This window comes from Macaca fascicularis, chromosome 3 (genome assembly GCF_037993035.2).
Source record: "Macaca fascicularis isolate 582-1 chromosome 3, T2T-MFA8v1.1".
Lineage (NCBI taxonomy): Eukaryota > Metazoa > Chordata > Mammalia > Primates > Cercopithecidae > Macaca > Macaca fascicularis.
In genome coordinates, this window is record NC_088377.1 from 13,408,588 (window position 1) to 13,469,535 (window position 60,948).

General features: G+C 43.6%; 3 protein-coding genes and 1 long non-coding RNA gene across 28 annotated transcripts in view; 3 read left to right on the forward strand and 1 right to left on the reverse strand.

Moving 5' to 3' along the window:
* Window positions 1-9,956, forward strand: part of GART (phosphoribosylglycinamide formyltransferase, phosphoribosylglycinamide synthetase, phosphoribosylaminoimidazole synthetase) — a 39,339-nt gene extending 29,383 nt beyond the window's left edge. For 15 of the 17 annotated variants that reach the window (XM_005548782.5, XM_065540936.2, XM_015446887.4 and 12 more), the window contains 6 exons: window positions 1,986-2,192; window positions 3,200-3,337; window positions 6,972-7,102; window positions 7,379-7,520; window positions 8,564-8,679; window positions 8,776-9,956. In XM_005548782.5, the coding sequence (XP_005548839.3) occupies window positions 1,986-2,192; window positions 3,200-3,337; window positions 6,972-7,102; window positions 7,379-7,520; window positions 8,564-8,679; window positions 8,776-8,967 (926 nt within the window). In that variant the 3' untranslated portion in view covers window positions 8,968-9,956. The remainder of the gene's footprint in view (window positions 1-1,985; window positions 2,193-3,199; window positions 3,338-6,971; window positions 7,103-7,378; window positions 7,521-8,563; window positions 8,680-8,775) is intronic. The other 2 variants (XR_012432040.1, XR_012432039.1) reach the window with 1 other exon arrangement.
* LOC123572202 (uncharacterized) lies at window positions 7,678-8,854 on the reverse strand. The gene is made up of 2 exons (XR_006696540.3): window positions 8,768-8,854; window positions 7,678-8,484 (listed from the first exon to the last, which is right to left on the reverse strand). It is a non-coding gene; the product is annotated as an uncharacterized lncRNA (long non-coding RNA).
* Window positions 9,957-18,477: 8,521 nt separating the features above from the next.
* Window positions 18,478-22,784, forward strand: DNAJC28 (DnaJ heat shock protein family (Hsp40) member C28). 3 transcript variants are annotated; one of them, XM_045387772.3, is made up of 2 exons: window positions 18,478-18,781; window positions 21,138-22,784. In XM_045387772.3, the coding sequence occupies exon 2, from the start codon at window positions 21,169-21,171 to the stop codon at window positions 22,333-22,335; it is 1,167 nt and encodes a 388-aa protein (XP_045243707.1). In that variant the 5' UTR covers window positions 18,478-18,781; window positions 21,138-21,168; the 3' UTR covers window positions 22,336-22,784. The 3 variants fall into 3 exon arrangements, with proteins under 3 accessions (XP_045243707.1, XP_065397009.1, XP_065397010.1); XM_065540937.2 differs by having other exon boundaries at window positions 18,478-18,592; XM_065540938.2 differs by having other exon boundaries at window positions 18,478-18,569.
* Window positions 22,785-29,083: 6,299 nt separating this feature from the next.
* TMEM50B (transmembrane protein 50B) lies at window positions 29,084-60,063 on the forward strand. Of its 7 annotated transcripts, XM_045387753.3 has the most exons (9): window positions 29,084-29,190; window positions 36,344-36,470; window positions 37,979-38,132; window positions 38,716-38,855; window positions 40,538-40,650; window positions 42,256-42,323; window positions 47,721-47,813; window positions 53,093-53,150; window positions 58,026-60,063. In XM_045387753.3, the coding sequence occupies exons 4-9, from the start codon at window positions 38,757-38,759 to the stop codon at window positions 58,069-58,071; spliced, it is 477 nt and encodes a 158-aa protein (XP_045243688.1). In that variant the 5' UTR covers window positions 29,084-29,190; window positions 36,344-36,470; window positions 37,979-38,132; window positions 38,716-38,756; the 3' UTR covers window positions 58,072-60,063. The 7 variants fall into 7 exon arrangements, with proteins under 7 accessions (XP_045243688.1, XP_005548858.1, XP_005548857.1 ...); XM_005548801.5 differs by lacking the exon at window positions 37,979-38,132 and having other exon boundaries at window positions 36,323-36,470; XM_005548800.5 differs by lacking the exon at window positions 37,979-38,132.
* Window positions 60,064-60,948: the final 885 nt, after the last annotated feature.

A 60,948-nucleotide genomic window follows, 5' to 3' on the forward strand; every position in this document is an offset into this window, starting at 1 on the left:
AGGTGGGTGGATCCCCTGAGGTCAGGAGTTCAAGACCAGCCTGGCCAACATGATGAAACCCTGTCTCTATTAAAAATACACACACACACACAAAAAGCCAGGTGTGGTGGCACATGCCTATAATCCCAGCTACTCAGGAGGCTGAGGCATGAGAATAGCTTGAACCCAGGAGGCGGAGGTTGCAGTGAGCCGAGAGATCACGCCATTGCACTCCAGCCTGAACGACAGAGAGAGACTCTGTCTCAAAAAAAAAAAAAAAAAAATTATCAACTCCAAAGTATTAAAAAACTGATCATCAGCTGAGCATGATGGCTCATGCCTATAATCCCAGCACTTTGGGAGGCTGAGGCAGAAGAATTACATGAGCCCAGGAGGTCTAGACTGGGCAACATGGTAAGACCCTGTCTCTACAAAAAAAGTTTTTTAAATAGCCAAGCATGGTGTCGCATGCCTGTAGTCCCAGCTACTCAGAAGGCTGAAGTGAGAGGATCACTTGAGCCTGGGAGATCGAGTGAGGCGTGTTCATGCCACTGCACTCCAGCCTGGGCAACGGAGCCAGATCCTGTCTCAAAAAAAAAAAAAGACCGGGCACGGTGGCTCATGCCTGTAATCCTAGCATTTTGGGAGGCCGAGGCGGGTGGATCACAAGGTCAGGAGATTGAGACTATCCTGGCTAACATGGTGAAACCCCATCTCTACTAAAAATACAAAAACTTAGCTGGGCTTGGTGGTGGGCGCCTGTAGTCCCAGCTACTCGGGAGGCTGAGGCAGGAGAATGGCACAAACCCAGGAGGTGTAACTTGCAGTGAGCCGAGATTGCACCACTGCACTCCAGCCTGGGCGACAGGGCAAGACTCCATCTCAAAAAAAAAAAAAAAATCCAATAGATAAACCAAATAAATAGGCAGAACTGATCGTAAACCTTATTATTTAATAAAAAGCTAAGTTCACATTGGCTTCCCTTTCTTAAGAGCATCATAAATAATTTAATTTGGTATAGTTTTTTTTAAAAATCAGATCCCATAATCATAGATCCCGAAGAACTATCCAGATTCTGTTTTAAATTCAGAAATGTTGTGTGTGTGTATATAGGCCTTTACCTAAAAATTTTTATTAGAGATTTTTGTTGTATTATTTGTGATAAGAGAGAATGTACTCTTTTTCTTTTTCTTTTTTTTTTTTTTTTTTTGAGTTGGAATTTCGCTCTGTCACCAGGCTGGAGTGCAGTGGCGCCATCTCGGCTCACTGCAACCTCCACCTCCAGGTTTAAGCGATTCTCCTGTCTCAGCCTCCCTAGTAGCTGGTACTACAGGCACGCGCCTGGCTAATTATTGTATTTTTAGTGGAGAAGGTATTTCACTATGTTGTCCAGGATGGTCTCAATCTCCTGACCATGTGATCCGCTTGCCTTGGCCTCCCAAAGTGTTGGAATTACAGGCATGAGCAATCGCGCCCACCGAGAGAATGTATTCTTATAGCAGACCTAGGAAGTCTAAATTTTAAAATGAATGAGAGGGAGAGGGTGTTGATCTGCATTCCATTAGCATAACTTTTCCTGAGTAGTGTATGCATTTTCTCTAAATAAGTAGACAAGCCATCTAGTTTTGCATTGTACTTTGGGTGCATTTTGGTCATCGCAAAGACTCAGCCAAACATTCGCAGAAGGATGGTATACTGGCCTTTGCTGGAATTCAGCTACTAGCCTTATCTAATCCACTAGGGAATGTCTAAGGGTCTAGTTCGTTAATGTAGCACAAAACCTCATTCAATTGTAAGTACTGGCCAAGTGTGTCAACAAAAAATGTTCTTAATGTCTAAGGTACCAGTGGATCCCCAAATAAAAAGTTCTCAGAGGCCAGTTTATAGTTTTACTCTACATAAAATAGCAGAGCCTGATTATAATTTCCATATCTTTGAATATGTACATACTTTTGTACTCTGTGTGAGAAGGTAGGAAAAATCAAACAATTCATGTCTATTTTCAGATGCCCAGACCTGGAGGATCCCCAAAGTCTTCTCATGGTTACAGCAGGAAGGACAACTCTCTGAGGAAGAGATGGCCAGAACATTTAACTGTGGGGTTGGCGCTGCCCTTGTGGTATCAAAGGAGCAGACAGAGCAGATTCTGAGGGATATCCAGCAGCACAAGGAAGAAGCCTGGGTGATTGGCAGTGTGGTTGCACGAGCTGAAGGTACTTGCTCCTTATTAATTTTTAGGTATATAATTTTAGCTGTATAATATTAGCTATACCTCAGCCTTGCCTCACAAGCTTTCTGCCCACCTTTTAGTGCAGCCATCGCTATGGCAACTATCTTTACACAGATGTAACATGACAGCACCCACCCCAGCAATACCACATATCTCTTCATTTCTACCTCAGAACTCTGAGCATTCATGCATGCACAACCACACCCAACAGGATCACTTCCCAAAGTAATCTCCCCACACACAAGACCTCATGGTTCTGCTTTGTCACTCAGCTCAGTTCAAGGAATAGCGAGCACCCTGACAAGTACTGTATCAGTCAGGACTCTGCTAGAAGTGCTAGAACTTGGCAGAGGGGCAGAAAATCCACTCAGATTCACTAACAAAGATGTCACATGCTCGCTTCGGCAGCACATATACTAAAATTGGAATGATACAGAGAAGATTCACAAAAATAAAAAACAGAAAAAAAAGAGTCAGACCTTGTTGACTTCACCTATATCTGCCTTTCTTTCCTCTATTGTGTAGGATTCATTTTCAAGCAGGTTCTCCAAATGCCAGAAAGATAACATGCTTCAGCTCACATTACAATAAAAACATCCCATATCAAGTCTTTAAATGGTTTTGCTAGGTCACATGCTTATCCCCCAGACCAGGAGGTCATGGCACTACTGTGGGTGGTCTCACTAGGAAGATTTGGGGAATAGGGGCAGAATACTGGCAGGCAGTTGTATATATCCACTATGTGCTTCAAGATAGTGATGTGATCTGTAGCTTTTAGTTGAAGTAATTACGTATGTTCACCTTTTGGAAGTTTTTATGAACGAATAGTGTTAAGTGATACAAAGGTGTTGTTCATTTTAGTCTTTGCATTATCTTATTTTCAGGATAAAATAAATATACCCTAAAGTTTTCATAAAGTATTTTTCTTTCCATTATTCCTGTTAATTCACAATTGTTCTTTACTTATTTATGAATATGTTTGGAATGAAGGTTCTCCACGTGTGAAAGTCAAGAATCTAATTGAAAGCATGCAAATAAATGGGTCAGTGTTGAAGAATGGCTCCCTGAAAAATCATTTCTCTTTTGAAAAAAAAAAGGCCAGAGTGGCTGTCTTAATATCTGGAACAGGTGAGATATGGCTTCCTCTTCACTGTAGAGCTGTTGACTGCCCTTCCTTTCCTCCCTGCACTTTTTGAGATTGTAAGGATACTCTCGGCAGAGTCTAGGGACTGCAGGGAATCATGAGGGTTGTCTTTGTCTTTTCAGCATTCTTAGGCTTTCCACTTTTCTTAGGAATTTGAGACCGCTCCCAAAGAAAAAAGTAGAGGATTTCAGAAAGCCGGTTAAAGAGAAACCAGAAAAGATTGAAGTTCCAGCTCATTTTGTATCATAGCTTTGTTGTTGAAAAGTCTGAAAACAGTTGAGGAATTTTTATTGTTATATTATTAAGAAGAAGTAGTTTATGTTTGACCTTTATGGATAAAGGGGTAAAGTAATGAGTATTGTATTCTCTCAGATGGATGTAGCCTGATTTTTTTCCCTCTATTGTAAGTAACATTGCTATGAACATTCTTGCAAATATTCAGTATGTTCTTAAATGCGTATCTGATTTTTTTTTAATTTGATGGCCAAGATCATCATGATTCTTTTTGAGACAGTCTTGCTATGTTGCCCAGGCTAGAGTACAGTAGCTATTCACAGATGCAATCATAGTACACTGCAGCTTCCAGCTGTGGCCTCAAGCAATCCTTCCACCTTATTAGCTCGCCGAGTAGCTGGGACTGCAGGCATGCAGCACCACACCCAGCTCTGATATTTCTTCAGGATTCATTCCCAGAAGTTTAATTGCTTTACAAGTCGATCTTAAGGTTTTAATGTATTTTAGGCCCAAGTTGATAATAAAGCAAAGAAACTATTGTAAGGTGCAGCCATAAAAAAGAATAAAACCACATCATTTGCGGCAATATGGATGGAACTGGAGGCCGTTATCCTGAGTGAACTGCCTCAGAAACAGAAAACCAGATGTTGCATGTTCTCATGAGTAGGAGCTAAACAGTGGGTACATGTGGACATAAAGATGGAAACAATAGGGCCGGGCGCTGTGGCTCATGCCTGTAATCCTAGCACTTTGGGAGGCTGAGGCAGGCAGATAATGAGGTCAAGAGACCTAGACCATCCTGGCCAACATGGTGAAACCCTGTCTCCACTAAAAATACAAAAATTAGCTGGGCGTGCTGGCGCACGCCTGTAGTCCCAGTTACTCTGGAGGCTGAGACAGGAGAATCGCTTGAACCCGGGAGACGGAGGTTGCAGTGAGCCAAGATCGCACCACTGTACTCCAGCCTGGCGACAGAGCAAGACTCCACCTCAAAAAAAAAAAGAAAAAGAAAAAAGAAAAAGATGGAAACAGTAGACAAAACAGGGAAGTGTGGGAGAAGGGGTGAGGGTTGAAAATTTTTCTATCAAGTATAATGTTCACTATTTAGGTAATAGGTACACTAGAAGCCCAATCCCCACCATTATACAATATTCCCATGTACTAAACAAGCGTGTGTACCCCTGAATCTAAATGTAAAAAAAATTTTTTTAAAGAAACTATTGTAATGGTCATAGCATAGTGGTTCTTGAGAGGGTCAATTTTTCTTGCTTAATTAAGCAGCTTATTTCTCATCAGTCAGTTTTGACATAATGTTATACTGTTTCTACTACAGTGCTAGATCATAAGATACAATATTTGTAGGAGCAATTACATATCCTAAACCACATCATCTGCAGCAATATGGATGGAACTGGAGGCCATCCAGGAATATCCGTGCTTTTCACAATCTATTAATCCATTATCCCAAGAGGAAGGGAATTTTTTTAATTTTTAATTTTTATGAGTTCATGGTAGGTATATATATTTATGGGGTACATGAGATCTTTTGATACAGCCATACAACCTGTAATAATCACGTCCCGGTATTCATCACTTCAAGCATTTATTCTTTCTTTGTGTTACAAACAATCTAGTTATATTATTTCAGTGTGTTGTTTGTTTGGTTTTTTGAGATAGAATCTCACTCTGTCGCCCAGGCTGGAGTGCAGTGGCACAATCTTGGCTCACTGCAAACACTGCCTCCCAGTTTCAAACGATTCTTCTGCCTCACCCTCCTGAGTAGCTGGGATTACAGGTGCCTGCTACCATGCCGGGCTCATTTTTTGTGTTTTTAGTAGGGATGGGGTTTCGTCATGTTGGCCAGGCTGGTCAGGCTAGTCTCGAACTCCTGACCTCAGGGTGATCCACCTGCCTTGGCCTCCCAAAGTCCTGGGATTATAGGCGTGAGCCACCGCGCCCAGCCTCTTTCAGTTATTTTAAAATGTGTAATATATTATTGTTGACTATAGTCACCCTGTTATGCTACCAAACACTAGATTTTGTTCGTTCTAACTATATTTTTGTACCCATTAGCATCCCCTCTCCCTGTCTCTCCCAGTACCCTTCCTGGCCTCTGATAACCATCATTGCACTATCATCATGAGTTCAACTGTTTTAATTTTTAGCTCCCACAAGTAAGTGAGAACATGTGAGGTTTGTCTTTCTGTGCTTGACTTATGTCACTTAACTTAATGATCTCATGTTCCATCCATATTGTTGAAAATGACAGGATCTCATTCTTTTTTATGGCTGAATAGTACTCCATTATGTGATGTACCACATTTTCTTAATCCATTTGTCTGCTGATAAACATTTAGGTTGCTTCCAACTTGGCTATGGAGAATAAACATGAAACTGCAGATATCTCTTTGATACACTGATTTTCTTTCTTTTGGGTATATACCTAGCAATGGGATTGCTGGATCATATGGTAGCTCTTTTTTTTAATTTTTGAGGACCCTTCAAACTGTTCTCCATGATAATTGTACTAATTTACATTCCCAATAGTGTGTGATGGTTCCCTTTTCTGCACATCTTCGCCAGCATGTTATTGCCTGTCTTTTGTATAAAAGCCATTTTAACTGGGGTGAGACAATACGTCGTTGTAGTTTTGGTTCGCATTTCTCTGATGATCAATGATGTTGAGCACCTTTTTATATACCTGTTTGCAATTTGTGTGTTTTAAGAAATGTCTATTCAGATCTCTTGCCCATGTTTAATCAGAGTATTAGATTTTTCCCTAATAAATTGTTTAAGCTCCTTATATATTCTGGTTATTAATCCCTTGTCAGATGGGTAGTTTACAAATATTCTCTCCCATTCTGTGGGTTGTCTCCTTACTTTGTTGATTGTTTCCATTGCTATACAGAAGCTTTTTCCATATTTACTTTAGTTGCCTATGCCAAGAGAAAGGGAATTTAGAAGCCTCACATATCACCAGTCTTTTCCAAGACATTTATTCAGAAAATTTGACAGTCCCCTATTCAAAACAGCACATCTCTTTTTTTAAGAAGTGTGAGTCCGGGTACAGTGGCTCACGCCTGTAATCCCAATACTTTGGGAGGCCAAGGTGGGCAGATCACCTAATGTCAGGAGTTCCAGACCAGCCTGGTCAACATGGTGAAACCCCATCTCTACTAAAAATATAAAAAAATTAGCCAGGCATGGTGGCACATGCCTGTAATTCCAGCTACTTGGGAGGCTGAGGCAGGAGAATTCCTTGAACCCAGGAGGTAGAGGTTGCAGTGAACCAAGATCGTGCCACTGCACTCCCAGCCTGGGCGACAGTGAGACTCTGTCTCAAAAAAAAAGTATGAACTCACTGTTGTTTTTCTTCCTTCTCAGGATCGAACCTGCAAGCACTTATAGACAGTACTCGGGAACCAAATAGCTCTGCACAAATTGATGTTGTTATCTCCAACAAAGCCGCAGTAGCTGGGTTAGATAAAGCGGAAAGAGCTGGTATTCCCACTAGAGTAAGTGACTTGGGAAAATATCTTTCCTGTGGGCCATATTTAAGCTCATAATCTGCCCTCACTGGACCTTGGTCTGTGGGGCACTTATTCTTTAGACTTCTGCCATTGTCGGTGGGTGCTGGCCTTGCCTTCTCCTTCATCCTGTCCCTTTCTTAATAATCTCTCTATCAGGTATATCTTTACAAAGAAGTGAAGTATGGGCTGTGTAAAGGTTGAGTTTTTAATTATTTTTGGTAATTCATTGAAAAAGGTTGTGCTTATCTTTTTCTGTTACAGGTAATTAATCATAAACTGTATAAAAATCGTGTAGAATTTGACAATGCAATTGACCTAGTCCTTGAAGAGTTCTCCATAGACATAGTCTGTCTTGCAGGATTCATGAGAATTCTTTCTGGCCCCTTTGTCCGAAAGTGGAATGGTAAGCAAAAATTATTTGATATTACATTGAGAAATCAATTGAAAATGGTCTCCAGAACAGTTAACTTGCCAGACAATCCCAGTAGTGAACACCCTTCCCAGAAATCCAACTCCTGTTTGACTGTGATATTTTATTAATACTTCAACACAGGTCACAGTTTAATTTCCTTTGTTTTACTCTAAAGAATGACCCAATGATGATTTATTAATCTGCTCTCTATCCATTTACTTTGGCTTGCTGTAATTAATCACTTTTTCTAATGTAGCTTAGTTTTGTTTCACATTACTCCAAAGATAATATTTCATCTTCTGAATAAATATTCGGAACCTTCCTTTACTTGTTTAGAAGCAAAAGAGAATGATTCCGTATGTCCCGAAAGGAAGAGTCCATCCTCTCTCAGGAAACAGACCATTGCCAGACGTTGGCAAGGAGGAGGTTATTGCCAGAAAACACATACTATCTATGTTACTGCCTTCTCCCCAAAAGCCTGGACTGCATCCTGTTTGTGTATGTGTGCACACAGTTGGTCACACAGTTGAACAATAAATGCATTTTCCCTCCAAAGACTTTATGTATTCTTAGGTGAATGTAGTTAGAGCACTTGTGGTGTGATATAAAATCAACAATGCCTTTGGTGACATGAGCCACACAGAACTAATCTAGCATCTGTCTGGTGGACAGGTCACTTTGTGGTTAGAAGTCAAGCACGTAGACACTATGTAAGAACCTCTTGCTTCTTTTTAATAGTATGTGCCAGCAACAAGCTGGTATCAGCTTGAACTCCCCACCTTCCTGTCACCATGAGTGTCTGTTCAGAGCATCCCAGCATGCCTTTGGCTGTGCAAGGCGGGTACTTGCTACTTCCGGGACCTTTGTGGATGAGAACTTACTTCCTTTTACCTCATTTCTGTGTTTGGCAAAGAAAACATCCATCCCAGAATCCAACTCCTGTTTGACTTCAGATCTAGATAGAAAAACATATTCCTTTAACAGAATACCCAGGATTTTTAAATTCTGACCGCTATGCTTTTTTTAATTTTTAGGAAAAATGCTCAATATCCACCCATCCTTGCTCCCTTCTTTTAAGGGTTCCAATGCCCATGAGCAAGCCCTGGAAACCGGAGTCACAGTTACTGGGTGTACTGTACACTTTGTAGCTGTGAGTATGTCTTTTTCTACCAACATAATATTAGTAGTCAGATGTAAATTACACTGGCTAGAAGGTAATGTTCAAAACTTTTGCTTACTTTTCCAGGAAGAGGTAGATGCTGGACAAATTATTTTGCAAGAAGCTGTTCCCGTGAAGAGGGGTGATACTGTTGCAACTCTTTCTGAAAGAGTAAAATTAGCAGAACATAAAACATTTCCTGCAGCCCTCCAGTTGGTGGCCAGTGGAACTGTACAGCTTGGAGAAAATGGCAAGATCTGTTGGGTTAAAGAGGAATGAAGCCTTCTAATTCAGAAATGGGGCCAGTTTTGAAAGAATTATTTGCTGTTTGCATGGTGGTTTTTTATCATGAACTTGGCCCAAAAGAAAAACTGCTAAAAGACAAAAAAGACCTCACCCTTACTTAATCTGCTATTTTTTAATAAATAGAGACATTAAAAACAAGACTGGTTAGTGTAGCATATCTGAGACATACAGGTATCTTGGTCTTTTTTATGCTCTTTTTCTGACCGTCACCACCTCTTTTTTGTTGTTGTTGTTGTTGCTGGTATTGTCTGACAACATGAGGAATCACCTCCATTTTTGTAAGTTATGTGTTTTCGGCCGGGCACGGTGGCTCACGCCTGTAATCCCAGCACTTTGGGAGGCCGAGGCAGGCGGACCACAAGGTCAGGTGATCGAGACCATCCTGGCTAACACAGTGAAACCTCATCTCTACGAAAAATACAAATAATAGTTAGCTGGGTGTGGTGGCACGCGCCTGTAATCCCAGCTACTCAGGTGGCTGAGAAAAGAGAATCGCTTGAACCCAGGAGGTGGAGGTTGCAGTGAGCCACGATCACGCCACTGTACTCCAGCCTGGGCAACAGAGCGAGACTCCGTCTCAAAAAAATAGTAAGTTATATGTTTTCTAATCTTTGATCATATGCTTTTGAAGCCATGACTGCTGGATGTATCTGAGTTAAAATGGGGAAAAGAAACATGAGGACAAGCCTAAGTGTATCACCTGGGTTCCGTTTATAATCTTGGTTATAAATTCCACTGTGTAAAAGTTGCCCAGCCTCCTTCTGATCAGTGTCAAGTGACTTACCTCTTCCCCAAGTCTAACGAGGCAGTATCTCTTCCTTATATTTTATATCTGATTTGAGACTTTTCTGATCATCGTGATCATAATCTGGTGTGTTAAGATTTCTGTATAGCTCCCATTTCTGAAGGATAGTATCCTTTATGCTTTGAAGTATCATTAAACGTTCCTCTAATTATTGACAGTTTCTGTAATCCCCAGATTTTAGCTTCAGTAAAGTTTAGTTATCCTGTGGTTTATAAAGATCCATACTTCTCTGTAAGTCACTAGAGGATTAGAGGGAGAGTTGGTGGCTTCTAGATTCAAGCATAAAACTAGGCATGTTTCTCATCCACTCTCTCTATTCCCTCGTCGATTAAAGTAGGCAAATGTCATTCATACAGTTGTTTTGATGAGACAGTCTCGCTCAGTCGCCCAGGCTGGGGTGCAGTGGCACAATCTCGGCTCACTGCAACCTCTGCCTCCTGGGTTCAAGTGATTCTCCTGCCTCAGCTTCCTGAGTAGCTGAGATTACAGGCGTACACTGCCACACCCGGCTCATTTTGTATTTTTAGTAGAGACGGGGTTTCACCATGTTGGCCAGGCTAGTCTGCAACTCCTGGCCTCATTTGATCTGCCTGCTTTGGCCCCCAAAGTGCTGGGATTACAAGCGTGAGCCACCACACCCGGCCTCTCTGTTTTTTTTGTTTTTTTGTTTTTTTGTTTTTTTGTTTTTGAGACGGAGTCTCGCTTTGTCGCCCAGGCTGGAGTGCAGTGGCCGGATCTCAGCTCACTGCAAGCTCCGCCTCCCGGGTTTACGCCATTCTCCTGCCTCAGCCTCCCGAGTAGCTGGGACTACAGGCACCCACCACCTCGCCCGGCTAGTTTTTTTGTATTTTTAGTAGAGACGGGGTTTCACCATATTAGCCAGGATGGTCTCAATCTCCTGACCTCGTGATCTGCCCGTCTCGGCCTCCCAAAGTGCTGGGATTACAGGCTTGAGCCACCGCGCCCGGCCATTGTTTTTTTTTTTTTTTTGAGATGGGACTTTCACTCTTATTATCCAGGCTGGATTGCAGTGGCACAATCTCGGCTCACCGTAACTTCCACCTCCCTGGTTCAAGTGATTCTCCTGCCTCAGCCTCCTGAGTAGCTGGGATTACAGGCATGCACCACCACGCCCAGCTAATTTTGTATATTTAGTAGAGATGGGGTTTCTCCGGGCTGGTCAGGCTGGTCTCAAACTCCCAACCTCAGGTGATCTGCCCACCTTGGCCTCCCAAAGTGCTGGGATTACAGGCGTGAGCCACTGCACCCGGCTGACCTCTTTGGTTTTTAAGTGGAATTCAGACTTGAACCTGACCCTAGGACCTCTAAGTGTCTTTCTATGATAGTATGGCATTCCAGCTGCATCACTGTGATGGTTCCCTAACTTTTCCTACTGCACTCTCCCTTCTGGATATTTGTTGGCAGGGGCTAGAAGTGAAGAAGGATTCTAACAAAACTCTCTTCTACTGGTAATCGGCAGGCCCCAAGAGTACCTCCTATAGTAGTTGTTTTTTGTATTTGCCAGGATTCTTTGGATTATAAGCGAGAGAACTGAAGTAAAACAAATTGGGAAAAAAAAAAAAAAAAAAACTTCATTAACTCATGTAATGTTGTTATAAAAGCCCCCAGACTCAGACTGTAAGAAGATTTGGCTGTTTGACTGGGCTGGGTGTGGTGCTTCACGCCTGTACAAAGCCAGCAGCACTCTGGAAGGCCGAGGTGGGAAGATCGCATGAGCCCAGGAGTTTAAGACCAGCCTAGGCAATATGTCGAGACTTTATCTCTACAAAAATGACAAAAATTAGCTGGGTGTGGTGGCTTGTGCCTGTAGTCCCAGCTACTCAGGAGGCTGATGTCAGAGGGTCACGTGATTCCAGGAAGTTGAAGCTGCAGTGAGCTGTGATCGTGCCACTGCACTCCAGCCTGAACAACAGAGACCCTGTCTCCAAGAAAACAAAACTTGGCTGTATATAGCAGCCAGGTGGGAGATTTTTTAATACATCAACATTAAAGGCTTTCTTTATAATCTAAAACTCCCTGTAGGATTTTCCTCGAGTTAGTAGGAAGAAGATTCTAGTAGGGAAGATAAACCTTGGGAAAAAGCCCTTTTTTGGCTTTTTTAAAACCAAAATTGTCTTTATCTCCCAAAGTGTTTTTCAGCAATTCTAATGCATACACTTGCCTCCTCCACTGTTTAAAAGACACCATCTCTGACAGTCGTTCTTTCACAAGCCATATAAATTTGACATTTACCACAATGTTAGATCATTTTCCTTTATCTGGAGCCAAATGTTAATTAACAGTTAAAAACCGATTTATAAGTGGAGTCAGTGCAAATGTTCATCAGCAAATGAACTGATAAATGTATGGATAGCTATATCCATAGATATATCCATACATTGAATGCTATTCAATTATAAAAAGGAATGAAATACTAACACATGCTACAGTGTGGGTGAACCTTGAAACATTATGCTAAGTGAAAGAATTCAGTCATAAATGACCACATGTGGCCAGGCATGGTGGCTCACACCTGTAGTCCCAGCACTTTGGAGGGCCCAGGTAGGAGGATCAGTTGAACCCTGGAGTTTAAGACCAGCCTGGACAACATAGTGAGACCCCCATCACTACAAATAAAATAGAAAAATTGGGCATGGTGGCACACACCTGTAGTCCCAGCTACTTGGAAGGCTGAGGTAGGAGGATTCCTTGAACTCAGGAGGTCGAAGCTTCAGAGAGCTGTGATCGCACAACTGTACTCCAGCCTGAGTGAGACATTTTCTCAAAAAAAAAAAAAAAAGACTAGCTGGCCTTGGTGGCTTATGCCTGTAATCCCAGCACTTTGGGAGGCCGAGGCAGGCAGATCACCAGGTCATGAGATCAAGACCATCCTGGCCAACATAGTGAAACCCCACTTCAGTCACTCAGGCTGGAGTGCAGTGGTGCGATCCCAGCTCAATGCAACCTCCGCCTTCCGGGTTCAAGTGGTTCTCCTGCCTCAGCTTCCAGAGTAGCTGGGATTACGGGCAAGGGCCACCACTCCTGGCTGATTTTTGTATTTTTAGTAGAGACAGTGTTTCACCATGTTGGCCTGGCTGGTCTCCAACTCCTGACCTCAGGTGATCCACCTGCCTCGTCCTCATGTGTAACCTTATTTAAGAAGCTAACTCCTAAGCCCACCTGTATTCTGAGCATTGCAATAAAGATGTGAAGATTTTAATATTACAAGTTGATTTTGCTTTATAAAACGAAAGTTTCATGAATTGAAATATCTATGGACACTGAAACCTCAACAACAATTTTTTTTTTTTTTTTGAGGCAGAGTCTCACTCTGTCACCAAGGCTGGAGTGCAGTGGTGCCATCTCAGCTCACTGCAACCTCTGCCTCCTGGGTTCAAGCAGTTCTCTGCCTCAGCCTCCCAAGTAGCTGGGATTACAGGCACGCACCACCACACCCAACTAATTTTTGTATTTTTAGTAGAGATGGGGTTTCTCCACGTTGGTCAGGCTGGTCTCGAACTCCCGACCTCATGTGATCCGCCCGCCTTGTCCTCCCAAAGTGCTGGGATTACAAGCATGAGCCACCATGCCCGGCCTCCCAGCTAATTTTTATATTTTTATATTTTCAGTAGAGACAGGGTTTCACCATGTTGGCCAGGCTGGTCTCGAACTCCTGACCTCAGGTGATCCACCCACTTCAACCTCCCAAAGTGCTGAGATTACAGGTGTGAGCCACTGCGCCTGGCCCCAAACAGCATTTTAAATTTCCTACATCACCAAACTCCAGAAAGTCACAGGAAAAAAAAAAATAGTTGTTATAACAGTATCACTCAACTCCTTGAAAGCTTCAATTACATGCACCAGGAAAATATACCATTGAAAATCATTTTAAATGAAATATTCAGTTGAGGAGTCTATTAGATCCTCCTTTACTTTTGTTGAAAACCAATTATTGGAAACCATGCAATTTTTTTTTGAGAGGGAGTCTCACTCTGTTGCCCAGGCTTTAGTGCAGTGACGCGATCTTGGCTCACTGCAACCCCCACCTCAGCCTCCTGAGTAGCTGGGACCACAGGCTTGTGCCACCATGCCTGGCTAATTTTTGTATTTTATAGAGTTAGGGTCTCACTGTGTTGTCCAGGCTGCTCTCCAACTCCTAAACTCAAGCAATCCTCCCCCTTTAACCTCCCAAAGTTCTGAAATTACAGCTGTGAACCATTACACCTGGCCAAACCATCCAATCTGTAAAGGATTAATTTCCCTTCTTCAGCACCCACAGTAAATCAACCTTTTCAATTGCGCCTTTGCTGCCTGGAAGGTGTTAACAGTCTGGGGTAAGTGAGAGGTGTGCCTTTCTTTTGCAAAATGAGGGAGGGATGATGCTCAGAGGGGAGGTGGGACTTCCTTGTACACCTTGAGGGATTCCTGTATTCAACACTGTGACACCACTCCGGGGTCAATCATTAGCTTCGAGGAGGAGGTTTAGGCATTGGCGTTGGCAAGAGAGAGTAGATCATGAACATAACGTAGAGGCATGGAATCTGAGAGCACCAATCACGTGAGAAGGGCGGAGCCAGCCAAGGACATGGGTATGAGTAGGCTGTGCAGTAGGGCGACCCAGAAGAGAGAGAGACGCCACGAAGCTTGAAGAAGCCTGTCTCAAAGAGCGGAGAACGAGGTTCTGGTGCGTTTCTCTTAGAGGCCAACTACAGCAAGAAGAGAGAAGAGTCCGTGCCATCCGCACAAGCACCCTTCAGCACACCCGAAATCCCAGAATCAGAAATTCCTGTCTTTCTTCGGATGAGGAGGCTCTGCCCCACATCCCACCCCCAGCACAGCTCACCCAAATCCAAATCTCCACGGTGGCAGAATGACTCCGAAAGAGGAAAGCAGGAGGCAGCAGCCCAGAGCTGGTCCTTCGGGGCAGGGTGTATTCAGCAAGAGGAAAATGAGGGGGAAAGCTTCTGCCTGCTTTCAGAGTTTTCCATCTGGGAGGAAACAGTTTGGGTAACACAAATCCCTGGGACCTACTGAAGGGACGTATAAGGATCAAAGATACCTGCTGTGTTGGTTTGGTGGGGCTGATGTGATAAAGCACCACAGACTGGGGCTTCAACAACAGGAGACCGTTATTCTCCCATAGTCCTGGAGACTGGAAGTCCAAGATCAAGGTGTCTGCAGGGTGGGTTTCTCCTGAGGCCTCTCCTTGGCAGGCAGATGGCTGCCTTCTCCCTGTGTCCTCACAGGGACTTTGCTCCGCGCGTGCACAACCCTGGTGTCTCTCTGCAGCCAAATTTCCTCCTTTTATAAGGACGCCAGTCAGATTGGATTATCACCCACCTTAACAGCCTCATTTTAACTTAATCACCTCTTTAAATAACATCTCCAAATGCGGTCACATTCTAAAGTACTGGGGGTTAGGGCTTCAATATGGGGGGCACAATTCAGCCCAAAGAGTGGAGAAGTGACCAGGTCATCTGGAGGGAGACAGCTGTGTGAACACCATCTTGATTTACCCACCTCCTTGTGCAAATGCATCATCAAAATAACCAGTGTTTATCCCACCAGCTTTGTGGACTAGAAGGATGGAGAGCAGTAATTCCTTACTACCTTAGTAATTACAATAAAGAAATCTTTTTTTTTTTTTTTTTGAGACCGAGTCTTGCTCTTGTTATCCCGGCTGGAGTGCGATGGAGTGATCTCAGCTCACTGCAACATCTGCCTCCTGGGTTCAAATGATCCTCCTGCTTCAGCCTCCCAAGTAGCTGAGATTACAGGTGCCCACCACCACACCCGGCTAATTTTTGTCTTTTTAGTAGAGATGGGGGTTTCACCATGTTGGCCAGGCTGGTCTCGAACTCCTGACCTCAGGTGATCTGCCCGCCTCGGCCTCCCAAAGTGCTGGGATTACAGGTGTAAGCCACCGCACCCAGCCAATAATTACAATAAAGGAATCTTAAGTGTGTGTGTTGATATACACCTATTAGACTGCAAAGATTAAAAAGAGACTACTGTGTGTTCCCAAGAGTGTGGAGTAACAGACATTCCCAAATATGTTGGTGGTGCAAATTGGTCCATCGCTTCTTGAACATAGTTTAGCAATACCTATTTATTCACAAAACATAGTGACTACCTTTCCGTGGCTGTATCTACCGAACCATGTCATTCTTTTTTTTTGTTTTTTTTTGAGACGGAGTCTCACTCTGTCAACCAGGCTGAAGTGCAGTGGCGCGATCTCGGCTCACTGCAACCTCCGCCTCCTGGGTTCAAGCGATTCTCCTGCCTCAGCCTCCCGAGTACCTGGGGTTACAGGCATGTGCCACCATGCCCAGCTAATTTTTTGTATTTTTAGAGAGACGGGGTTTCTCCATGTTGGTGAGGCTGGTCTCAAACTCCCGACCTCAGGTGATCCGCCTGCCTCAGCCTCCCAAAGTGCTGAGACTACAGGCATGAGCCACTGTGCCTGGCCTTATTTTTCTTTTTAAAAATTTTTTAGTGGCCAGGTCTCACTCTGTTGCTTAGTTTGGAGAGCAATGGTACGATCATGGCTCACTGCAGCCTCCAACTCCTGGGCTCAAGTGATCCTCCCACCTCAGCCTCCTGTGTAGCTGGGATTACAGGCAGACACCATCACACCTGGCTAATCTTCTTAAAAGTTTTTTACAGATGGAGTCTCACAATGTTGTCCACACTGGGAGTACAAGCATGAGCCACTTCACCTGGCCTGTTTTTATTTTATGCTGTTTAAGATGCTGCCTAGAAGAGTTAACTTGTACAGAAATCCTGCTTTTTTTTTTTTTTTTTTTTTTGACGGAGTCTTGCTTTGTCACCCAGGCTGGAGTGCAGTGGCACAATCTCGGCTCACTGCAAGCTCCGCCTCCCGGGTTCACGCCATTCTCCTGCCTCAGCCTCCCGAGTAGCTGGGACTACAGGCGCTCGGCACCACGCCCAGCTAATTTTTTGTATTTTTAATAGAGACGGGGTTTCACCGTGTTAGCCAGGATGGTCTCGATCTCCTGACCTTGTGATCCGCTGTCTCGGCCTCCCAAAGTGCTGGGATTACAGGCGTGAGCCACCGCGCCCAGCCAGAAATCCTATTTTCTTTCACATGAGGTATTTTGTTGATTGTTTTCTTATAACTAAAGCCCTCTGAATCAGAGTTTATACTGTATCTTTTTCTGTGCTCCTACATAGATGGCAATAAATGATTATAATGTTTATGATGCGGAAGCTGAGAAGGCTAATACCTATTCCTGGCTCCTTTTAGGAGACACAGTCATAACAAAAAATATTGCTTAATGTGCGAGGCACAGTGCCAAGTGGTTTACATACATTGTGTAATTTCTCCCCCTAAAAAAGTCAATGAACTTGATACAATTATTATTTCATTATATGTAAAATAGGGAAAATAACAGCATTTATCTTAGAGGGCTGTTGTAAAGATTAAATGAATGCCTGTAATTCCAGCACTTTGAAAGGCCGAGGCAGGCGGATCACCTTAGCTCAGGAGTTCGAGACCAGCCTGGCCAAATGGTGAAACCTGGTCTCCGCTAAAAATAGAAAAAAGTTAGCCGGGCATGGTTGTGAAAGCCTGTAATCCCAGCTACTTGGGAGGCTGAGGCAGGAGAATCGCTTAAACCCGGGAGGTGCAGGTCGCAGTGAGCCGAGATCGCGCCACCACAGTCCAGCCTGGGAGACAGAGCAAGACTGTCTCAAAAAAAAAAAAAAAAAAAAAAAAACGAAATGAGAATATACATAAAGCACTTAGCACAATGCCATACCATTTACTATAGTTTACTATTTATTGCAACTCTCATTTTGCAGGTATCTTGCCTAAGGTGCAAGCAGAAGAAACAAGATTTTCAACCCAGATCTGAAAACTCCCAAGCCTCAGGCCGGGCGCGGTGGCTCACGCCTGTAATCCCAGCACTCTGGGAGGTCGAGACGGGCGGATCACGAGGTCAGGAGATCGAGACCATCCTGGCTAACACGGTGAAACCCTGTCTCTACTAAAAAATACAAAAAACTAGCCGGGCGTGGTGGCGGCGCCTGTGGTCCCAGCTACTCGGGAGGCTGAGGCAGGAGAATGGCGTAAACCCGGGAGGCGGAGCTTGCAGTGAGCTGAGATCGGGCCCCTGCACTCCAGCCTGGGCGACAGAGTGAGACTCCGTCTCAAAACAAACAAACAAACAAAAAACTCCCAAACCTCTGCCTTTTCCTTTCTTTTTATCCTTTTTCTTTGTCCTTTTTAAAAAACTTGCTTCCTGTACAGAGAGGGGAAATGTTCAGTCCCCACCTCAGTGGTTGAAAACTCGAAGCCAGAAGATCCCTATTTTGATTTTGTCCTCTGACCTGTCGCCAGCCCCTCAACAGTACTTGAATTAATAAAAGGGCAGGTTTTAAGCCTCATATATCATGGCTCCTTCTGTGACTCCGAAGAAACCTGTTCAGGTCCCGTTCCGGGGAAACAGTCTTGCCTTCCCCAGCCCCCAAAAAGTTACCTTCGCCCTCTGACCCACAGCTCCCCACGCCGCCAACTCGGTCTTTGCATCATTTTCGACGCTCCCTAAGTCCCTCCCGAGAGGCGCAGGCGCACATCGCCCCTTCTAGCAAACTACATCTCCCACAATCCCAATCGGCCGACCACCTCCGCTCGGGGCGGGGACGGAGGCGGAGCTGGTCGTCCGAGGCCGGGACGAAGCGTCCTGAGGTGCCCTGCATGGGTTCTCAGGGGTAAAGTTCGTTTGACGAAAGATTGTCCGTTTCCCTGGTAAGGTCACCTGTCCCAATCAGGTACGATTCTGCCTTCCGTACCCGCTGAGCCCCTCAGGGTAAAGTGGCAGATGGCCTAGCCTGGCGGAGGCACCAGCTGGAGACCGCGCGCTGCACGGACACCGGGAGTGACGGGCGGGCCGCGCACGCATGCGCAGAGACGCGGCATGGGCGCGGGAGCCGCGGAACCCCTACCCAAGGGCTGCGCAGGTGAGGAGGGGGCGGGGCAGGACCGACCTCCCTTGCCATGATAACCACCTTCGCAGCGGGCTCCCAGACCGTTGGCCCCGATTGTCTAGAAAATAGGGGGTCTTAGGAGCTCCGTTTTAGCGTTTATATATCCCAATTCCAATTAAGCCACTTCCAGTGTTTTTTGGCCATTGTCAGTGTACAAGTCTTCCTCCTCTTCGAGACCATGTTATTGCAATAGCAGCAAACGTGTTGGGAGGCCTCACAGTTCATCGTGGTTTTTCTGGCCTCTGGCAGATGGCTCCTTCCTAGCGAGCTGTGGAGCTTAAAGTCTTTTGGACACTTGATTCTATTCAATCCAGTGTCAGACCAGGTACCTACCTTGTCCATAAGTCGTCTTATGAGAAGACTCCTTGAGATGATGCAGACTCTCGGTGCAGTTTATAATCGGCTGGAGGTATAGACAGTTAAGCAAGCCTCCTTTTTTACAGTGCCCACCCCTAACCATTTTGCTTACACCTTGTTATGGGACTTGGTTAAATTGCTTAACCTTCCGGACCTATGTTTTGTCATTAAACGAAAAGATTGGATTAGATGATCTCTAAGAATTTTCCGCTAGTAAAATATATGGTTAGTGAGGGGTAGAATCCAGATTATATCTATCTGTCTATCTATCTATCTATCTATATATTTTTTTTCTTTTTTTTTTTTTTTTTTTGAGACAGAGTCTTGCTCTGTTGCCCAGGCTGGAGTGTAGTGGCACGATCTCGGCTCACTGCAACCTTCACCTCCCGGGTTCAAGCGATTCTCTTGCCTCAGCCTCCCGAGTAGTTGGGACTGCAAGCGCCCAGTTAATTTTTGTATTTTTAGTAGAAACAGGGTTTTGCCATGTTGACCAGGCTGATTTCGAACTCCTGATCTCAGGTGATCGGCCCGCCTCGGCCTCCCAAAGTACTGGGATTACCGGCATGTGCCACCGTGCCTGGCCCCACAATATATTAACACTAAACTTCATCAACTTCCATTTTTCTGCCCACATCAGTGAAATATAGCTATAACAATGCAGCTGGTGCCTGGCGCGGTGGCTCACCCCTGTAATCCCAGCACTTTGGGCAGCCGAGGCGGGAGGATCACAAGGTCGGGAGTTCGAGACCAGCTTGACCAACATGGTGAAACCCCGTCTCTACTAAAAATACAAAAATTAGACGGACGTGGTGGTGGGCGCCTGTAATCCCAGCTACTCAGGAGGCTGAGGCAGGAGAATCGCTTGAACCTGGGAGGCGGAGTTTGCAGTGAGCCGTCACACTACTGCACTCTAGCCTGGGCGACAGAGCAAGAGTCCGTCTCAAAAAAAAAAAAAAAAAAAAAATGAATGCAGCCAGGCCGGGTGTGGTGGCTCACCCTTGTAATCCCAGCGTTTTGGGAGCCTGAGGCAGGCAGATCACCTTATGTCAGGAATTCGAGGCCAGCCTGGCCAATATGTTGAAACCCCATCTCTACTAAATATACAAAAATTAGCCAGGGGTGGTGTTGCACACCTGTAATCCCAGCTACTCAGGAGCTGAGGCGGAAGAATCGCTTGAACCTGGGAGGCGGAGGTTGCAGTGAGCCGAGATCGAGCCGTTGCACTCCAGCCTGGGCAACAGAGTGAGACTCCGTCTCAAAAAAAGAAAAAAAAGAATGTGGCCGGGCACAGTGGCTCACCTCCATAATCCCAGCACTTTGGTAGGCAGAGGCTGGCAGATTGTTTGAGCTCAGGAGTTGGAAACCAGGATGGGCAACATGACGAAACCCCATCCCTACAAAAATACAGAAATTAGCCAGGTGTGGTGTTGCACGCCTGTAGTCCCAGCAACATGAGAGGTAGAGGTGGGAGGATCGCTTCAGCCCAGGAGGTTGATGCTGCAGTGAGCCATGATTGTGCCACTGCACTCCAGCACGGGCAACAGAGCAAGACCCTGTCTCAAAAAAAAAAAAAAAAAAAAAAACTAGGCGCGATGGCTCGTGCCGGTAATCTCTGGGAGGCCAAGCGGGTGGATCACCATGTCAGGATATCCAGAGCAGCCTGGCCAACATGGTGAAAACCCTTCTCTACTAAAAATACAAAAAAATTAGCTGGGCGTGGCTCTGGAGGTGGAGATTGCGCTTGAACCCTGGAGGCGGAGGCACCACTGCACTCCAGCCTGGGAGACAGAGAGACTCTGTCTCAAAAGGAAAAAAAAGGGGGGGAAAAAAGGAAAAGTTGACAGCAGCATTCAAAAGAACTGCCCCTTGTTGTACTTGTAAATTCATGCCGTATCTTATACCTTATTGTTGAAAATAAGAAATTAACTGATAATACAACTTTGTTCAACCTATATTTGTTGTCGTTTTATAGATCATTGCTAGGAAGAACTCTGGGTACAATAATGAATACAACGTACGTGATGATGGCTCAGATCTTAAGATCTCACCTGATAAAGGCTACAGTGATTCCTAATCAAGTGAAAATGCTTCCATATATTGGTATCATTAGAAATAGAATGATGTCAACCCATAAATCCAAAAAGAAGATCAGAGAATATTATAGGCTGCTGAACGTGGAAGAAGGCTGCTCTGCAGATGAAGTCAGGGAATCTTTTCATAAGCTTGCCAAGCAATATCATCCTGACGGTGGCTCTAATACGGCTGATTCTGCAACATTTATAAGGATTGAAAAAGCTTATAGAAAGGTGCTCTCCCATGTGATAGAACAAGCAAATGCGAGTCAGAATAAAGGTGAAGAAGAAGAAGATGTAGAAAAATTCAAATATAAAACACCCCAACACCGGCATTATTTAAGTTTTGAAGGTATTGGTTTTGGGACTCCAACTCAACGAGAGAAGCAATATAGGCAATTTAGGGCAGACCGTGCTACTGAACAAGTGATGGAATATCAAAAGCAGAAACTACAAAGCCAGTATTTTCCTGATAGTATAACTGTTAAAAATATAAAACAGAGCAAACAGCAAAAGATAACTCAGGCTATAGAGCGTTTAGTGGAGGACCTCATTCAAGAATCCATGGCAAAAGGAGACTTTGACAATCTCAGTGGGAAAGGAAAACCTCTGAAAAAGTTTTCTGACTGTTCTTACATCGATCCCATGACTCACAACCTGAACCGAATACTGATCGATAACGGATACCAACCAGAATGGATCCTTATGCAAAAGGAAATCAGCGATACTATTGAGCAACTCAGAGAGGCAATTTTAGTGTCTAGGAAAAAACTTGGGAATCCAATGACACCAACTGAACAGAAACAGTGGAAACATGTTTGTGAGCAGTTTCAAGAAAACATCAGAAAATTAAACAAGCGAATTAATGATTTTAATTTAATTGTTCCCATCCTGACCAGGCAAAAAGTCCATTTTGATGCTCAGAAAGAAATTGTCAGAGCCCAGAAAATATATGAGACCTTTATAAAAACAAAAGAAGTCACAGATGGAAACCCAAATAACCTTGATCAAGGAGAAGAAGAGAAAACACCTGAAATCAAGAAAGGTTTTTTAAACTGGATGAATCTGTGGAAATTTATTAAAATACGATCATTTTGATGTTTACTATCATAAATCATTCTTAGTTCCACTGACACTTAACATGGAAAATGAGATTTATTGCTATATTAAGAACTGTGCCATTGTACTTTTCACAAAACTAATCACATACCCAATGATGTGTGAGTGAGACACCGATCAGGTTTGTCCTGAGGATATAGCAAGAAAATAAAATAACCTACTAAAGAAAATAATTTAGTTCATTCCAGTGTTAAAGTGTCAGTCATCTAGTGAAATGAGCTAGGATCAGGTTTCTTAGGAATCATACACGAATTCCAAAAGTTTTAGTGCAGTTTTGAGCTGTAATAACTAACTTAAAAGCAGTCACTGTTGCCATTTTCAAACATAGGTACTTAACAACAGGGAAACCGAAAAATATGTTATCAAAAGTCACAAAACTTAAGTGTAATGAAATTTAACCAATTAAACCTCCAGATGATTTTTTTAAACACGTTTGCTGGATTTATACCCCTGAGCTTATTAAGGCTCAAAACTGTTCCAAGACTTTTGCGACACTCTCCATATGGGTGGAAATTAGCCTACTGGAATTACTGCACTTTTCTTTTTATGAGGGCCTTCTCTGTGGGTACTGAATGAAAAACATACCAACCATGCAGATTCTACTTTTTCCTGTCTAACTTGATGGTTTATTGGCAGCAGAAATCAGTGAAGCTAGGTGATTTAGCAATTCTAGAAATAAACTCCAGTGTCCACTTTTTTTTTTTTTTTTTTTTTGGAGATGGAGTTTCACTCTTGTTGCCCAGGCTGGATTGCAATAGTGCAATCTTGGCTCACTGCAACCTCTGCCTCCTGGGTTCAAGTGATTCTCCTACCTCAGCCCCCTAAGTAGCTGAGATCAGAGGTGCCTGCCACCAGCTAATTTTTATATTTTTTTTAGTAGAGATGAGGTTTCACCATTTTGGCCAGGCTGGTCTCGAACTCCTGACCTCAGGTGATCCACCCGCCTTAGCCTCCCAAAGTACCAGGATTACAGGCGTGAGCCACCATGCCAGTACAGTGTCCACTTTTTTTTTTTTGAAATGGAGTTTCACTCTCATTGCCTGGGCTGGAGTGCAATAGCACAATCTCGGCTCACTGCAACCTCTGCCTCCTGGGTTCAAGCGATTCTTCTGCCTCAACCTCCCCAGTAGCTGGGATTATAAGCATGCGCCACCATGCCCAGCTAATTTTGTATTTTTAGTAGTGACGGGCTTTATCCACAGTGTTCACTTTTTAAAAAGTGTGAGTGTATTTCTCACCTTTCAGGAGGTGATAAAAATCCGTGGGCTCAGTGGCAATGTAAAATTTCACTTCTAGCTTCATCTTTTATCAGAGATTGAAATGTTAGATTTCCATAAAATCTACCCTAAACCTCCCTATGTCTTGAATCTGACTTCCCAGTGGCTTTGTAGCCATATGACGATTCTAACTTAATTGCCTCATGGACCAAATTTCCTGTCTTAGTGACCCTTTGATAAACAAAGACGAGATGTCTGAATTTCCTGCATCTGCATCTTTGGCAAATGATGAGGTTAATACTAATGAGATAGTTGTGTCTCATCTGCTTTCAGAAAATCTGACGTTTTAGGTTTGGATAATTGCTTTTGTCACACAGAATTGGCAACTAGAAGAATGTGAAGTGTGGTCAAAGAGGCCGGTGTGTTTCCTTCTTTAATCCAGAGTCCTGTGTTACAGAAGTGGTTCAGAAGTGAGGTACTCACCACCTGCATTTTGGAAGCACGTGTTATTTTGTACAATGTGTGATAGTTAAAACAACAAACAAAACTACACCTTCAAAGGGCCGGGCGCGGTGGCTCACACCTTTAATCCCAGCACTTTGGGAGGCCCAGGCAGGCATATCATGAGGTCAGGAGATTGAGACCATCCTGGCTAACACGGTGAAACCCCGTCTCTACTAAAAAATACAAAAAACTAGCTGGGCGAGGTGGCAGGTGAGCCACGGGAGGCTGAGGCAGGAGAATGGTGTGAACTCGGGAGGCGGAGCTTGCAGTGAGCTGAGATCCGGCCACTGCACTCCAGCCTGGGCAACAAAGCGAGACTCTGTCTCAACAAAAAAAAAAAAAAAAAGAAAGAAATTTTGGGCCTTTAGCTTAGATGCTGCAGCATTAATTGGCATAGTATGTGATTATTTTATTGAATGAGTTGTCATTTGACTTCTACAATGATAGCATCACTGTAAATAAAATTGTGAACAGTATGGAATGTTGCTTAATAAGAGCTATAGTTCCAAAAACATTTTAGAAGGCAGTAGTTTTGTGACTTTTGTTAAAAGTGGGAATTAGAGGCCGGGCGCAGTAGCTCATGCCTGTAATCCCAGCAGTTTGGGAGGCCGAGGCGGGCAGATCATGAGGTCAGGAGCTCAAGACCATCCTGGCTAACACAGTGAAACCCGTCTCTACTAAAAAATACAAAAAAAATTAGCCAGGTGTGGCGGCGTGCGCCTGTAGTCCCAGATGCTGGGGAGGCTAGCAGAATGGTGTGAACCCAAGAGGTGGAGCTGGCAGTGAGCCGAGATCGCGCCACTGCACTCCAGCCTGGGTGACACAGCAAGACTCCATCTCAAAAAAAAAAAGTAGAAATTAGATGTAAGAGGCTCAACTGCATTACAGCAACGTAGATGAACAAAACCATTTTCCATACTGGTCAATGAGAAGGTAAGGTTACCAGAAAATATCAGTACATTTTTAATTTCAGCACAGTGCACTTTATGTTTGTAAATGTTGTCTATGTTAATAAAGTTATTATAATGATTATTCAATGGTCCTTTGTTATAATGGTAATAATATTTTGGGCTAGGCACCTAATTTTTTTTTGTGACAGAGTTTTTCTCTTGTTGCCCAGGCTGGAGTGCAATGGTGCAATCTTGGCTCACCACAACCTCTGCCTCCTGGGTTCAAGAGATTCCCCTGCCTCAGCCTCCCAAGTAGCTGGGATTACAGGCATGCGCCACCACGCCCGGCTAATTTTGTATTTTTAGTAGAGATGGGGTTTCTCCATGTTGGTCAGGCTGGTCTCGAGCTCCTGACCTCAGGTGATCCACCCACCTCAGCCTCCCAAAGTGCTGGAATTACAGGCGTGAGACACCGCACCCAGCCCTAAATGCTAAATGCATTTTTTTAAAAAATCTTTTTGATTGGCCAGGCACAGTGGTTCATGCCTGTAATCCCAACATTTTGAGAGACCAAGGCAGGAGGATTGCTTGAGCCCAGGAGTTTGAGACCAGCCCAGGAAACATGGTGAAACTCTGTCTCTACAAAAAAAAAAAAAGAAAAAGAAAAAAGCCAGGTGTGGTAGCACATTCCTGTAGTCCTAGCTACCTGGGAGCCTGAGGTGGGAGGATCGCTTGAGCCCAGGAGGCCAAGGCTGTAGTGAGCCCTGATCACACCACTGCACTCCAGCATAGGCAAGAGTAAGACCCTGTCTCAAAAAAAAAACCGAAAAACAAATCTTCCAGGCTGGAGTACAGTGGCGCAATATTGGCTCACTGCAACTTCCTGCGTCCCCTGGGTTCAAGCGATTCTCCTGCCTCAGCTTCCTGAGTAGCTGGGACTATACAGGTGCCTGCCACCACACCCAGCCAATTTGTTATTTTTAGTGGCGACAGTTTCACCATGTTGGCCAGGGTGGTCTTGAACTCCTGACGTCGTGATCCGCCCTTGTCGTCCTCCCAAAGTGTTGGGATTACAGGCGTGAGCCACTGCGCCCAGCTCAGGTAATGTTTTTACAGCAGTGTGAAAATGGACTAATATAGTACCCCAATGTAAGAGTTTTGAGGAGACATAATCACTCAGACCATAACACCCATGGTAACGCTGATCCTCCAGTTCCATGAGCCACAGAATCCTCCTCATTATTTAAGCCAGTTTGAGATTTTTTTTCTGTTACTTATAACTGAAAGAGACCAACTGACAAATGTATCCACTGTCTTCAGGGTCTAGATGTGGAAAGAAGTGTTTCCTCTTCTGCTGGAGTCAAATTATCTTCCAGGCCTTAGTTTTTTGTTTTCCATCTAAAGATCAACCTTTTCTCCTAAATGACTGACACTGAGTAGCCATCCTTTCAGGAGAGAGTCCATTTCAGACCCACAGGAAGTATGACCTTAGTCTTAAGACATCTTTATCAAAATACAACCGTTCTAATAGCTGCCTAAGACTTATTCAGATGAAGTCTTTTTGCTTTATAACCACATAAGCATATGGAGAAAGAGAATATTTTGGGAAGTACCTGTTTATGCAACATGTTTTAGCCTTTCAGATAATTCCCATGGTACACATTTGGCTTGTACACTCAAAAGATGGAAGTGAATACCACTCTATCAGAAGTTCATGAAGCAGCCCTGAGAGAGAACAAACTAGAACCCATGGGGCATAGCGTGAAGGACAGCCTGAATTGTTCCTTTCTCTTAATAGACTTGTACCAACTGGACTGCATTTTCTGTCCAGTTTTAGGTGAAGTAGATCTTTCAGAACCTGTCCTGGCCCAAACCTGAAAATGGTCCTGAAGTCACAATGTCTCCAGAATCTAGGAGAGCCTCTCTGAAGTGCTTAGGTAACAGGAATTTAACAAAACATATGCTTCAGTAGCTACATGGTGGAACTGAAGCAGAATATTGTGTTTTTTTGTTTGTTTTTGTTTTTTTTGAGACAGAGTCTCACTCTGTCACCCAGGCTGGAGTGCAGTGGTGTGATCTCGGCTCACTGCAACCTCTGACTCCTGGGTTCAAGCAATTCTCCTGCCTCAGCCTCCTGAGTAGCTGGGATTAGAGGTGAGTGCCACCACACCTGGCTAATTTTTGTATTTTTAGTAGAGACGGGGTTTCACCATGTTGGCCAGGCTGGTCTTGAACGCCTGACCTTGTGATCTGCCCCCTCGGCCTCCCAAAGTGCTGGGATTACAGGCTTGAGCCACCGCGCCGGGCCATGTGTGGTATATTTTAAAGGCTGATTTACAATTCTACTAAAGACTTGACAGTGAAATGTTGACATCAGCAACTTAATTCCAATATCTTTCTTCTTTTTTTTTTTTTTTTGAGACAGAGTCTCACTCTGTTGCCCAGGCTGCCTAATAAACCAGTCTGCCCTTTGGGATGTCTCCCCCACCCCACCCCCCCCGCAAATAAGTGATGAGATTTGGAAACTTCTAATTGTCCCCTAATATCTAGTTTTCCTTCCTTAGTACTGAAACCCCATTTTCCAGGCTTCTTCGCAATTTGGTGTAGTCAAGTGACTATTTTAGTAGCAGAATGAAAACAAAAATGGTACATGCAACCCCCGCCCCTTTCAAAAGGTTCTTAAAGAGAGGAGAGTGTTCCCTTCTGCATCCTCTCTTCTGGTGGAACGCCAGCATTGTGACATATTTCAAAAGTAACTTATTCAGCACATATTTATTGAACACCTAGATCCTAGCCCATGTATAAGAGCTATAGGAGAACATTATCCAGGATGGCGTTTTTGGTGATAATTCCATGATGCAAAACCTTTAACTTCATTATACCTCAAGTAAAATGCTTTTTAGATTTCCATTGATAATTACTTGGCTGGGCACAGTGGCTCACGCTTGTAACCCCAGCATTTTGGGAGGCGAAGGCGGGTGGATCACCTGAAGTCAGGAGTTCGAGATCAGCCTGGTGAAATCCCGTCTCTACTAAAAATACAAAAATTAGCCAAGCATGGTGGCGTGCACCTGTAATCCCAGTTACTGGGAAGGTGGAAGTGGAAGGATCGATTGAACGTGGGAGATAAGAGGGTGCAGTGAGCCAAGATCACACCACTACACTCCAGCCTGGACAACACAGCAAGACCCTGTCTCAAAACAAACAAACAAAGCACCCAAAAAACAAAGGTCAACTTTTCCCCAAACAACTAAATGGTTATACGCATTTCTGTAGGAAATTCAGACGGGGCTTCCAAAGGCTGTTAAAGTTATGTTGCAAATCCAAGAGGCTGAAAGATACCTGACTATAAGAAAAACAAACAAACAAACAAAAAGATATCTGACTATAAGAAAGACAAAAAAAAAAAAAAAAAGACAAAAATCTGCGTGAATAGACGGGAAAGCGCCGAACAAAATCAGAAGACTAGTTGTATTGTGAGGATCACCTCGGGTAACCAGCAGTCGCTGAGTAGCCCTGGTTGACTAACTTCAACTTTCTGGGGCTCAATTTCTGAATTGAGGGGATTAGAAAAAGGCATCTCTAAAGACCCTCCGTTTCCTTCGAGAACCCTCCCGAAGCACCTTCCCTACTCTGGGCAGCTCGCAGACAAGGCTGATCGGCCATAGGCGAAGGGAGACCCTGGTCCCCCGAGTCTCGAGTTCCGTCCGCACGTGATCTCACGGTACTGCACTTCAAGTCTGCGTGCAGAAACGCAGCAGTGGGAACCCGGCGGCGGTCGCCCACCCGCAGGGGATAGGAGACGCCTGTCTTACTCTGTCCCCAACCGTAGGTAGTTGGGTCTGGACCCCGGCTCCGGGAGCCCAGCAGAGCAGCGGTCCCCACCCCACCGCTGGGAGCTCGCCCTGCCCCCGGCCGGCCACTTGCTGCACGCGGATTGGTCGCTGAGCAGCGCCCGGCGTCCAGCTGCGCCCAGCCAACGCCCTCTCCCCGCCCCCTCGCGTCCCGCCCCGCCCCCCGCCGGCCACTTGCTGCGCTCCGATTGGTCGCTGCAGTGCGCACGGCGCCTCGCCCCGCCTCAGGGGCGCCCTAGCCTCGCGGCGGCCTACAGCTCCCGGCTCCCGGGGCTGAGGTGGAGCCGGGGGACGCCGGCCGGGCTGTGGCGCAGCAGTGTCCTTTCTGCGCGCGCGCCTGAAGTCGGCGTGAGCGTTTGAGGAAGCTGGGTGAGTCCTGTCTGCGGGTCTCCGGCGCCAGGCAACCCTAGGGGGTTCGCGCCCGCCGCCCGCGCGTAAGGAGGCGCCCTAGTCGGGCCCGACCCGGCCTTCGGGGGGCTGTGGCGCCGCCCAGCCAGGTTTTCCCTGTGCTCGGCGCCGGCCTGCAGACTCGGGCCCGCGGAACCCCCGCCGCCCCTTCTTGCCCCTACCCGCTTCCCTTCGGGCCGGCCGTGACCGTGGCGCCGCGGCGACCCGCAAGCAGCCCGGAGAGGCCTCCCTGCCGCTCTGTCGCGCCGTCAGGTTGCGTTCCTGGGGAGGGCTGGAGAGGTTCCATCTCGTGCCTTTCACCTTCTCGGGCGGCGGGCAAGGAGGCGACGGTTTTCGGGACGCCCTGCTGCGGCCGCGACGCCCTCCCAGGGCCGGAGCGAGGGGCCCGGGGGAGCTCTAGCCCTTCTTCGCCCCTCTCGTTTGCCCCGAACCATTGCTAGGAAGCTGCCCGTGTTTTCTGCACTTTTCTGATTTCATACTTAACCAGAGTCAAGTACAGAGGCGGGAAGGGAAAGGGAAGGGGAACAACATTCTTTCGAGAATTGTAAGCCTTGGGCCCCGTTAAATAAGTAGCAGCAGAGCATTGTCACTGGAGCAGTGGTAGTCGCGGGTAGGACCGTTTCGGTTTTAGGCCGATAAGCTGGTTAAAGGTACTTAAAACAGTACGTTAGAAGGTGCTGAAATTCTAAAATAAATATGTAACCTTTCAAAACCAAAGCAGTGAGACGGCCTGGGCTAGGCTGCTCCCCGCTGCGCGTGCCTGGGTCGGGGGGTGCGGAGGGGCAGGGAGTGGAGGCCTCTGATGGGACGGGATGGGAGGGAAGTGGCATCTGCATCGTCGCGCTCCAAGACCAGACTTTCTCTTTTCGGAGGATCCCACCTCCCCTCTCAGACTCTTCATCCTACCTGCACTGTGGATCCCTTGACACTTCCAGAGGCTCTGAACTCTCAGGCCGGTCACACTTTTTCATCATTTTGTCTCTTCTCGTCTTTTAAACCTGCATGCATTTCAAACGTAGAGCAAACATTAAACATTTTTTTTTAAACTGAGGATAGTGGTGCAAGACTTCTTTTTTTTTTTTTTTTTTTTTTTTTTTTTTGAGACGGAGTCTCGCTCTGTCGCCCAGGCTGGAGTGCAGTGGCGCGATCTCGGCTCACTGCAAGCTCCGCCTCCTGGGTTTACGCCATTCTCCTGCCTCAGCCTCCCAAGTAGCTGGGACTACAGGCGCCCGCCACCGCTCCCGGCTAATTTTTTGTATTTTTAGTAGAGACGGGGTTTCCCCGTGGTCTCGATCTCCTGACCTTGTGATACGCCCGCCTCGGCCTCCGAAAGTGCTGGGATTACAGGCGTGAGCCACCGCGCCCGGCCAAGACTTCTTTCTTGAAAGGCAAACCAAAAGTTACCTTGAATATTGATCGCGCTGGAAAAAGCAGGTTTAATCAGACTGAGGTGGGGACGTATATTTCTTCTTCCAGAGACACAGCCTCCCCACTCGCCACCCCAATCCCTCCTCTCTGTCAACTAGGGTTATGGCGGCTTTACACTGGCTAGTCTTTTCTGAATTCTGAATTCACTTCTGGGGGCCAAGGTAAAGAATTTATCTTATTTTATCCTCATTTTCCTTTTTTTTTTTTTTTTTTTTGGAGACAGGGTCTCACTCGTTGACCAGGCTGCAAGTACTGTTGCTGTCGCCTAGGCTGGAGTGCAGTGGCGCGATCTTTGCTCACTGCAACCCATGCCTCTAGGGTTAAAGGGATTTTACAGTCTCAGCCTCCCGACTAGCTGGGATCACAGGCGCCTGCCCCCATGTCCGGCTAATTTTTATACTCTTAGAAGGGAGGGAGTTTCACCATGTTGGCCAGGCTGGTCTTGAACTCCTGACCTCAAGTGATCTGCTCGCCTCGGTCTCTCCACATGCTGGGATTACAGGCGTGGGCACCGCGCCTGGCCTTTTAAAGTTTATTATTATTTGTTTATTTATTTTTTGAGACGGAGTCTCACTCTGTCGCCCAGGCTGGAGTGCAGTGGCGCAGTCTCGGCTCACTGCAAGCTCCGCCTCCTGGGTTCACGCCATTCTCCTGCCTCAGCCTCCCAAGTAGCTGGGACTACAGGCACCAACCACCACGTCAGGCTAATTTTTTGTATTTTTAGTAGATACGAGGTTTCACCGTGTTAGCCAGGATGGTCTCGATCTCCTGACCTCATGATCCACCCGCCTCGGCCTCCCAAAGTGCTGGGATTACAGGCGTAAGTCACCGTGCCCAGCCTAAAGTTTGTTTTTAACTTATTTATATGTATATATTTTTTTGAGGCAGAGTTTAGCTCTTGTCACCCAGGCTGGAGTGCAGTGGCACAATCGTGGCTCACTGTAACCTCCGCCTCCCAGGTTGAAACGTTTCTCTCGTCTCAGCCTCCCAAGTAGCTGGGATTACAGACGCCCCCCACCATGCCCAGCTAATTTTTGTATTTTTAGTAGAGGCTTGAACTCCTGATCTCAGGTGGTCTACCTGCCTCGGCTTCCCAAAGTGCTGGAATTACAGGCGTGAGCCACCGTACCTAGTCCATTTTCCTTTTTAAATGGTTAAAGTAACATTCAGGTTGTTTAAAACATTTAAACATGACAGAAGAATATCAAGTAAAATTCAGCGCAGAGATATGTCAAGTTAGGATTCCTTGTTTCTTCACTTTTCACTCTTTACATCCTCAATTCAATTCCCTAGGAGGATATTATACTATAATATTGCTCGGCAGCTGATGATAATATAAGGACACATTTCCTTCTTAAGCATGTAGAGACCTAACTCATTTCCCTGCAACCCCACCCCTCACTTTGGAGACCGGGTCTGACTGTGTTGCCCCGGGTAGAGTGCATGGTTCCCTCACTGCTCACTGCAGCCTTGGGGCTCAAACGATTCTCCCACCTCAGCCTCCCGAGTAGCTGAGACTATAGGTGAGTGCCACCACGCCTGATTTTTGTAATTTTTGTAGATATGGGTTCCTCATGTTGCCCAGGCTGGTCTTCAATTCCTGAGCTCAAGCTATCCACCTGCCTCAGCCTCTCAGAGTGCTGGGATTACAGGTGTGAGCCATCCTGCCCAGCCAACCTGCCTCATTCTCAAAATGTAGTGGGGTATACTGTTGTTTGGATGTACCCTAATATACATTTTTTGGTTCCTTATTGATGGGCATTTTGGCTGTTTCTGGGTTTTAGCCATTAAAAGCCTTGCTTTATGAAAATCTTTTTGTCATTGTAGGGTATGTTTCAGGTAGATAATATAAACAGATGATTGTACTTTGATATAATTTTATTTCACAAGGAATCTTTTTATAACTTAAAGTTTTTTTTTTTTTTTTGAGACGGAGTCTCGCTCTGTTGCCCAGGCTGGAGTGCAGTGGCGCGATCTCTGCTCACTGCAAGCTCCGCCTTCCCAGTTCACGCTATTCTCCTGCCTCAGCCTCCCGAGTACCTGGGACTACAGGCGCCTGCCACCACGCCCAGATAATTTTTTGTATTTTTGGTAGAGATGGGGTTTCACCATGTTAGCCAGGATGGTCTTGATCTCCTGACCTCGTGATCCACCTACCCCAGCCTCCCAAAGTGGTGGGATTATAAGCATGAGCCACCACGCCTGACATTATAACTTAAAGATTTTATAATTTAAAAGCAGTAGCTAAATCTATTGGAATTAAATGCATTTCTAATATCCGTATATTTTATTTATTTAGAGACGGAGTTTTGCTCTTGTTGCCCAGGCTGGAGTGCAATGGCATGATCTTGGCTCACCGCAACCTCCATCTCCCAGGTTCAAGCAATTCTCCTGCCTCAACCTCCCGAGTAGCTGGAATTACAGACATGCGCCACCACCCCGGCTAATTTTGTATTTTTAGCAGAGACGGGGTTTCTCCATGTTGGTCAGGCTGGTCTTGAACTCCCGACCTCAGCAGGTGATCCACCCACCTTGGCTCCATATATATCTATATATATATATATATTTTTTTTTTTTTTTTTTGAGACGGAGTCTCGCTCTGTCGCCTAGACTGGAGTCCAGTGGTGCAATCTTGGCTCACTGCAAGCTCCGCCTCCCGGGTTGATGCCATTCTCCTGCCCCAGCCTCCTGAGTAGCTGGGACTACAGGCGCCCGCTACCATGCCCAGCTAATTTATTTGTATTTTTAGTAGAGATGTGGTTTTACCGTGTTAGCGAGGATGGTCTCCATCTCCTGACCTCGTGATCTGCCCGTCTCGGCCTCCCAAAGTGCTGGGATTACAGGCGTGAGCCACCGCGCCCGGCTGCTTGTTCTTTTTAAAAGTAATTTCTTCCTGGGCGCAGTCAGGAGTTCAAGACCAGCCTGGCCAAGATGGTGAAACCCCGTCTCTACTAAAAATACAAAAAAGTAGCCAGTTGTGGTGGTGGGCGCCTGTAATCCCAGCTACTCGGGAGGTGGAGGCAGAGAACTGCTTGAAACCAGGAGGTGGAGGTTACAGTGAGCCGAGATGGTGCCACTGCATTCCAGCCTGGGCGACAGAGCGAGACTCCATCTCACACACACACACACAAAAGTAATTTCTTTTATTGCAAATTTTATCTCAGGTACAAAAATTATATAAAACATGTAAAATTTAAAGAATACTATTGCAATGATCATTATGTATCCACTACCAAATTAAGAAACAAAATGTTGGGCCAGGCGCAATGGTTCACACCTGTAGTCCCAGCATCTTGGGAGGCTGAGACAGGCAGATCACTGAAGGCTGGGTGTTGGAGACCCGCCTGGCCAACATGTGAAATCCTGTCTCTACCAAAAATATAAAAATTAGCCAGTCGTGGTGGTGGGCACCTGTAATCTCAGCTACTCAGGGGGCTGAGGCAGGAGAATTGCTTGAACCTGGGAGGTGGAGGTTGCAGTGAGCCCAGATCACGCCACTGCACTCCATCCTGGGTGACAGAGCAAGACTCCGTCTTGGGGATGGCGGCGGTGGGGGAACAAAATGTTTGCATTTTTTTCTTCCAGAGGTAGCCTCTGTCCTGATTTTTGTGTTTATCTTTCTCTTGCTTTTTAAAATAAGCTTTATGCATGTATACATAAATTCATAAACATATAAATTCATGTACATATACATTTATACATATGTGCATAAATGTTTACAAATATATACATAAATTTGCAGACACACTCCTATATCCTAAACAGTGTATTTAGTGGTTTTTTTTTTTTTTTTTTTGAGACAGAGTCTTGCTCTGTTACCCAGGCTGGAGTGCACTGGCGCAGTCTTAGCTCACTGCTGCCTTCGCCTTCTGGGTTCAAGCGATTCTCCTGCCTCAGCCGCTGGAGTAGCTGGGATTACAGGTGACCACCACCACACCCGGCTAGTTTTTTTATTTTTAGTAGAAACCTGGTTTCTCCAGGTTGGCCAGGCTGGTCTTGAATTCCTGACCTCAGGTGGTCCATCTGCCTCGGCCTCACAAAGTGCTGGGATTACCGGTGTGAGCCACCTTTGTTTTGAATGAATAGTGTTAGAAACACAATTCTCATGCGGATAGTTAAGCAGTGTGTTTCAGTTTTGTTTTACTATTATTGAGAGTTTTTTTTTTGTTTTGAGAGCTGTGTTTTTGTTTTGTTTTGAGTTGGAGTCTGGCTCTGTCGCCCAGGCTGGGGTACAGTGGCATGATCTCAGCTCACTGCAACCTTCTCCTCCCGGACTCAAGCAGTTCTGCCTCAGGCTTCTGAGTAGCTAGGATTACAGGCGCCCGCCACCATGCCTGGCTAATTTTTGTATTTTAAGTATAGATGGGCTTTGACCATGCTGGCCAGGCTGGTCTCAAACTCCTGACCTTAGGTGATCTGCCCACCTTGGGCTCCCAAAGTGCTGGGATTACAGGTGTGAGCCACCGTGCCCAGCCAAAGAGCTGGTTTTAAAAGGATATAAGGAATCGGTATTTATGCAGTTTGTAGGGAAAGAAAAGTCTCAATAGTATGACTAAGTTAGTTTAATTGGTTAATGTTCCACAAGGCAACAAAATCATAATATCTTTGGGATTGATTTTCTTACCAGGCTATAAAATCATAACACCTCATTAATTTCTGCAGTTAAACCCCAGAGGGCTATAAACTGTCTGCATCTTTATTAATAGTGGGTTGTTCATTAAATAAACTGTAATAACAAAGTTCTGTCCCTGAGAGCGTAGATGAAGTCCAGACATACTTATTAGAAAATGCTGGAGCTTTTTTTTTTTTTTTTTTTGAGATGGAATCTCACACTCTGTCACCCAGGCTGGAGTGCAGGGGCGCAATCTCGGCTCACTGCAAGCTCCGCCTCCTGGGTTCACACCATTCTCCTGCCACAGCCTCCCGAGTAGCTGGGACTACAGGCACCCGCCACCTCGCCCGGCTACTTTTTTGTATTTTTAGTAGAGACGGAGTTTCACCGTGTTAGCCAGGATGGTCTCGATCTCCTGACCTCGTGATCCGCCTGTCTTGGCCTCCTAAAGTGCTGGGATTACAGGTGTGAGCCATCGCGCCCAGTCTGAGCTTTTTTTTGAGACCGAGTTTCGCTCAGTTGCCCAGGTGGAGTGCAGTGGTACCATCTTGGCTCACTGCAACCTCCACCTTCCAGGTTCAAGCAATTCTCCTGCCTCAGTCTCCTGAGTAGCCAAGGTTTCAGGTGTGTGCCACCATGCCCGGCTAATTTTTGTATTTTTAGTAGAGATGGGGTTTCACTATGTTGGCCAGGGTGGTCTCGAACTCCTGACCTCGTGATCCACCTTCCTCGGCCTCCCAAAGTGTTGGGATAACAGGCATGAGCCACCATGCCTGGCCTCATTTTATAATTATAAGGTCAAACTTGACTAAGGAAAGGATAGCCACTTAGATGAAGGTTTTCAAGAAAAGATGAGCTGAACAGAATGACTTCAGATCCCTTGCCTGTTTACAGGGGGCCTTTCTGAGGAAGTTTATGTGCTGTGTTATGAGTCCTAGGAAAGGGGGGTCACCTCAGTCAGGGTATCTGGAAGGTTCTAGTGGACCACGTAATGGAAAGACAACAAAAATAAGGTCAGAAGGAGTGGGCTTCTCTGCATTTTCTGCTTCTTAGCTCACCATGGCCTACCTGTAGTTAACAGGGTAGGTGAAAGCAGAACCTCTCTGTGGGGGAAGTGAGTGTCGTCTGCTGATGAAGGCTGCACGCCTTGCAGGAGAGCAGGAACTGCATCAGCATATGCTCAGGATCAAGCCAAGCCCCAGTGAGTACAGATAGGCTCTGGGCCAAGTTCTTGGAGCATTCAGTCCTCAGCTTCAAAAGCTGCTATATTCCAGTGGATTTTTTAAAAGATTGTTTTTTATAAAGGCACAAAATCCCCCACAAAAAACTGCTATACCAGCCAGGACGTTATCTCCTGAGTTACACTGCTGCAGTCTGGCCTGATTATCTGCTGCTTCTGGGGCACAGCTGGATTCTCTTTAGTTCTTCTGTGCAGGATCTTTCCTGTATCCCATATTCTCTTTTATTAATTCACTCTCCCTGTTGAAGCTCAAACTCCAGTAGCTTCTTGACAAGAATAGTTACATTTTTTGGAGACCTTGTGTGTCTGAATATTTTGTTGTTGTTGTTGTTTAAATAGAGACGGGATTTCGCCTTGTTGGCCGGGCTGGTCCTGAACTCCTAGCTTCAAGTGAGAGGCCTGCGTTGGCCTCTCAAAATGCTTCTGAATATGTTTTGATGCTATCCTCATACTTGATTCATATTTTGACTGGTAAAAATCTTTTGGTTGGAAATAATTGTCCTACAGAGTTTTGAATTTACTGCCCCATTGTCATCTTGCTTGTGGTTTTACTGTTAAGAATTCCAAGCTGAGGGCCAGGCATGGTGGCTCACGCCTGTAATCCCAGCACTTTGGGAGGCTGCAGTGGGTGGATTGCTTAAGTCCAGAAGTTCAAGACTAGCCTGGGCAATATGGCAAAATCCCATCTCTATAAAAAATTAGCTGGGTGTGGTAGTGTGTGCTTGTAGTCCCAGCTGTTCCGGGGGCTGCAGTGGGAGGATCACTTGAGCCCAGCAGGTAGAGGCTGCAGTAAGCTGTGATCGTGCCACTGCACTCCAGCCTGGGTGACAGAGCGAGACCCTGTCTCTCTCTCTGTCTGTCTCTCTCTCTCTGTCTCTCAGACACACACACACAAACACACACACGAATTCCAAAAGCCTTTGTATGCGACCTGGTTTTTTTCGTATCTGCAAACTTATAGAATCTACACTTTGACCTCAGTGTTTTGAAATTTAAAATGAAGTGTGGGTTTACTCCATTACTTAAGTATTCAATGGGTACTTTAAATCTGGAAATACAAGAACTTTTATTCTGGGGAAATTTTCTTGAAATATTTTGTTGATTCTTTTTTCTCTACTGTTTCCTGTGTAGTTTCTAAAATACCTGTGTTATTTATATGTGAATCTTTTTTACTGGTCTTCTAACTTCTTTTCTTTTTTTGGAGACAGAGTCTCGCTCTTATCACCCAGGGTGGAGTGCAGTGGCGAGATCTCAGCTCACTGCAACCTCCGCCTCCTGGGTCCAAGTGATTCTCCTGCCTCAGCCTCCCAAATAACTGGGATTATAGGCATGCGCCACCACTCACAGCTAATTTTGTATTTTTAGTAGAGACGTGTCTTTACTCACATGTCTGGCAGTTAGTACTAGCTATTAGCTGGGACCTCAACTGGAACTGTGGGTCAGAACACCTATAAATGGTCTCCTTACAGCATGGTAGCCCGAGCATTAGTGTTCCAGAGAACCAGGCAGATGGTCCGTTGCCTTCTGTGACCTGATCTTGGAAGTTGCATGGCAGAAGTTACTTAGCATCACTTCCTCTACTCTACTGGTCAACTAGTCTTTATTGTTGACCCAAATTCAAAGGTAGGACATAAATCCACCTCTCAATGGAAGAAGTGTCAAATATTTTGGACATGTTTAATTTATTTCATTTATTTATTTATTTTTGTGACAGAGTCTTGCTCTGTTGCCCAGGCTGGAGTGCAGTGGCATGATCTTGCACTGCAATCTCTCCTTCCAGGTTCAAGCAATTCTTGTGCCTCAGCCTCCCAAGTAGCTGTAATTACAGGCATGTGCCACCAGGCCCAGTTAATTTTTCGTATATTTAGTAGAGACAGGGTTTCATAATATTGGCCAGGCTGGTCTCAAACTCCTGGCCTCAAGTGATCTGCCCACTTCGGCCTCCCAAAGTGCTGGAATAACAGGCGTGAGCCACGTCACCTAGCTCCTAGACATGTTTTAAAACCACAGTGCTCATTTATCAAATAGCAATCTCCCCCTTGTGTCCTAGCGTAGTCCTGTATACATCTCAATTAGGTACTTGTTGAAGTATTGAATTTTTCTTAACTATAGTAGAATAGGACCTAAAGTAAAGTAAAGGAGTAAGATATTTTACTTTTAGAAAACATTGTCTTGGGTTGATTAGTTTTTGTCTTTCTGTTTGTAGGATACAGCATTTAATGAAACATTTATGCTTAAGAAGTAAAAATGGCAGGCTTCCTAGACAATTTTCGTTGGCCAGAATGTGAGTGTATTGACTGGAGCGAGAGAAGAAATGCTGTGGCATCTGTTGTCGCAGGTATATTGGTAAGTGAGAAAGACAGGTTGGTAACATTTATCCCTTACCTTTTGCCCTGGAAATCAATGCCAGTTCCTTTGAACTGAGAATGGCTTTCCAGAACTATTTATTTCACTGCTGTTTTGTATAGATAATTATCAGAGTTCTAGATACTATTGCCAAGCAGAGTATGGTAGGCCCTGGATTCATTTTGACTTTGTAAACGTGTACTTAATATCTTTTCTTCAGTTTCAGTGATAATATAATTATTATAGGCAATAGCATTTTTAACTTAGTGATACAATGTATATAAGTACTTTAAGATCCTTAAAGGCTCAGGATTTAATGTAACACAAAATTATTGTTGTGACTTATTGAAGGTCAGACAACAGTGACAGTACTCTGCAGATAATAGTGACGACCTTAGGCTCCATTAGAACTGAAGCCCTATAGCGGCTCTAGGGAAGAAATACCATCTCTGTTTCCCCAGCTGCAACACCAGGGGAATATCAGAGGAAGACATTTGTGAAGGAAACTATTGTTTAATTTTCTTTCCATCATTTTTTTTTAACTTTTTATTATTGAAAATGACAAGCATAAAACAAAAGTAGGCAGAATGTTATAAAGGTTCCGTCTCCTCCTTTATCCCATGTATCTATCATCCAGCTTAAAAAAAAAAACACCACCACCCCAAAATCAGGACCTGTCTTGCTGTATAATTCCATCAACCACTCCCTGGCCGCACTTTTTTTTTTTTTTTTTTTTTAAAAGAGACAAGGTCTTGCTATGTTGTACAGCCACTGGAGTACAATGGCTATTCACAGGTATGATTGTAGTGTGCTACGGCTTCAGATTCATGGTCTCAAGCAATCTTCCTGCTTCAGTCTCCCAAGTAGCTGGGACTACAGATTTTCTACACTACCATTTCTGGCTCCCACTGCATTTTTTGGAAGCAAATTTCTTTATTTGTTTACATTTTAAAAATTCATCTCTTTGAATGTACAGTTCTACACTTAAGTCCAATAGAATGAAATAAAGCAGAGCAAGAACTAACGATAATTGTGAAGCAGTCTGCTCACTGCGGCCTCTGCCTCCGACTTCCCAGGTTCAAGCAGTTCTTGTGCCTCAGCCTCCAAAGTAGCTAGGATTAGAAGCACATGCCACCATGCCCAGCTAATTTTTGTATTTGTATTTGAATTTTTTCGAGACAGAGTTTCACTCTGTCATCCAAGCTGGAGTGCAGTGGCGTGATCTCAGCTCATTGTAGCCTCCACCTCCTGGGTTCAAGAGATTCTCCTGCCTCAGCCTCCTGAGTAGGCAGGATTATGTGTGCCTGCCACCATGCCTAGTTAATTTTTGTACTTTTAGTAGAGACAAGGTTTCACCATGTTGACCAGACTGGTCTCAAATTCCTGACCTCAGGTAATTTGCCCGTGTTGGCCTCCCAAAGTGCTGGGATTACAGACGTGAGCCACGACGCCCAGCCTTGTATTTTTAGTAGAGGTGAGGTTTCACCATGATGGCCAGGCTGGTCTCGAACTCCTGACCTCAAGTGATCCACCTGCCTCGGCCTCCCAAAGTGCTGAGATTACAGGCGTGAGCCTTTGTACCCGGCCCATTTATATGATCTGTAGGACAAAAGGAATGTTAAAAAGCAGGTATTATGCTAGCAAGAGTTTCAGTGTTTCAGTGACTTGGGCTGTATTTTAAGTTTTTTACAGGCTGGTGGATAATGATTGATGCAGCTGTGGTGTATCCTAAGCCAGAACAGTTGAACCATGCCTTTCACACATGTGGTGTATTTTCCACATTGGCTTTCTTCATGTAAGTATGATGATAATTCTGTAATCAATATGATTTTTCTAAAAATACTTCCCTGTTAATGTGCAGTGCTTTCTTGAATAACTTTTTGATTTATTTGATAGATTATTTTTTAACATGATGCATACATAATTCCCATTTTATTACGATTTTTTTTTTTAACCAAGAATGAGTGTGGGATTTGGGCATATATCTTTTTAGCACCTATAACGATTATCTTGTGATTTTTTTTTCCTCATATTTTTTAATCTGGTCAGTTACATATTTTGTCAGTTCCAAGATCTACTTTTTCGCATTTTAATACCTCTGAATATCAGGATGCATCTTGCAGTCAGTATATAATTAGTATATTTAGTATAATTAGAATTATAATTGATAACATTTTTATTTCTTGTCAGTATTAAAAATTAATGGTGTATCTTAAAACTCATGGCCTCTGAGATTTAATGAAACACGTTACGTTTCTGTGTTTTTTAGTAGTGAATCGTCCATAGGTGTTGTAGTACACTCAACTTTTACCTTGCAGTATTATTATTATTTTTTTAATGTGCTACTTGACTGTGTTTGCCAGTGTTTGAGGAAAAGGCAAGATTGATCTCAAAGAGATTTGTTTGTAGCTTTTATTTAAATTATTTTTAAGTTTATGTTACCTCATTTCATAAAACTAGGAAGCTTTTTATGGATGTCTTTTAACAATTAAAAAATATTAAACATTAAGATTACATCATTTCCTTATACTGTCAGGAGGTTTTATTATTATTGTTTTTTTTTGAGACAGAGTCTTACTCTGTTGTTTGGGCTGGACCGCAGTGGCGCGATCTCAGTTCACTGCAACCTCTGCCTCCTGGGTTCAAGTGCTTCTCCTGCCCCAGCCTCCCAAGTAGCTGGGATTACAGGTGCCTGCTACTACGCCCAGCTAATATTTTGCATTTTTAGTAGAGACGGTGGTTTCACTGTGTTGGCCAGGCTGGCATTGACCTTGTGATTCACCTGCCTTGGCCTCTCAAAGTGCTGGAATTACAGGTGTAAGCCACCACACCTGGCCAGGAGTTTAAAAAGGTTATATTATGGGAATTGGAACTACTTATATCCATTGTGACTGCTAAAAAAAGGAAATTCCTGCTACTAATTAATGTACCTTGCTCTAACAAAAATGAAAGGGGAAGCTGAATGAAGTGGGCATATTACATAAACTACATTTTCTCTGAGCTTAAGGAATGGATCATAGAAAATCACTTGACTTTTAACACAAGGAGAAACTGTTTAACTCTTGATAATAATGAGAACCTTGAAATAGGATAGCAGTGAGTCATTCATGTATAAATGTGAAATAGACAAAGAAACCAGAAAACTGGCCCCTCTTGTATAATCTCTGCAGACAAGTGATAGAAATCTCTTAAAATAAGTGTGTTTTCTGGGTGTACTTTATGAAAAATAAGACTAATGTAACATTTCTATCCACTAGCATTTTTATTAGGTTAAAAGATGTTAAATTATTCGTATATTGATTTTAGTTATGAAATAATCTGTTTTCTAAGTGATATATAAATATTTGAGTATTTTAACAGCAAATACTGAAATTCATTTAATGATTTTGTACTTTTCTAGGATAAATGCTGTATCCAATGCTCAGGTGAGAGGTGATAGCTATGAAAGCGGCTGTTTAGGAAGAACAGGTAAAGATACTTTGAGCTGTTAATGTGTGTTAACAAAATAGAAATTTGTCACCAGAAAAAAAGCCTCTCTTGTGAGTCTTTATTCAGGACTGGTGATGATTATATGGAATATTTTTTATTTGCTTTAGAAACAAGTTTTAGTGTTATTCAAATCCTTAAGAAAGTAAGTTATTGCTAGAAGTTATTATTTTTGTCATGTTACACTGCCCATGATATAGATAAAAAATGTTGCTATTCAGATGGATCTTGGACTCCAGTGCTAATGATGGATTTATTCTTATCCCAGTTGTTGACCAATAATGCTACTTACAAGATGGCTGACTGTGATTATTAACGGAAAATAATGAACACATTAGGGGATCGAACCTAGGACTACAGTGTCTTTACATTCACTTCTGATCACCTGAGTAGCCACCCACAGACTGCAACAAAATTGTTCAGAAGAAAGATGCTATTTGTCTACACATAAATTAGTTTTTTTAGTTTGAATTCATTTGAATTATCATCCCTTTTTTTTTTTTCAGACGGAATTTCGCTTTTCTTGCCCAGGCTGGAGTGCAGTGGTGCGTTTTTGGCTCACCGCAACCTCCACCTCCTGGGTTCAAGCGATTCTCCTGCCTCAGCCTCCAGAGTAATTGGGATTACAGGCATACGCCACCATGCCTGCCTAGTTTTGTAGGTTTAGTAGAGATGGGGTTTCTACATGTTGATCAGGTGATCTGCCCACCTTGGCCTCCCAAAGTGCTAGGATTACAGGAGTGAGCCACTGTGCCTGGCCCAATTGTGTTTTTTAAAAATTTACGGCCGGGCATAGTAGCTCACACCTGTAATTCCAGCACTTTGGGAGGCTGAGACGGGTGGATCACCTAAGGTCAGGAGTTTAAGACCAGCTTCGCCAACATGGAGAAACCCCGTCTCTACTTAAAAAAAAATACAAAATTAGCCAGGCATGTTGACTCACTTCCGTAGTCCCAGCTACTTGGGAGACTGAGGCAAGAGAATCGCTTGTACCCGGGAGGCGGAGGTTGCAGTGAGCCAAGATCACCTCATTGCACTCCAGCCTGGGTAACAAGAGCGAAACTCTGTCTCAAAAACAAACAAACAAAAAAATTTACATTATAATATGAAGAAATTAAGGTACAGTGGGCTTAAATAATGTGTCCAAAGTCACAGAGCAAGTAAGTGGTGGAGCCAGGATTGAACACTCCAGAGCCCATGCTTTTAGCCACCATGCTGTACTTGTTTCCCATCTAGAACCATTTGGTCACTTTGTCTGGTTTGGTACCACGTGTATATTTTTTCTTTTTGTCAGCTTAACTGAATATAATTTAAGTATAATATAATTCACTATTATTTTATGAAAATTTTTTGAGATAGAGTCTCTCTGTCCCCCAGGCTGGAGTGCAGTGGCACAATCTTGGCTCACTGCAGCCTCCACAGCCTGGGACTCAAGTGATCCTCCCACCTCAGTTTCTCAAGCAGTTGTGATTATAGGGACATGCCATCACGCCCAGCTAATTTATTTATTTTTTGTAGAGACAGGGTTTTACCATGTGGTTCAGGCTGGTCTTGATCTCCTGGCCTCAAGCTATCCACCTGTCCTCAAGTTATCAGCTTCCCAAAGTGCTGGGATTACAGGCATGAGCCACCACGCCTGACCAGAATCCACCAATTTAAAGTGTACAGTTTGATGAGTTTGAACAAATGTGTACAGTTACAGTTGTGTAACTACCACTACAATCATGATATAGAACACCAAAAAGTTCCTTCATACCCCTTTTTATAGTTAATCCCCTTCCCCTCACCTCCTGGTCACCACTGATATACTTTCTATGACGGTAGCTTTGCCTTTTCTGCTCTTTCATATAAATGGGATCATATGGTAAGTATCATAGCCTTTTAAACCAAATAAAGCAGCTGTGAAGAGCTTAGCTTGCTTTTCTACTTGGCGTCTTATTTTTTTAATTTTGTATGTATTTTTTTTGAGATGGAGTCTTACTCTGTCACCCAGGCTGGAGTGCAGTAGTGTAATCTCGGCTCACTGCATCATCCGCCTCCCAGGCTCCAGCAATTCTTCTGCCTCAGCCTCTTGAGTAGCTGGGATTACAGGTGCCCGCCACCACGCTTGGCTAATTTTTGTATTTTTAGTAGAAACTGGGTTTCACCATGTTGGCCAGGCTGGTCTCGAACTCCTGACCTCAGGTGATCCACCCGCCTTGGCCTCCCAAAGTGCTGGGATTACAGGCATGAGCCACCATGCCCAGCCTTCTACCTGATACTTTAATGCTGATGTAGATTTTATAACCTCACTTCTACTGGAATCCATGGAGAATTCGCGAGAGGATATAATGACAAATGACAGATGAACCTAAATTTAAAGTGTGTGTGTGTATGCGCATGCAATTGCACTCACTTTTTAGCATATCCTGTGTGTCAGCCTCAGCAGTAATGTCAGGAATGAGGGAAGGTAAAGAAAAAATAATATATATTAGCAAGTGAAGATGTTGTATGTAGAGCATACAATAATGTACTCCATCATTTTTCTTTAAAGAATATTCCACGGACATTGCTGTGAATTATGTTACTATTATCTTTTTTTGAGACAGGGTCTTGCTCTGTCACCCAGGCTAGGGTGCAGTGGTGTGATCATAGCGCAGAAAAGCTTGGAACTCCTGGGCTCAAGCAGTCCTCCCCCTTCAGCCTCCAGAATAGTTGGGATTACCCGTGTAAGCCACTGTGGCTGGCCACTATTACCCGTTTTTTATAGGAAGTTTCATTGTAACTTATCCAAAGTTTTTTAACTTAAAAGTGGAACCTGTATTTGTCTTTGGTCTGTCTGGTTCCCAGGCCCATCGTTTTTACCCTCACTAAGTGATTATTCTGTGATATTCCCTATTCTGTTAAAATTAACAGTGCAGTTTATATATTGTGCATATAGTGCAGTTTCTGTCTAGAAATTAAGGACAAACTGTCTTAGAGTCATGCCCAGGTGTTGCTACTCTTTAGCTTTTGTACTCCTTAAGTGGTTTATTTGTAAACCATCTCTATTTAGTTCCCAGAGGAATTAATAGGAAAGTATCAAAATAATAAATATACTATAAATGAAACAGGTAAATAATAAAACCATAAAAAGGAACCAGAACTAGGTAGAAAAATGATCGTTGTACTTAGAACCTGGGACAAGATGGATGCTTTTAATTGTCATGAACCTTAGCTCAGAGCTTCCTTATAGCCAGAGCAAACGAGAAAATATTATAGTTTTATTTTTTTGCTAAACAAAAGCATACTTCTTTTTCTTTTTTTTCTCTTTTTGTTAATATGCCGGCAGACGTACTTATTTTTCAAGAGAAACTTTTTTCTTGTTTAATTCTATTAGAAAGTTTAATGTATATAGCTATAAATAAAGGACATGATGGAAAATAATTGTAAGGATTTTTTTTTTTTTTTTTTTTTGGCGGGGGGAAACAGAGTTTTGCTTTGTTATGCAGGCCAGAGTGCAGTGGCAGGATCTCGGCTCACTGCAACCTCTGCCTCTCAGGTTCAAGCAATTCTCTTGCCTCAGCTTCTTGAATGGCTGGGACTACAGGCACCTGCCACCACGCCCAATTGATTTTTTGTTCTTTTAGTAGAGATGGGGTTTTACCATGTTGCCACGGTTGGTCTCGAACTCCTGAGCTCAGGCAATCCGCCCACCTTGGCCTCCCAAATTTCTAGGATTACAGGTGTGAGCTACTGTGCCCGGCCTTTAAGGATTTTTAATAGTTCCTTTTATTCACATTAGATAAAAGCTATAATTGAATATAATTTAGAGATTGTATTTCTCCAAAGCATTAAACATTACTGTTTTTATTTCTGGAGATCTGCTTAGTATTGTAATAAAATTTAGATAATATAGAGATCTGTTTCTCTCAAATATCAGCTGTTCTAACCATCATGAACTTTGATCAGTGTTTCCTCCTTATCTAGTGTCTAAAATGAATCTATTCAGTGGTAACGAAATATTTGCAACTGAGGCAAATTTAGTTTTCTGTAATGGAAGTTGGCTAGGATTTTATTTTTACTTCAGTGGAGCTTTGTTCCCCTTGCAGAGGTGATGGGGCTGTCAGTATACCTGTGAACAGGGTCTGGTGCAAGTGTTAACCTGCTTTCCTAAAAATGTGTTGAATCTACTCAGGTGTCCAGATGATTACATTATTGACATCTAGAATTTTGTTCAATACAGGGTTGAAGAGATGCTTCTGATTTTGAAGTTTTCATGAATATGTGGTACAGATTGGCTGCCTCAGCAATAAACAAGCCTGAATATACTCTAAAGAATGGCCATTATTTGTACTATATTGAGTAATGGTGTGATTATAGAAGCTTATTATTGATTAAAAAGGGACATATTAGTCCTTCTTCATTTGACGTCTCTCATTCCTTTGTGATGATGGCTATCCCGAATGCATATGCTACTTTTAATAGGGCAGTTATTTTGATAATATATACAGCAGCGTAATTTTTTAGTTAGGGCATTCATTTCTCTAGTCAGTAAAAAGGTAACTTACTTGTTTTTTTTTTTTTTTTTTTTTTTTTTTGAGATGGAGTCTCGCTCTGTCGCCCAGGCTGGAGTGCAGTGGCGCAATCTCGGCTCACTGCAAGCTCTGCCTCCCGGGTTCACGCCATTCTCCTGCCTCAGCCTCCCGAGTAGCTGGGACTACAGGCGCCTGCCCCTGCGCCCGGCTAATTTTTTCTATTTTTAGTAGAGACGGGGTTTCACCATGGTCTCGATCTCCTGACCTTGTGATCCGCCCACCTCGGCCTCCCAAAGTGCTGGGATTACAGGCGTGAGCCACCACGCCCGGCCGGCAACTTACTTTTTTTCCTTTTCCATGTATGGTTTAACTTCTTTTAGTTTTTTTTTTTTTTTTAATCATCATTCATTTAACTTAGAGCAGATTTATATAAATATATGACTATCGGCCGGGCGCGGTGGCTCAAGCCTGTAATCCCAGCACTTTGGGAGGCCGAGACGGGCGGATCACGAGGTCAGGAGTTCGAGACCATCCTGGCTAACACGGTGAAACCCCGTCTCTACTAAAAAATACAAAAAACTAGCCGGACGAGGTGGCGGGCGCCTGTAGTCCCGGCTACTCGGGAGGCTGAGGCAGGAGAATGGCGTAAAAACCCGGGAGGCAGAGCTTGCAGTGAGCTGAGATCCGGCCACTGCACTCCAGCCTGGGCGACACAGCGAGACTCCGTCTCAAAAAAAAAAAAAAAAAAATAAATAAATAAATATATGACTATCTTTGATATGCATAATACATACAAGGCTAACAGGGCTTCTAGTGTTATGTATTCCTAAGACGTTATAGGGCTGTAAAAATGAACAAAATCATAAGCCTCTTCTCCACACAGGTGCTCGAGTTTGGCTTTTCATTGGTTTCATGTTGATGTTTGGGTCACTTATTGCTTCCATGTGGATTCTTTTTGGTGCATATGTTACCCAAAGTAAGTATTCTTCCTGTATTTTATAGGAGAGATTCAGATATGTCTTTTATATTTGGCTAACTCTACCTTGAGTACAATTTAGTATCATTACTCAGTTAGATTGAAGATATTACTCTGTGTGAAGATACATGAGTTGTTTAATAAAACTTGTCAGTGGGGGCCGGGCGCGGTGGCTCAAGCCTGTAATCCCAGCACTTTGGGAGGCCGAGACGGGCGGATCACGAGGTCAGGAGATCGAGACCATCCTGGGTAACACAGTGAAACCCCGTCTCTACTAAAAATACAAAAACTTAGCCGGGCGAGGTGGCAGGCGCCTGTAGTCCCAGCTACTCGGGAGGCTGAGGCAGGAGAATGGCGTGAACCCGGGAGGCAGAGCTTGCAGTGAGCTGAGACTGCGCCACTGCACTCCAGCCTGGGCGACAGAGTGAGACTCCGTCTCAAAAAAAAAAAAAAAAAACACTTGTCAGTGGGAACACAGTGCAGTAGGATAGCTCTGGTTAGGAAATCCAAGCCACTGACAAAGCCGGTACCTCTCAGCCATCTCCAGACTTTCTGCTTTCCTTCCTTACCTTAGGATAGCCAGGATTTTATGCTAGAGGCCCATTTACTGGGAGTTGCAGTAGAACAAGTGAGAAACCAGTACAGGTGTACAGTCCCTTATATATAATTCTAAAATCCACAAAATGCTGAAAATCAAATTATTTATAACTAGTTTGGCAGCAAAACCTGACCTAAACTGACACAGGGCTCACTGTTTTTTTTATCCCATTTAGTGTCAGTATTCAAATGTTTTGTTGTAGGAATGAAAATAGATGTATTAGGTTATAGGATGCTTGTCCATACCCAGCTGGCAGTGCTATGCAGTATATGTGCTTTGCCTTACTGTTCTTAAATCTGAAGAATTCTGAATCCCAAAATATATCTTGCCCCAGGGATTTCAGATAAGGGGCATAGACCCCTTATCTGATAATCTATGGATTATCAGTAATCTTTCTTTTCATAAACACCTTCTTTGTCCAACCTAATCCTGTACTTTTTTTTTTGGAGATAGAGTCTCACTCTATCGCCCAGGGTGGAGTGCAGTGGTGTGATCTTGGCTCTTTGCAACCTCCGCTTCCCAGGTTCAAGTAATTCGCCTGTCTCAGCCTCCCAAGTAGCTGGGATTAGAGGTGCGTGCCACTATGCCCAGCTAATTTTTGTATTTTTTTTTAGTAGAGACAGGGTTTCACCATGTTTTCCAGGCTGGTCTCAAACTCCTGACCTCAAGTGATCCACCCATATTGGCCTCCCAAACTGCTGGGATTACAGGTGTGAGCCACCGCACTCAGCCAAATCTGTTATTTTAAGTCACGGGTACAGGGGGAGTTTTTTAAGGGCAAGACTGAAGATATATATGTGTACCCTTCATACAGAAACAGTTGATGGAGTGGGATGAACTCTTATTACACCATACTGAGTTTTCTGGATGTGCCAGGTGCCATAGCTTTTCATTCACAGTAGTGTTGAAAAACAGAACCCAGCTTCAGAAGTGTCTCTGGAAGCGTTGGAAGACTGTTTCACTGGCCGTCTTCCTTTGCTCCAAAGACAGGAGTCAGAGAACACAATTTATTCATCCTCTGACTCCTCTGCCTCTGGAATCTCTTTGTCAGCCTTCTTTGCTTAACTGTCACATCTCCTTGTCCTGACTCACAGCTGATTTTTGAATACTTTTGATAGTATCATTTAAGTCTCATAGTTTGATCAGTGTAAGATCTTTGGAATACCTTTGTTTTTGCTTTGTCTTTCACTTGGTACAAAATAAGTCACATTACAAGAGGACAGTGGTTGGCTTAAATAACATTGGTCACCAGCTGTGTCTGAAATGTGTTTTTTAGTTAATTAAAAATACTACTAGAGCACATAGTTCTGGTATGAAGCGTATCTGAAGGAAAATGCTTTTTTAAAAATAGCTTCATCGAGATGTAATTTGCATGCCATATAATTCAGCCATTTAAAATATGCAGTTGAATGTTTTTAGTATTTTCACAGAATTATGCTACCATCACCACAATCCAATTTGAGAATATTTTTATCACCACCATACCCACTAGCAGTCACTCCCCATTACTCCTTCCCATAGCCCTAGGCAGCCACTAATGTACTTTCTGTCTCTATAGATATATCTATTTCATACACATGGAATCTTATCGGAAACTGTTTTTTTGAGACAGAGCCTTGCTCTGTTGCCCAGGCTGGAGTGTGGTGGCATGATCTTGGCTCACTGCAACCTCTCCCTCCCAGGTTCAAGCAATTCTCCTTTCTCAGCCTCCTGGGTAGCTGGGATTTCAGGTGCATGCCAACACGCCCGGATAATTTTTGTGTTTTTAATAGAGATGGGATTTTACCATATTGGTCAGGCTGGTCTCGAATTTCTGACCTCAGGTGATCCACCCACCTCAGCCTCCCAAGGTGCTGGGATTACAGGCATGAGCCACTGTACCCAGCCAGAAAGTGTGTTTTTTTTTTGTTTTTTTTTTTTTCTTTCTGAGACAGAGTTTTGCTCTGTCGCCCAGGCTGAAGTGCAGTGGCGCGATCTTGGCTCACTGCAAACTCTACTTCCCAGGTTCCCGCCATTCTCCTGCCTCAGCCTCCCGAGTGGCTGGGGCTACAGGCGCCCGCCACCATACCCAGCTAAGTTTTTGTATTTTTAGTAGAGACAGGGTTTCACCATGTTAGCCAGGATGGTCTCAATCTCCTGACCTCATGATCCACCCACCTCAGCCTCCCAAAGTGCTGGGATTACAGGCATGAGCCACTGTGCCCCGCCAAAAGTGTGTTTTAAACTCATTTTATCCCTGACTAAGAAGGGTGGGCTGCTGTCACTGATTTTCTTAAAAGGTCTCCATAGTTATGTTAAAGAAAAACTTTAGATAAATTAACAATTTGAGCAAAGAATGATTCATGAATTGGGCAGGACCCAGAACGAAGAAGAGGTTCAGAGAGCTTCACCCAGCAGCATTTGCATGCTGTAGGCTGAACACAAAGCAAAGACAAGAAATTTTTAGATTGTCTATAGCTATGTTTGTCTTATTTGTGCATGGTCTCATCAGTTGGCTGCTTGGGATTGGCTAAAGCTTAGCTGTTTGTGATTGACTAAAATTCAGCTATTTATTACAAAAATATAACCCTAGGTTTCAGTTTGTTTACATAAGTTAGGTTGCAGGGGGTGGGGTCACACAGGAACTCAGAGTGGGGAGATAGCCTCAGGTTAATGGCCACCTGCTTATTTACTTTAGCACTTGAAGTGATCCATGAACTTTACAGTTTCTATAGTGAAAATAGGAATAAATTGCCATTTCTCTAAGGTATGTAGGGAAATATTGTTTGTAAAGGCTATACTCTCGTTGAGTGTATCTTTTTTTTTTTTTTTTTTGAGACGCGTTTCACTCTTCTCGCCCAGGCTGTAGTGCAATGGCATAGTCTTGGCTCACTGCAATCTCTGCCTCCTGGGTTCAAGCGATTCTCCTGCCTCAGCTTCCCGAATAGCTGGGATTATAGCCATCTGCCACCACTCCCAGCTAATTTTTTGTATTTTTAGTAGAGATGGGGTTTCACCATGTTGGCCAAGCTGGTCTTGAAGTCCTGACCTCAGACGATCCACCTGCCTTGGCCTCCCAAAGTGTTGGGATTACAGGCATGAACCTGTAATTCCCAGTCAATTGTATCTTAATATTTAAAGAACTAGTACATATTGATAAATTTCTTGGTTGTGAATTTCATCTTTCTATTTCAACAGCTTTACTAATTTAAATATACTTTTTTTTTTTTTTAAGATGGAGTTTCGCCCTGTCGTCCAGGGTAGAGTGCAGTGGTGCAGTCTTGGCCCACTGCAACCTCTGCCTCCTGGGTTCAAGTGATTCCCCTGTCTCAGTCTCCTAAGTAGCTGGGATTACAGCCATCCACCACCATGCCCGGCTAATTTTGTATTTTTAGTAGAGACAGGGTTTCACCATGTTGGCCAGGCTAGTCTCAAACTCCTGACCTCAAGTGATCCACCCACCTTGGCCTCCCAGAATGCTAGGATTACAAGCGTGAGTCACCACGCCCAGCCTAAATATTCTTTTTTATTTGTAAAGTGAATATGACTTTATTTCAGAGAGCATTTCTAGGGCATGTTTCCAGTCTTTTATTGTGCAGATTTGCTTGAACTATTAATATTCATAATGATAGCCAACTTTTATATATTACTTTATAGGCTAGATATTGTTCTAACACTATATAGAGTCACTCATCTAATTCTTACACTCTGGAGTAGGTGCTATTACAATGCCTGTTTTACAGGTGAGGAAATGAAGATATACTGAGGTTAAATAATTTGTCCAAGGTCATACATTTAGTCATTGGTGTAGATAGGATTCAAACCTGGGTCTGGCTCAAATTTGGAGCTCTTAACCATGGTGTTCTTTGTTTGCTATGATATCAAGAGCTCAGAATTGAACCAGTTTCTTCATCCTCTCCAGTATTTTTTAATCAAGATTTATAGTTTTACAAAAGTTAATCATCTACGAAAATTTAAGTAGTTTCCATTTTGTTTCTTTTCTCTTCCTATAAAGATAGTAACCATTTCCTCCAGGATAGATTCAGTGAGAGAGAATAATGGTAAATTATAACTGTGTTATTTATATCTGACATGTTTGCATAATAAAACTCCTGGATTGAGAGCCAGGCACTGTGGTGTGTGCCTGTAGTCCCAGCCACATGGGAGGCTGAGGCAGGAGGATCACTTGAACCCAGGAGTTTGGACTGTAGTTTGCTATGATAGTGCCTGTCAGTAGCTGCTGCACTCCAGTCTGGGCAATGTAGTGAGGCCCCATTTCTTTAAAAACAAACACAAAAACTTCTTGAATTCATGAAAGAAAATAAATTAACAGACTGTTTAAAAGTCAAGAATTTAACTTGTATATTTTTACGATTTTGTATTTCATTGTTGGCCATAGGAGGCAAAGGAACAAGTTACTGCTTCCTCAGCAGTTTTGATGTAGCTGGAACCAGCAATTACTTTAGACTAAAAGAAAACTTGATTAAGTTCATTGACTTTTATCCAGAGTAAGAGCAGTCCTTTGCTTTGGGGGAATTAAATTGGCATTTTCTTCTTTCAGTGTCATTATAGATGTCTTAGAGTTAATGAATAATAGTGTTATGTTGTAATATACAAAATGTATCATTATGAATGGTATTGATACTTTATTAGTGACGTTTGCCTATATAACCTTCTAATCTGTTTTACTTTATGTATGTAGATACTGATGTTTATCCGGGTCTAGCTGTGTTTTTTCAAAATGCACTTATATTTTTTAGGTAAGTTGCCTAATTTTTAAACTACACCTGTAACATTTACAGAAATGTCAGCTTAATTAAGGCAGCATATACATGAAACACATATAAATCCCGTGGACTGGTTACAATGATAGAACTTCTTTTAAAGGGTGAGAATTCCACTGTTACATAAGAGCAGACAGGCCTTTTAAATAGGGGTCTTGCTGTGTATCAAGACTTTAGCTGGATCCTTTATATATTTTACCTTTTAAATTCCCATTTAGACCAAGTGCAGTGGCTCATGCCTGTAATCCCAGCACTTTGGGAGGCTGAGGTGGGTGGATTGCTTGAGCCTAGGAGTTTAAGACCAGCCTGGGCAACATGGCAAAACCCTGTCTCTACAAAAAAATAGGAAAATTATCTGGTTGTGATGATGTACAGTGCCAGCTGCTCAAGAGGCTGAGGTGGGAGAACTGCTTGAGCCCAGGAGGTTGAGGCTGCAGTGAGGCAAGATTGCACCACTGTACTCCAGCCTGGGCAATAGAGTGAGACCCTGTCTCAAAAATAAAATAAAATAAATAAATGAATAAATAAATTCCCATTTAATTATTTTAAATATATGTCAGGTGTTATTCCCATTTTATTTATTTTTATTTTCATTTATTTATTTATTTTTGAGATGGAGTCTCACCCTGTAGCCCAAGCTGGAGTGCAGTGGAACAATCTCGGCTCACTGCAACCTCTGCCTCAGGGCTCAAGCGAATGATTCCCGTGCCTCAGCCTCTTAAGTAGCTTGGACTACAGGTGCACACCACCACGCCCAGCTAATTTTTTGTATTTTAGTAGAGACGGGGTTTCACCATATTGCCCAGGGTGGCCTCGAACTCCTGAGCTCAGACGATTTGCCTGCCTTGGCCTCCCAAAGTGCTGGGATTATAGGTGAGAGCCACTGCACCCAGCGTTATTCCCATTTTATAGACGAGGAAATAAAGTTTAGAGCTTGCTTTAGGATGCCTAGCTAGTAATTGAGAAGCTGGGATTTGAATCCAGACTGCTGCTTCCATAGCCTGTGTTTTGTTAAAAAACATATCAGACCCGTTGTTTCTCTTAACTAGCCTTTTGAAAAAAAAAAAAAAAATTAACGACAACAACAGGTAAAGTACCTTTATTAAGAAAAAAGGAAAAACCAGAATTAATACATAGTGGCCAGGCGTGGTGGCTCATGCCTGTAATCCCAGCACTTTGGGAGGCTGAGGCAGGTGGATCACCTGAGGTCAGGGGTTCGAGACCAGCCTGGCCAACATGGTGAAACCCCATCTCTAATAAAAATACAAAAATTAGCCGGGCATGGTGGTGCATGACTGTAATCCCAGCTACTCAGAAGGCTGAGGCAGGAGAATCACTTGAACTCGGGAGGCGGGGGTTGGAGTGAGTCAAGATAGTGCCACTGCATTTCAGCCTGGGTGACAGAGCTGTATCAAAAATAATAATAATAATTAATACATGGTATGCATGTTATATACAAAACCTGTTGGGAAATTGTGTTTTCTGAATGCCTTTTTAAGAAAACTTAAGTGGAAAAATAAACCAATATTAAAAGTATTTTTTAGGAGCAATCTTCTAAAAATATCCCCCAAATGAAGTCCATATTCTATGATTTTTAGAATGAATGTCTTTTTTTTGAGGCGGGGGGGCTGGATTCTCGCTCTGTTGCCCAGGCTGGTGTGCAGTGGTGCAATCTCAGCTTAGCGTAATCTCTGCCTCCCAAGTTCAAGCAATTCTCGTGTCTCAGCCTCTCAAGTAGCTGGGATTACAGGCACGCACTGCCACACCTAGCTAATTTTTGTATTTTTAGTAGAGATGGGGCTTTGCCATGTTGACCAGGCTGGTCTCGAACTTCTGACCTCAAGTGATCTGCCGGCCTCAGCCTCCCAACATGGTAGGATTACAGGTGTGAACCACTATGCCCGGCCTAGAATGAATGTCTTTTAATGTCAACATAGGATATTTAGGTATTTATTTATAAAATTTTATCTGCCTCTGTCCCCACCCCCCATAAATCATTAAGTAAATTCTAAGCCTTGAAAAACTTTGTTTTTGTCACTGGTTTTAAGTAATTTGATTATGATGTACTGTGGTCTAGTTTTCTTCATATTCCTTTCACTTGGTGTATATTGAGTTTCTTGGATCTGTGGGTTTATAGTTCATCAACAAATCTAGATTCTTTTCAGCCATTATTTCTTCAAGCATTTTTTGTATCCACTCCACCCTTCTTCTGGGATTTCAGTTGCATGTTATAACAGACTGCTTAAAGTTGTCTCACAGCTCGCTAATGGTCAGATTTTTTTTTCCTCTTTGTGTTTCAGTTTGGATAGTTTCTATTGTTACATTTTAAAATTAATCTCTGCTGGGCATGGTGGCTCACGCCTGTAATCCCAGCACTTTGGGAGGCCAAGACGGGTGGATCACTTGAGGTCAGGAGTTCGAGACCAGCCTGGCCAACATGGTGAAACCTCATCTCTACTAAAAATACAGACATTAGCTGGGCATGGTGGTGCATGCTTGTAACAGCTATTCGGAAGGCTGAGGCCGGAGAATCACTTGAACCCAGGAGGCTGAGGTTGCAGTGAGCTAAGATCGCACCATTGCTGAGCAACAGAACGAGAATGAGACTTCATCTCAAAAAAAAAAAAAAAATTAATTACTCTCTACTTCTGCAGTGTCTAATCTATGCCATCCAATGATTTTTTCATCTCAGACGTTGTATTTTCTGTCTCTAGAAGCTTGATTGGGTCTTTAGAAATATTTCTGATGTCTTTCTTTAACATGCTCATGCCCTCTTCCACCTTCTTGAACACAGAGAGTATATTTATAGCTATCTCAGGGTCCTTGTCCAATTGTCTGTGTCATTTCTGCATCTGCTTCTATTGATTTTTTTCTGCTTCTGTTTGCTCTTCATTTTGGACCTATTTTCCCTTATTTGGTGCTTTGCATACAATTTGTTGGGACTGGATCTTTGTTAGTCCTTTAAATGTTTTTGAGCTTTGTTTTGGGATGCAGTTAGGTGACTCAGAAACAGTTTGGTCCTTTTATGTCTTTTAAGCTTTGTTATAGGCAGGACCAGAGCAGCTATAGCCCAGGACTGATTTGTCCGCTTACTAAGGCAGTCATACCAGTACTTTGAGTGTTTCCACGGTCTGATGCTTCGTGTATTCCAAGGTTTCTCTTCTCGACTTGTGAGAATGTGAACTCTCTTCCAGCCTTGTGGTAGCTGTGGGATGTGTTCTTTCCAGTGGTTCTTTCCTTCACTTGGGTAGTTTCCTCTTATGTATAGACTGATCAATACTCAGCCACAGACTCAAGGAGCACCCCCTGCAGATCTCCTGCGTTCCCTCTGTGTGGCTGTCGGTATGCTGCGTGGCAAACTGTAGCCATGTGGTCTCCCCCAACTCTCAGACCACCCTGCTCTACCTGGATTTCTCCTTATGGCCTTGACATTCTGGTTTTGAAAGATGTTTGGCAGTTTCTGCTTTCTTACGTGCTGTCAGTCACATGTCTTTGGCATGTGACTGACAGCCTTCTGGTGATATAAGTTATTATGAAGACATTTGAGGCAATCTTTATAGATTAAGTTTAAGGTCAGATTCAACGCTTTGTGGTGGTAGATGAATCCACTTAAATGACTGTTGGATGAACAGAAACCTTGTATGCTCAGGTGGACATAGCTGACAGCCGTGTCAACTATGTGCTCTGCCCAGAGGCTGGCAAGTTATCAGGCAGCCTGTGTGCTTCCTCTGAGCTGGACCTGTTCTAAGCTCTGGGGTACAGCCTCTTTTATTTACATCTCTGGTCACTCCTCTGTTTCCCTTGCAAGCTGATCCTCCACTCCATGCCTACTACCTTTTGAAGTCTCTTAAAGCTCTGTTCTTGGCCTTAAGAAACTCCTTGTTATTTTTCTGTCTCTGGGTGAACTCATGTATACTTAGGACTCCAGTTATTGCTTATATGCCAGTGAGTCACAGATGTCCCTTTCCAGGCCTAAACCATATATCCAGATTCCTACTTCACATCCCTTCCTGGGTTGCTGACAATTCAAATCCAAAACATTTAGTACGCCCACAGCTCAATGCGTGGCCCTGGAGTGTCCCATCTCTCTGTTCCCACCTCCTTATCCCCTCTCTCACTTTGCCGAGATAATTCCCCCTCTTCTTTGGGATCTGAGTTCAGTCACCACTCCTCAGGAAAACCTTTCCTGACCTCTCTAACTAGGTCTGATCCTTATGTTTCACTCTTAGGACACTGCACCTCTCATTTATAGCGTTTTTTTTATAGTTGGAATTTTATATTTATTTGATTGTCTCCTTATTAGACCCTTAGCTCCACTAGGGAGCAAGTTTGTCTGGACTCAAAGTCTCATCCCAGCACTTAGGTGCTTGGTACATAACCAGTTTTCAGTGCACAATAATTATTTGTTGAAGGAATGAAGAATTGCAGTATGGTCTGTTGTAGGGTGCTTCAGTTACTGTAGTTTAGATATGGTAGGCTCCTGAAGACATAAAATGGCCCTAATGCCTGTCACTATGAGAATGGTCTCTCTCTCTCTTTTATTTTTTTTGATGTATTGATTCATTTTTTTTGTTTCTGAGTCATAGAGAAATGTCTCTTTTCCTTACAAGTTGCCTATTTATAACTTTCCAGGCTTTAAGAAAGAATACAGTTATGCTCAGCCATCGTGGTTAACAGACTGCTTTACAAAATAAGCAAATTAAGACCAACACTGCCATGATGTCTAATTTAATTTTTTAAATTGATAGAAAGGAATCAGTGAAGTACCTGTCAAAGCATATTGAGAAAATGAATTTTGTGTTGCTTGTTCCATCTGTTTTTTCCTCATGATTTGTTTTCCTATCTTTCTAGCACTCTGATCTACAAATTTGGAAGAACTGAAGAGCTATGGACCTGAGATCACTTCTTAAGTCACATTTTCCTTTTGTTATATTCTGTTTGTAGATAAGTTTTTTATCTCTCAGTACACATTGCCAAATGGAGTAGATTGTACACTAAATGTTTTGTTTCTTTACATTTTTATGTTCCGAGTTTTGAAATAGTTTTATGAAACGTCTTTATTTTTCATTGCGTAGACTGTTAATACTAATATGTATATAATACAAGACTATATGAATTGGATAATGAGTATCAGTTTTTTATTCCTGAGATTTAGAACTTGATCTGTTCCCTGAGCCAGGGTTATATCATCATGTCATTTTAGAAGTAACCACTCTCTCTGGCTGGGCACGGTGGCTCATGCCTGTAATCCCAGAACATTGGGAGGCCGAGGCAGGCGGATTGCTTGAGGTCAGGAGTTTGAGACCAGCCTGGCCAACGTGGCGAAACTCCATCTACTAAAAATACAAAAATTAGCCAGGTGTGGTGGTGTGTGCCTGTAATCCCAGCTACCCAGGAGGCTGAGGCAGGAGAATCGCTTGAACCCTGGGGACGGAGGTTGCAGTGAGCTGAGTTTGTGCCACTGCACTCTAGCCTGGGGCACAAAGTGAAACTCCGTCTCAAAAAAAAACCACTCTCTCTCAGTATCTCTGATTTCTGAAGATGTACTAAAAATACAGCTTTGGCCGGGCGCGGTGGCTCACACCTGTAATCCCAGCACTTTGGGAGGCCGAGGCAGGCGGATCACCAGGTCAGGAGATCAAGACCATCCTGACTAACACGGTGAAACCCCGTCTCTACTAAAAATACAAAAAATTAGCTGGGCATAGTGGCGAGCACCTGTAGTCCCAGCTACTCGGGAGGCTGAGGCAGGAGAATGGCGTGAACCCAGGAGGCGGAGTTTGCAGTGAGCTGAGATCGCACCACTGCACTCCAGCCTGGGCCACAGAGCGAGACTCTGTCTCAAATAAAAATAAAAATAAAAATAAAATATATATATATATAGCTTCATATATCTGGAATGAGCACTGAGCCATAAAAGGTTTTCAGCAAGTTGTAATTTATTTTGGCCTAAAAATGAGTTTTTTTTGTAAAGGAAAAATGTTTGTTCTTATGTATTGAAGAAGTGTACTTTTATATAATGATTTTTTAAATGCCCAAAGGACTAGTTTGAAAGCTTCTTTTAAAAAGAACTCCTCTAATATGACTTTATGTGAGGAGGGATAATACCTGGTCAAATCAACTCAGTTTTTTATGGTTACTGTAAAAAGACTGTGTAAGGCAGCTCAGCACCATGCTTCTCGTAAAAGCAGCTTAAATTATCCACTGGGATTATCTTTTGGCAGCCTGCCGTTTTCTTATGTTACACAATTCAATAGCAAGTAAGTTTGAGACAATCGCAGTTTAAAAGCATGAACCATTTAACAAAAAGTGGAATAATTAAAGATAAAGCACTTCTTCCCAAAGGGAATTATCACCAAGTGAAAAATTAGGCGTTTCATCCACTGCAAGTCTCTCTTCACTCTAGCTCTCAAGCTTTGGGTGAATGTTCCTGCAAAATATATCTTCAACTTGAAAGTTCATACTCCAATAAAAAAACTCCTTTTACTGAGTTTGCAGTACTGTATTTGCACTGTTTGTATTCCTCTGGGCCCTTATTGCTACTTTTGATTTCCTTTGTTACACAGATTTTGTGTTGCACTTTTTCTCCAGAGGGGTGTTGTAGAGCCTTGGTTGTATGAATAATAGCAGTGGTAGTGTCCACAGCTCAAATCCAAGCCCGTTTGGCATCACTCCTCTCCTCTCTCTGAGAGGCTTTCTTGTGCACAGAGTATGAAGCAGTTGTGGAGCACTGTGCCTTTGTCAAGATACCATCTTGTTTGATGACGTCTTTCTTTGCTGTTTTTTCTTCAAAATGTTAGTAAGCTCTGTCATGCTTCTAGCAAATTGTAAGACGAATTACTTGTTTCCACCTCATAACCTGTTGCAATAAATATTACTTCTCATACAGTTTAATATTGTTGTTTGTTGGAGAAAATGAACCATAAACATTGATTTGCTGTTCAGTTTTCAATTATTCAAGTACACACAAATATGCAATTATGTTTATAAAATAAGAAATAGACTTGTAAAATGCTCATGTGAAGTTTATTGAAGGTTTCCCTGAAGACTGACTGGAAATGGTAGCTTTTTTTTTCTATTTCTCACTGTGCCATGAATTTTTCTTTCCTTTTTTTTTTTTTTTTTTTTTGAAAGACAAGATCTCACTCTGTTGCGTAGGCTGGAGTGCAGTGGTGCAATCACAGCTCACTGCACCTTCAAACGCTAGGGCTCAAGCAATCCTCTCACCTCAGCTTTCCAAGTAGCTGGGACCACAGGTGTGTGTCATCACGCCTGATTAATTAAAAAAATGTTTTGGGAGGCCGAGGTGGGCGGATCACGAGGTCCAGGAGATGGAGACTATCCTGATTAACACAGTGAAACCCCGTCTCTACTAAAAATACAAAAAAATTAGCTGGGCGTGGTGGTGAGTGCCTGTAGTTCCAGCTACTTGGGGGGCTGAGGCAAGAGAATGGCGTGAACCCGGGAGGCGTAGCTTGCAGCGAGCCAAAATCGCGCCACTGTACTCCAGCCTGGGTGACAGAGTGAGACTCCATCTCAAAAAAAAAAAAAAAAAACCAAGAAGTTGTTTTTTGTAGAGACGGGGGTCTCACTATACTGTTCTGGGTGAACTCCTGGTCTCAACACATCCACCTACCTCAACTTCACAAAGTGCTAGGATGACAGGCATGAGCCACCACGCCCAGCCCTGAATTTGTTTTTTAGTTGTGAGCAAATCACTTAATTTTCTGTTTCCTCATTTTAAAAAAAGAGATAATGTGGTTGGGCGTTGGGG

Excerpts from the sequence above, each read along its gene's own strand:
- DNAJC28 (XM_045387772.3), top strand. The coding sequence starts at position 21,169 with ATGAATACAACGTACGTGATGATGGCTCAGATCTTAAGATCTCACCTG.
- TMEM50B (XM_005548801.5), top strand. The coding sequence starts at position 38,757 with ATGGCAGGCTTCCTAGACAATTTTCGTTGGCCAGAATGTGAGTGTATT. Across the intron at positions 40,651-42,255 it reads TCCACATTGGCTTTCTTCAT|GATAAATGCTGTATCCAATG; the intron begins GTAAGTATGATG and ends GTACTTTTCTAG. Across the intron at positions 47,814-53,092 it reads TGGTGCATATGTTACCCAAA|ATACTGATGTTTATCCGGGT; the intron begins GTAAGTATTCTT and ends TTATGTATGTAG.